The sequence below is a fragment of the Arachis hypogaea genome, chromosome 3 (genome assembly GCF_003086295.3).
Source record: "Arachis hypogaea cultivar Tifrunner chromosome 3, arahy.Tifrunner.gnm2.J5K5, whole genome shotgun sequence".
NCBI classification, from domain to species: Eukaryota; Viridiplantae; Streptophyta; class Magnoliopsida; order Fabales; family Fabaceae; genus Arachis; species Arachis hypogaea.
The window spans coordinates 28,913,335-28,974,282 of record NC_092038.1 but is presented as its reverse complement, the minus strand read 5'-3'; the positions used below and the strand labels follow the sequence as shown (position 1 = coordinate 28,974,282).

General features: G+C 33.1%; 2 protein-coding genes and 4 long non-coding RNA genes across 10 annotated transcripts in view; 4 read left to right on the top strand and 2 right to left on the bottom strand.

Moving 5' to 3' along the window:
* Positions 1–4,026: 4,026 nt before the first annotated feature.
* LOC112790060 (uncharacterized) lies at positions 4,027–7,371 on the bottom strand. Its single transcript, XR_011879696.1, has 2 exons — positions 6,710–7,371; positions 4,027–6,622 (listed from the first exon to the last, which is right to left on the bottom strand). It is a non-coding gene; the product is annotated as an uncharacterized lncRNA (long non-coding RNA).
* Positions 7,372–7,736: 365 nt separating this feature from the next.
* Positions 7,737–10,139, top strand: LOC112770072 (uncharacterized). The gene is made up of 4 exons (XR_003186575.3): positions 7,737–7,890; positions 7,987–8,041; positions 8,127–8,278; positions 9,927–10,139. It is a non-coding gene; the product is annotated as an uncharacterized lncRNA (long non-coding RNA).
* Positions 10,140–19,774: 9,635 nt separating this feature from the next.
* Positions 19,775–25,832, top strand: LOC112790058 (tubulin gamma-1 chain). Of its 3 annotated transcripts, none has more exons than XM_072232687.1 (14): positions 19,775–20,198; positions 21,161–21,206; positions 21,648–21,852; positions 22,150–22,350; positions 22,508–22,619; positions 23,021–23,421; positions 23,707–23,760; positions 23,839–23,943; positions 24,247–24,321; positions 24,483–24,527; positions 24,749–24,877; positions 25,012–25,116; positions 25,205–25,292; positions 25,482–25,832. In XM_072232687.1, exons 3-13 carry the CDS (start codon positions 21,724–21,726, stop codon positions 25,244–25,246), a joined length of 1,398 nt encoding a protein of 465 aa, XP_072088788.1. In that variant the 5' UTR covers positions 19,775–20,198; positions 21,161–21,206; positions 21,648–21,723; the 3' UTR covers positions 25,247–25,292; positions 25,482–25,832. The 3 variants fall into 3 exon arrangements, with proteins under 3 accessions (XP_072088788.1, XP_072088789.1, XP_025688068.1); XM_072232688.1 differs by having other exon boundaries at positions 21,129–21,206; XM_025832283.2 differs by lacking the exon at positions 21,161–21,206.
* A 939-nt stretch (positions 25,833–26,771) lies between these two features.
* On the top strand, positions 26,772–27,408 carry LOC112770066 (uncharacterized). The gene is made up of 2 exons (XR_003186574.3): positions 26,772–27,015; positions 27,143–27,408. It is a non-coding gene; the product is annotated as an uncharacterized lncRNA (long non-coding RNA).
* A 369-nt stretch (positions 27,409–27,777) lies between these two features.
* LOC112790057 (mitochondrial carrier protein MTM1-like) lies at positions 27,778–31,288 on the bottom strand. Of its 3 annotated transcripts, none has more exons than XM_072232684.1 (8): positions 30,832–31,288; positions 30,551–30,610; positions 30,266–30,436; positions 30,067–30,162; positions 29,791–29,881; positions 29,562–29,711; positions 28,594–28,647; positions 27,778–28,496 (listed from the first exon to the last, which is right to left on the bottom strand). In XM_072232684.1, exons 1-4 carry the CDS (start codon positions 31,123–31,125, stop codon positions 30,112–30,114), a joined length of 576 nt encoding a protein of 191 aa, XP_072088785.1. In that variant the 5' UTR covers positions 31,126–31,288; the 3' UTR covers positions 27,778–28,496; positions 28,594–28,647; positions 29,562–29,711; positions 29,791–29,881; positions 30,067–30,111. The 3 variants fall into 3 exon arrangements, with proteins under 3 accessions (XP_072088785.1, XP_072088787.1, XP_072088786.1); XM_072232686.1 differs by having other exon boundaries at positions 30,067–30,191; positions 30,832–31,280; XM_072232685.1 differs by having other exon boundaries at positions 30,067–30,153; positions 30,832–31,280.
* Positions 31,289–59,693: 28,405 nt separating this feature from the next.
* LOC112790056 (uncharacterized) overlaps positions 59,694–60,948 on the top strand; it is a 2,463-nt gene continuing 1,208 nt past the window's right edge. The window contains exons 1-3 of the long non-coding RNA XR_003816649.2: positions 59,694–59,891; positions 59,985–60,040; positions 60,119–60,250. This is a non-coding gene — a long non-coding RNA (uncharacterized lncRNA). The remainder of the gene's footprint in view (positions 59,892–59,984; positions 60,041–60,118; positions 60,251–60,948) is intronic.

The following is a 60,948-nucleotide window of genomic DNA, read 5'->3' as shown; positions in this document are numbered from 1 at the left end:
CGTTTCGCTTTCGTCCACGGCTTTCGATGTATTTATCCAGTAGGCCTTGGCGTGCTAGCTTCTCGAGGAGATCTTTCGCTATTACACAGTCATATGTGGTATGTCCATATTTCTGATGGAAAGCGCAGTATTTGAATTTGTCTACATATCGCTGGTCTTGATATGTGCCAGCCCTGTTCGGCGGCTTGATGAGCTTTGAATGCAGGATGTCTTTGATAATGCCTTCCCTTTTGGTATTAAGGGGAGTGTAGCTATCAAAGTTGGGTGTGAGTCTGAACGACCTTTGGTCTGTCCTATTGTTTGAATGCTTGTTTCGCCTTTCGTCCTCTCTATTCGAGGTGGGCTTTTCTGCCTTTCGCAGCGCTCGGAGTTCTTTGATCTCGATCTGGGTTGTTGCCTATTCTCAGAATTCGGCTAGAGTTTTCGGCTTTGTTATGACTATGATCTCCTGAAATGTTTCTGGGCGAAGTTGCTTTTTAGAGCGTGGAGGTGGACTTCTGGGTTTAGATTGGGTATTTCATTGGTTGCTTCAGCGAACCTAGTCATGTAGTTCTTCAGGCTTTCATTTGGCCCTTGCTTGATAGTGCTCAGGTAGTCGGAATTGTGCACATATATCTTGGACGTGGCGAAATGGTTAACAAACTGGTCGGCCAATTCATTGAAGTTAGAAATGGAGCCTTCTAGGAGATTGGAGAACTAGATCAAGGCGGCTCTATCTAGGAAGGTGGGGAAAGTTCGACATAGGATTGGGTTGTGTTCTTTATTCATAAACATCATCGTATAGAATTTTGTGACATGGATGTTTGGGTCACCTATTCCTAGATAGGGCTTTAGAGTCGTTGGTAGGGTGAAGTTTTTGGGCATTTCGAAGCTCATGACTTCTTTTGTGAAGGGGTTGGTTCATTTAGTGGTTATTTTCGGGGGATTAGGTATAGTGTGTTTTGCCTCCGATGTGTGCTCATCATTGTTATCTTTGTCTTCAGCGTTCTTGTGCCCCCTCCTTTGCTATGACTGTGTTGCCTCTGGTGTAAGAGTTCGGCCATTCTTTGATTTTCGGCCCGGAGGGTCTCATTGATGGCCAGCAGCTCGGCGGGGTTAGTGTTTGAGGGAGCGTGGCTGTGTTCGTCCGCCATGCGTCGTGACTTGCAAAAACGATTAAGAGGTAAAGAGGGTAAAGAATTGTGGGTTTAGAAAATTTTGGGTCCCACGGTGGGCGCCAAATGTTCCTCCGTGAAAGATATCTCCGAGGTATAGCTCGTCCTGCTGGTATTTGAACGAGTTTTCCTTTGAGACAAGAGGGTAGAACATTGTCTTCTTGTGGAGAGGTGGCGTTGGGCACCTACAAAGGGACTCCAACGCTCAAGTAAGTAAGAGTGTGCGATGTTCAGAGTAGAAAGTGGAGTAATCACGTACCTGTGACTGAATGAGTCACTTATATACATTGAATTACTTTTAGGCCGTTATTTGTATTTTTGTTACTGGTTTTGACGAGGTCTTTTGTTGGTGGTCCGATATTTGGGATTTAGTGGTTTGAGTGTGGAGAGATTTGCGGTGAAGTTATCTTATCCTGCTGATTCTGATTCCGAAGTTGTTGGTATAGGCCGATTTTAGGGTAACGAATCAGAAAACATTCTCCTTCTCTCCCTAGCCGCACTTCTCATCTCTTGATAGCCGTTGCCCAATATCCTCCGTCGCGCTGCACGGATTCCTCCTTGCAGCTCCCCCACCCCGTTGCACCATCACATCCCCACCCCCGTTGCACAATCACAGCCCCCAGCATCCTCCGTGTATGGATTCCCCCTTGCGCCACCCCCACCTCTGTTGCGCCATCACGGATTCCTCTCCCGTGCGCCGCTGCAACCACCGCCCATGCAAGCACAGCCGCCATTCGTCCTCTTCATTGATTGTGTTTTATGTTCAATTTCATGTTCCGTTGAGTCTAGACTATTGACTGATTGTGTTCAAATTCAATTTTATTGTTTTCTTTTCAGACATTTTCATTTTCTCTATATGGTTTGTTGGAACAAAGTCGACCGTTGTACAATATGCTTCTAAGCCCTCTTTTACCTCTTTCTGACCTTCTTGTTTCTTATAAGAAAATTCTTGTTTGGGTTAGTGATGAGATTGTGATGGGCATGCTAATCACTATCTTTTTGGCCACTTCCAAATTCAGCTCAAACTTGTTCCTGACCTCTTCCTATATATATTAATCCTTCCCTCTTCTCTTTCAATTCTCTTCATATTATTATGTTAAATAATTTTTTAATTAACTAGATAGAATACTTATTAGTACAGTTACAATCGGATGAATCAACTTGGGATGAAATAGACTTTGAATTTCTTGAAAATCATAGTGGCAACCGTACATTCTTCAGACTAATGTAATCACACAAGGCAAAGGTGAGAGAGAACAACAATTTTAGCTATGGTTTGATCCCACTTCTGATTTTTACGCTTACTCCATTCTAGAGAATTCACTCTGCATCATGTATGTATCAATTTCTTGATTAGTTAATTAATTAATTCAGAGGCATGCATGTTTATTTGTTCCATTTAACTAATAATTTGTGTACTCAGCCTATACGTGGATGGTATTCCCATTAGAAAATTCAAAAACTATGAATCAAGGAATGTGCTATTTTCAATGAAGAAGCCAATGAGAATGTATAAAAGCTTATAGGACGTTGAAGATTGGGCTATAAGGGGTGGCCTAGTCAAGACAAATTAGTGCAGTTCCATTCATTGCATTTTTTAGAAACTTTTCTATCAATGCTTATATTGAGTCTACTCTTTTCCTATATCTTCTTGCACACACCTAAAAAAATAATAACAAAAATAATTCTGTTAATAAAAAATAGATCACAATAATCGAAAGCCTCTGAAGTAGACAAAATCAACTGGGTACATAAGAATTTTATGGTTTATAACTATTGTTCCGTTTTCAAACCAATAATTTTTTGTTACTTAGTCCAACTAAAAAAATGTAAATCTTTATTAAATAATTTTTTAAGTAGATTATTATCTCAAGTTTACTCAATTAACATGATGTAACTAACTAATCTAATTTCTTTTCTTCTTGTTAGAGAATCTAACTCATACATGTAAGAAATTAGAATTTGTGTTATTTTACATATCAGTTCATTGTACCTAGTTAAATGAAATTTCAATTGTAGCAATCACTTTTATTAAACTTACTTTGCATAAGAAATCAATTTACAAGCATGGAACAACATATAATATAATTTGAAAAGAAATATTATACAAACAAAAAACTAATCTAGATTTTTATTTATTTATGCACTATCATCAATTATAGCAATTAAAAGTGTGTTTGAAAATAGTAAAATGTTACTATATTAAAATACTGTATATAATGCTCTATTCACCATTCTAGAGTTCTATTGGAGTTTTATGGATATGAACAAATAATCCATTACTATATAAATTATTGATTTTTCTATTCTAAATCAATGATTGAGATGTATCATGTACTATACTTTAAGCCATTTAAACTAAAGTAAATGTTCATTTTACTATAATTGTGGATGGTTCTTTCCATTTTAAAGTGGATAGTTATTTTTGGTATACCATTTGTCTTTTATTTAATTTCCTGAATTGTGCTTGCACATGCCCCACAAGTTTTTTCTTTTGTTACATGGATTGGATTATATTTAGTTTAATTTGATTAAATTCAAGTTGGATTTCAGTTACACCATTTAAACATGGTGTACGAGTGATATTTTTTTTATCAATTAGTTAGTTGTTTTTTTATCAACTAATGCGAATGTTCATTTTACTGTGTATGCAAATTATTACTTCTTTTTTAAATTGGATGTTTATTTTCGGTACATCATTTGTCCTTTACTTGATTTTCTAGATTTTGCATGCACATGCTCCGCATGTTTCTTTTGTTTTATGGTTTGGGAATTAGAGATTAAAATACGATCACTGTAAACATTACTATTAACTTGAAAAAAAATAAAGTCTTAATTTAAAATTAAAAGAATTTTTTTATTATATAAAATATTTACATGAGATATATAATTTATAGTTTAGAGAAATACTAGAGAGTCAACAGTTAGTCATCAATATTTAAAAATATGGGTTAAAATAACAAGAATCTTCAAGAAATGCTGCATCATGATGATAGTGTTAAGCTCTTCAAGGTGGTCGTAAGTTAAGGAAGCTTGTTAGGAGCTCTCTGCTTGTAATCTTTCTCCAACATTTTGGCTGCTAGAGATTGTAACTGTCATTCTTCTTTCTCTTTCTTGCTCTTCTCTTTTGTAACTTATGCAATAATCAATGTGCAGTGAAAACAAGAGCACAACTCAATTTTTAGGCATATAAACTACTAGTGTGTAACAAATAACTCATTAACCCCAAGCTTCAGAAGAATCTATGAAAAAAAATTCTTAAATTCATCAAAACATAACTAAATGATTACTTTCATTATAACCAATAAAACAGAGTGAAACTCAATTCCAACACAGAATAAAATGAACATCCGTATATATAGTAAAATGAATATCCGCTTTAATTGATAATAAATATTTAACAAATTAACCAAAATTTTATCCTGCACCATGTTTAAATAGTTTAACTCAAACCCAACTTCAATTCAAGAAAAATTAAACTAAATCTAATCCAATTTTTTTCATTACTCCCAAACCACATAACAAAAGAAACTAATGGAGCATGTGCAGAATCCAGCAACTCAAGCAAAGTAACTTTGCATCCGTACATATTACCAGAATCCTAGTTTAACTAATCCAAATTGAGAAACATATAATAGTGAAAAAATCAAAACTAAGCAAATCCACAGCACGTAACAAATAAACATGCCGAGCATGTGGATGTCGAAGCTAGCAATTCAATTCAAATCAACAAATGCCATGCAGAGCTGTACCTTTTCTTTTTTTAAAAAAAATTCCCATACCAAATTGCGAAATTTTTAGAATCGAGAATAATATAAACCAAGCAAATCATCAACATTGACTCCTTTTTTAACCATTTTAACCCAATTATTCAAACATTTAAAATGGTTTACAAGAGGACAAAAAATCCACTAATTCAACCATCAAAGTACATCTTATTTGAACCACTATAACTGAGCCCTAATACATACCAGGAATGTATACTACATTATTACTCTTGTACCAAATTTAATTAGCTCATTCAAGTAAACTAATAGCAGTTTCAACCAATAATTTAATTAACTCATAAACCACATACGAAATTAATCAAATGACCAATTACGTAACTAAAATAAATATCCATTTATTGAAAGAAACAAACCATCCTTATACATAGTGATTTAAACATCTGTGTTATTCCCAGCAAGTAAAGTAATATAGCATCTGCCATATAAAATGGTCTAAAAGAAGAACAAGGATCCAATGGTTCAACAAATCAAAATATCATCTCAATCGAACATATGTGCATACTCCCTGAGTTCTAAATTCACAAGCAATATCAATTCAATAAATACCGATTGTACCTTTTCTTTTTCTAAAAAAAAGACTTTTAAACCAACTTGAGAAACATGTAGAATTGAGAAAAAAAAGAACCCAAGCAAATCATCAATTGAACCCTTTTTAAAAAATGGTTTACAAGAAAACGCAGAATCAACTAATTCAACCAATTAAATACATCTCATTCAGATCACTATAAATATTGTCCAAACCCCAATACGTAGTAGAAACATATACTTCATTCTTATTATTTGGCTAAATTTAATTAGCTTGATTCAAGCACAACCAAAATAATTTTCAACCAATTATTTAATTAACTCACATACCACATAAGAAATCAAGCAAATGACCAATTACGAAAATAAAACAAGCATCCATTCATCGAGAGGAATGAACCATTCGTAAACATTGCAAATTAAACAACTGTCTTATTCCCAACAAATAAAGTAATTTTGCATCTGTACATATTACCAGAATCCTAGTTTAACTAATTCAAATTGAGAAACATATAGTAGTGAAAAAAATAGGACATAAGCAAATCAGCAACAACAACATGGTTTTTTTCGATTGGGTCCAGTAATTCAAAAATAAAATATAATCTGCATGATGAAGAAAAATCCAATAATCCAACCAAATCACAGAATATCTTTTAACCAAAGTAACTATTTCTTGAAGCCTAATTCATTGCATAAACATCCATTTAAAGAAAATAAAACCCTAGCTATCACTAGCCTATTGTAGTCAGATAAAGTTGTTGAAGATGCTGCGTGTTACCGTGTTGGCGCTGTTTGCCACAGTTGGCGGTGACAGCAGTGTTCAAGCGCCTGTTGACGTGCGGCTTGCTTGGTGCTGCTGTTGCTACTGGGTCTGTGGCAACTGTGGAAGGTGGCGGCGCAAGCGGACAGGAGTTCGGCAACCTGCAGGGAGAAAGGAGACGAGGGAGGAGATGCTCGACGGTAACGTGTGATGCTAGTGAGGGACTGGGCGTGGCCGATGAGAGGGTTTGGTAGAGAAAAAGCAACGTGTGTTGCTGTTGGAGGAGTGGCCGTCGCCAATAAGAGGACTGGGTAGAGAAAAAGTGACGATGTTGATGCTTGTTGTGAAAGACGGAGTAACGCCGACCAGTGTGGTCGGTGAAGGAGGGAGTGGCGCTGATGAGAGGTAAGAAGGGGGTGGTTAAAAATTGAAATGTGAAAAATAGGGTTTTTCATAGAGTAATTAGCGGTGTTTTTTTTTACCTTGTTGGACCAGAATTATAGCCGTTGTTCGCGTTGTTCACAATCTTCATTGTCTACCTAGCAGAGCCATAACTAAATACGAGGAAGAAAAAACTTTTGATAAACGACGAATTTAAATATGAATTGTGAGAGTAAAAGAAAAAAAAGGTTCAAGGAAACCACATTTCATCTACTTCTAAGATCATTGTTTGTAAATTAAAATTCTTATGTCATTAACTACTCACTACTAAAAGATCAAGTATCAAGTAATTGTATATACATGTTATTTCACATTTTTTTAAGTGATTAATCTAATCATAAAAATAAGAGTCGCTCTAGTGTACGTATTAAAGTTGATAAAGATATACAGAAATTTGTGTAGATGGGAGGTTACGCATGTACTGTCATGTTGCAGAATAGAGCAGGCTTTGGCTAGGAGATGTCCTCCAGCCTGGCAAGATGCTCAGCTAACCCGCGACTTGATGATAAAGTAAAACACGATTCACCTCTCCATGTGTTGGCTTCCATAATGGGCATGACTAAGTTTGTGTTGATTAGAGTGATTGTGTACATGGACTGTTTTTTCATTCATTTTTAGGCCGTGGGATAGCCTTGAAAAATGTGTTGGATTGGAGAGGAGGATAACTCACGAAAGTCTATGTCAGAAGGTTAGACATTTTTAGAATACTATAATAGGTTGGTTCTCGAACGAAAACAATTAGTGGACATGTTGAAAATCCTAAATAGCCGCAGCAATGCTCGGTCGGAGAGACGATGGGGTTGAACGTGTAAACCCCGCAAATTTAGCAAATAATTAAAAAATTAAATTTTAATAAGGAAAATTAAAAATGTAAATCTAATATTAGAAAAGGATAGAGCTAATTAAAACAAAAATTTTGACACCAATTTTAAAGAAATCGGCCCAAGATTGAGGCAAATGGGCCAAACCGGACGAACCGGGCCCAAAATGGGCCCAATGCCCAACCCACTCAGCCCAAACATACTTAAGGAAGCTCTCCTTCCTTCCTCCTTCAGCATGCACACTGAAAACAATTAGAAAGAAGTGAAGAACACTCTCAATAACCATACCCTCACTCAAATCTTTGATTCCACCTAACTTTTGATCCGGAGCTCCGATCGCCGCATCGTTTGTGGCCACGCGTCCGCAATGACGAGCTCTACAAAGCCCGGTACCTTTCAAGGTGAGAAAATCATAATCTCAGATCCTATTCTCTCTTCTTCAATTCGGTAATGCTAGGGTTTTGGGTGTTAAGATTTTGGTTAAATTGATTTTATAGGATCAAATTGAGTTGAGGAATGAGTGGACTTTGATTCGATTGAGGCACATACAAGGTAAGATTCATAAACCCTAGCCAATTTCGGTTCTAGTATGTTAAATGTGAATTTTGAGTATGTATGGTGATGTATGTGAAATTAGGTGTATAAGTGTGTATGTTGGAGCTTGAATTGTGGGCATTTGGAGGTTTGGTGGTGATTGGAGCTAAGACTTTGGTTGGTTTCTCAAGCTTGAGGGGCTATGTGTGTGCGAATTGAGTGGCTGCCTTGGACCAAACGTGGTGATCGGCTAAGGTATGGTTTAGGTTTTGCGCATTTAATATGTAATGCCCTGTGAAAACTTAGGTTAGATGACCATAGGATAAGCTGGAATATTTGTTTATATTAATGATAGTGGCCTTGATGAAAATTGATAAATTGTGATGACTTATTATGGATAATTGTGTGTTGTTAAATGTTTGATGTTGGTTATTGAGAGAAGAAAGTGAATTAAATTGTGAAGATTGATTACTGAAGTTGAAGCATCACTATATATATATATATATATATATATATATATATATATATATATATATATATATATATATATATATATATATATAGTGAGCTAAGCGTATGTTGATTGGGATACAGAAGTTTGACTTGATTAAGAAGGTTGAGGTAAGGGTTAGAATTATGAATAATGGGTAATTGTTAGATGTAATTTCTGATTGAAGGTGATGAGTTAATAAGATTGTTGTTGTTGCTGAAATTCTGTTGATTGATTGGTTTATTATTGTTAAAAGAAGTGCAGAATTTTAATGCTTTAAAGTGAGCTTGTATGATATAAATCATGGTGATTTCTGATAGGTACATGGAACTGAGGTTTCAGGGTAGGGTTGTGATATAATTTAAGTAGACAAGGTGATGAATAAGAGGAATGGTAGATTAGTATAAGTTGGAAACCTAGAGGGCTAAATTTGGTTAGTGAAATTAAGAAGTCTTGCGGCAGAAACTTCTAAACTGTTTGGGCAGCAACTTAAAACAAAAATAGGGAATAATCTGGACATGATTTTCGAACCAACCCATTTTTCTAACAAATTCCTATAAGTCAAGATCACCCCATAAAAATTTTATGGAAATTTGCCAAGTGGTTTGGAAGATATGAATTTTTTAAATTTAGTGGTTGCTACAGAATTTTCTGGTTTTCTGGTTCTGCAGTACCAATTTCCAGACGCTATAACTTTTTATTTAAACAGAATTTCAAGTTGCTTGCAAAAGTATTTTGAATATCTGTGAGTCTACTTTAATTGAGTACCAATTTCATGTCCATAGCTACTTTGTAGAGTTAGTTATGTCTCTTGGAAGCTGGGCTGCTTAGGGTGTTGTCTCTTCTCCCCATGTTAGCTTGGGATTCGTCCATGGATCTTATTGAGTTTGGAGCATTCTTTCCCCATGTCAGCTTGGAGATTTTTCCCATAGTGTATTTTTGAGCTTGAGAACATGTCGGGATGGCTACGTAACCGACAGTTGATATCAGCAGCCATAGGACATGCATGCATCATGTGCATATTGGTTGAATTGCTTGTTTGTGAATTATCTGGAATTGCCTAATTGATTATACCATGCTAATTGTCATAATTGATATCTGTATTATCTGCATTCTACCTGTGCTTGTTTTGTCTGCTTGTTTGTCTTTGTAATTACCGGAGATGGAGGAAAGGCGGAGAGCTCGAAAATTCTAGTTAAGTTTCAGTTAGATTTAAGAAATTGACTTAGTTTAGAAAGTCCTAGAGAACCACCCTGATTTAAGGTTTCTGTTTAGTTCTTTAAGTTTTATAATCTGAGTGTCGGCGTTCTAGGACTGTCTCTGCATTCTCAGGACCTTATTTATTATATGTGTGGCACCTTTACCATGTTGAGAACCTCCGGTTATCACCCCATACTATGTTGTTATTTTCAGATGCAGGTCGAGAGACTTCTCGCTAGGCGCCTGGATCCCTGAAGCGGAGCGGTCCCTGGGTTATTTTGGGTTTTCAGTTTGTGTATGTATATATATATGTACTAGCTTGCTCTCCAAGAAATTTGTTTATTTTGTTCCTTATAGAGGCTACAGGAGGGCTAGGGACTTGATTCTGTATTTAGGGTATTTGGGATACTTATGTATATATGTAAATATTCTCCGGCCAGCCTTGGCTTCACAAGCTGAGTCAGGAGCTAGTTTCACTATATTCTTGACTCTCTTTCGTTCTTTTGCTTATTTATATCTTAAACCTTTAGGTTTCTTAGCACGCAAGTAGTTTCGTTTTCTGAGTATTGCACTTTTTATTTTACGATTTTGTTTTACCCGTTTTTCAATGCTCCTAGTTAAATATCTCTTTCACTATTATTATATATATATATTACTTTTAGATGTCGTAATACCTTACTATCTCAGTCTTATGACTTAAGCATAAGATTAAGTGTGGTAGGATGTTACAGAACGAGGAGGCGTTAGATTTAGACAAGTGTAGATTCTTCGACCACTAAACATTGGACCAGCGAGTTGAATATATTGTGAGAACCATATATTTGTCAACATTGACATTTTCGGATATGATGCATATCATTTTGTGGATTTTTGTTGAGCTACTAAAAGTAGTAAATAAGTATTGTGTCACAGCATTTGTTGATTTCTTCATGCAGTTTTTCTCCATTTACTCATAGTTGTGTCATAACTCCGCCTATGTTACACTTGCGGTACATAGCCGGTCCCAAGCCCGGATAAAGGAGGAGGGTTGTGTTAGGTCTTTGGCAACCAACGTAAAAATATAGCCGAACCCCCCATGACATGAATCAAAGACATTATTGCGCTAAAGCTAGGTCGTTACCCGGAAGTAACGCGCCGTATGGCTCGAGTACGGTGTCAAAGCAAGAGCCGCTGCATCGGTGCCCGGATGTAGTGTTAAATGAGCAAGGGTTCTCGCGTTTTCGTGAACGGACGAGGGTAAATAAACTAGTTCACAAAGGAAAAGGTAAAGGTCGAAGCGACAAAAGGTTGAGATTTGGGACATGGAACATAGGCACTCTAACAGGAAAGTCCATGGAGGTGGTGGACACCATGACAAGGAGGAAGATTAACATTATGTGCCTACAAGAAACGAAATGGGTTGGTGCAAAGGCTAGGGAGTTGGATTCTTCTGGTTTCAAACTTTGGTATACAGGAAAGGTGAAGAATAGGAATGTAGTTGGAATAATTGTGGATAAGCAGTGGAAGAAGGACGTAGTTGATGTCAAGAGGGTGGGAGATCGGATCATCTCTATCAAACTTGTGGTGGAGGGAGGTGCTTTCCATGTGATTAGCGCCTATGCACCGCAAGTGGGTTCGGACGAACAACACAAGATAAGGTTTTGGGAGGATCTAAAGAGTTTGGTTCAAGGCATACCTTTGGGAGATAAGATTTTCTTAGGAGGAGATTTAAATGGCCATGTTGGGAGAGAAGTGACTGGATATGGGAGTATTCACGGAGGCCATGATTTCGGGGTGATCAATGCCGAGGGTAAAACTATTTTGGACTTTTCTTCAACTTTTGATCTTCTCATCGCAAATACATGTTTTAAAAAGAGAGACGAACATCTTATAACCTATAAGAGTGGCATGACAAGCTCTCAAATCGACTTCTTCTTGTTGAGGAGAGTCGACCGGAAATTTTGCATTAACTGTAAAATTATCCCGGGAGAGAGTTTGACAACACAACATAGGGTGCTCGTCATGGATTTTCGCGTTGAGCAAAAGTTGAGGAAAAGACATAATACGAAGAACCCAAGGACGAGGTGGTGGCGGATGAAAGGTGAGGAACAAAGAAGCTTCCTAAGACGGGTAGGAGAAGAGGCAAAGTGGGATGGGAATGGAAGCGCGGAAGAGATGTGGAGGGAGATGGCAGAAGTTATTAGAAGAACAGCAAAAGAAAGTTTTGGTGAATCTAAAGGAATAGGACCAAGAGACAAGGAGTCCTGGTGGTGGAATGCGAGTATACAAGAAAAGATAAAGATAAAAAGAGAATGCTTTAAAGAGTGGTATTTATGCCGCAATGCAGATAACTGGGAAAAATATAAGGCGGCTAAGAAAGAGACAAAAGTGGCTGTAAGTGAAGCAAGAACAAGAGCATATGAGGGTCTCTACCAGTCTTTGGGCACGAAAGAAGGAGAAAAAGGTATATATAGAATTGCAAAGAGCCGGGAAAGAAGAACGAGAGATTTGGATCAGGTTAAGTGCATAAAGGATAAGGATGGAGAGGTGTTGGCTCAAAAGGAGAAGATTAATGAAAGGTGGAAGAGCTACTTCTACGAGTTATTTAATGAGGGACAGAAGACTCTTCCGAGCCTTGGTCGATTATGCACAAGGGAAGAAGATCAAAACTTTGACTACTATCGAAGGATTCGAGACTTCGAGGTAAAAGAGGCTCTAAAGCAGATGAAAAATGGCAGGGCAGTAGGACCTGATAATATCCCGATTGAGGTTTGGAAGGGTCTTGGAGGAAAAGGCATCAACTGGTTAACCAAGCTTTTTAATGAGATTTTAAGGTCAAAGAAGATGCCTGATGAGTGGAGAAAGAGCACCTTGGTACCTATCTACAAGAATAAGGGGGATATACAAAGTTGCGAAAATTATAGAGGGATTAAGCTTATGAGTCATACTATGAAGTTATGGGAAAGGGTGATAGAACGGAGGTTGAGAAAAGAGACACAAGTAACAGAGAACCAATTTGGATTTATGCCAGGCAGATCTACCACTGAAGCGATATACCTATTAAGAAGGATGATTGAGAGATATCGTAGTAATAAAAGGGATCTACACATAGTGTTTATTGATTTGGAAAAAGCGTATGATAGGGTACCAAGGGAGGTCTTATGGAAGGTTTTAGAAAAGAGGAGAGTAAGGATCGCATATATTCGGGCAATTAAAGACATGTATGATGGGGCCACAACTAGTGTGAAGACTCAAGGTGGTGTGACAGAGGAATTCCCTATTGGTATAGGATTACACCAGGGATCATCCTTAAGTCCATACCTTTTCATATTAGTCTTAGAAGTACTCACAGAGCACATTCAAGAGCCTGTGCCATGGTGCATGCTTTTTGCCGATGATATCGTCCTTATGGGAGAGTCAAGGGAAGACCTAAATAAGAAGTTGGAGTTATGGAGAGAAGCTCTAGAAGTGTATGGTCTGCGCATAAGCCGTAGCAAGACGGAATATATGGAATGTAAGTTCAGTCTGAGAAGGGAAAACTCCAATATAGAGGTGAAAATTGGAGAGAACACCCTACGAAAAGTTAAAAGTTTTAAGTATCTTGGGTGCATCATACAGGATAATGGAGAGATTGAACATGATGTAAATCATAGGATCCAAGCAGGTTGGTCAAAATGGCGGAGTGCATCTGGTTTTATATGCGACAAAAAAGTGCCTTTAAAACTTAAAGGTAAATTCTATCGCACCGCTATAAGACCAGCTATGCTGTATGGTACGGAGTGTTGGGCGGCTAAAGGGGAGCACGAACATAAGCTGAGTGTGGCAGAGATGAAGATGTTGAGATGGATGAGTGGTCATACGCGATTGGATAAAATAAGGAATGAAGATATAAGGGAGAGAGTTGGAGTAGCACCTATTGTGGAAAAGATGGTTGAATCGCGTCTCAGGTGGTTTGGACATGTGAGAAGAAGACCGATAGAACATCCAGTCAGGAGGGTGGATGAGATAGAAGATGGACAAAGGGCGAAAGGCAGAGGAAGACCTAAGAAGACCATCCATGAGGTGGTCAAACGAGATCTACATGTAAACGGTCTCTCTGTAGACATGATACATGACAGAGCACAATGGCGTCGTTTGATTCATGTAGCCGACCCCACTTAGTGGGACAAGGCTTTGTTGTTGTTTGTACTCATAGTTGTGTCATCTTCCTTAGATATATTCTACATCAATGGCAATGCTTCTGACAATGATAATATCAATATTCCTATTCAACTTCAAACCTACATTGCAGGTAAAATTTCTGGACTAAGCATGGCCTGCATTTGTTATTGCGTGTTTAATTCATTACACATAATATTTTGGAGTTTATATATCACGTGGAGATATAATTCTAGGATGCTGCTTCACAGGATAAGCAACCTTTTTTCTAGTGCTTTCATTTATAGTCTGGTTTCTATTGAATCTTTTGACGTGGTTTTTGTAAGAAGTCCTATCTAAATAACGTATTTCAATAAGCAAATTTCTCTTTATTATACGTATTAGCAGATGATATTTCTTTGTTTAGACCATTGTCTATTTTTTATAAGCAAATGGCATTGTTTGTTATTCTCGTTGAGTTGTGTCTCTTGTAGAGGTTGAAGAATATTGATATATTTGTTAAACCATTTATGCTCTATTATCAGGCTGACGCTGGATACTAATATCCTGTTTCTCTTTGCAGCTTTTTTTGGGTCTTATTATTTGTATGATGTCTCTACACATATATTTTTCCCCATCAAATATGCTATTAGATATGCCAGTAACAGTTAAACCGGATGAAGAGAGGGAGAAGCTTATTGAAGTGTCTATTGATCGAAGAGCACATTCATGATGTCATTCAATGCTTTGGTATCGACACATTTATTTGAATTCTTGGTTTTTTCTTATTGGCTTAACACATTAAAATACAAAATATTAACACGTGACATTGCTAGTTATATAATGTGTTTTGCTAAGTATGATGTCAATGTAGCTATATAAAAAATATATGGGTTAATCAAACTAGCCTTCTCCAAAGTTAGGTTATATTATGACGCACTTCGAGTTTTAAAACCATACACTACCAGCCTCTGTTGAAATTTAATAGATACTTTATTTAATACCTTCATATTTTGCATAGTTGGACAGTGGCATCCTTTTTGTGATATATAACACTAACCTCCCCTATAAACATAACATTGAGGGAGGCTAGTGTAAACATGACAAATCAAGGAATGTCTAAGTGTAATATTACATAACCTTAGGAAAATTTGATGTAATTTAGGCTAAATATAATACCGGCCATTGATGCCAGTTGTTCCTGCCTTCAATACAATTGCCTAGTGATTTGATTAATTATTTTCTGCATATCTATACATTAATCATATTTCAGTTCTTAAATTTTTTGTTCTTGTTGATTCATTGGTAAGTAAGCAATTGGTAACTTTAGTTTTCAATACTTGCCTATTGGTTATACAGGTGTTTTTGAATTCCTCGTTTGTTATTATGATTTTTTCAGAAGGCCTATTGAAGTCACTTATTATATGGCCTACATTGATTCAGAGATTCCCAAGAGCATAGGCATCTTTAAAAGGGATGAATTGAACTCTATATTGATCCCACGTATTGCCTGGATATAAAAATATAAAGGAGGATGTAGAAGAAAAAGAATATAGAATGTGGTTTAGACGGCAATAAAATCTTGCCATTGGATTTTGTAAGTGGTAAGATGTTACCTATGGTGCATCAAAGTCGAGCCACCATATGTGGTCAACATTTTTATCTGGTTGCTATAATCACAAAACAAATTAATCATCATTAATCAATTTAAATATGGTTGTTTACAGAGAATGAATGTCACCTTTATAGTTTAGTGTTAAAATGTTACGATACTCCTCTACTGTTTGGAGTTTTAAAATTCCTTTACTTTATTAATATTATAATATGTATTAGCACGATATCTTAGAAGACATTACATTAATGAAGCTTTTAATGCATCTTGATAAAATCATTAAACAATTAATATATTATTTTTGTAAAATTACAAAAAAATATTTATATTTAAACTATAAATACTTAATTACAAATTAATATTTAAATATTTATTATACTATAACAAATATTAAACAGTATAATAAAATAATTACTTATTAATATTTTTTTGATAGAATTTGTTAATACTTTTATTATAATTTTAACATATATAATATTTTATTCTTCTATTTTATATCATATTTTTATTATACTATAAAAGTTATTAATAAATACAATTAAATATATTAGTAAGTACTATAAAAATATTATTGAGTGATTATTTTATTATACTCATTAATATTTAAACATGGTATAAAAAAAGAGTAAAAATAAATATAGTGTAAAATAGAAAAATTAAAAAAAGTCTAGCAAATCACCAAAATTTTGAATAATCTGTATCCTCGCAAAAGAAAAATGGATTCATGTAATTAAAGATTTTTTATTTGTTTTGAAAATTAAAAAATTATTTTAATTCATTTAAATAATTTTTTCATATATTAGTCTTTTATAATTAAATTTAAAATTTGAATTTATAATATTAGTAAATAAAATTCATTATAAAAATTACAAAATTTAAATCCAAAAAATTATTTTTAAAAGAGACATCTTGAAATGAATATTAATTTTAGTAGATAAGTGTTTGACAATATTTCTTAAAAGGAAAACATGAAAATTTATTATTCTACGTTCTAAAATAAAATTTATTTTTATTTTAAAATTTTAATACGTTAATATATAGTTTAATATATCTAAATGTATAAGCTTCATATTTCTGAAAAAAAATTTTAAAAATAATATTAATAAAATGTTTATACGTATAGATATCTAGAAAATAATTAATACATAAAAAATATTATTTAATTTAAACAATAGCTCATATTTTTTTCTATTAAATTTGTACTGTATAATCCAATTCAGTTTAGGATATTGGTGTAATTTTATTTAATTTATCATGTATATACTGTATTAGTAATAAATTGAATAAGCCTAATTTAATTTATTATTGGTATAAATTATTGATATTTCTTACTTTTAAGTTAATTTTTTATTAATTTTAAAACATAAATAATAATAAAAAATATTCACATTTAAATTCAAATAAAATATAAAAAAATTAAAATAAATAAGAATAAAAATTTAATTTTTGGCTTTTAATTCAAATAATTAAAAAAAAAGAAAGACGGGTGTTTTTAATTAATCTTTAAATATATATTTTAAAATTAATCCTCAAAAGTAGTAATTTTATCATTCTAAATTCAAATATAAATTTTTTATATTTAAAATAATCAAACAACTTTAATATTAAAAGAACATTTTTGTATTTTAAAAATTAACTAATATTATAGGTTACTTTTTTAAAATTAAATCATATTTTTACTTCAAATTAAATAATTTTAATTTTAAATTATATTTTAAGCTTTTAAAATTAATTATAAAAAAGATATTCTTATTTTATTAGTTTTTTATTTTTTATTTTTGTTTTTATTATAATAGTTCGATATCATTTCAAAATAATATAGCCCAAAATAAAAATAATAAAACAAAAAAATTTTAATCCAAACAAATTTAATTAAAAAGTTAAGAAATTATTTTTTTTATTTCTACAGTTTTTAATTTTAACTCACTATAATTTTAAATAAAAAGATTAATTATAACTTAAAATGAATTTGAGACAAAAATAAACGTAAAATAAATTTTAATGACCTATTATTAAAATACTATTGAATTTAGTCTAAAATAAAACAAAAATCAATAAAAAAATTTTCTCTCTCTTCGCATTTAAAAGCATCTAATAAATATGCAAAATTTACTCTTTCTTTTACTCATGGAGTTTTAAAACTTCATTCATCTACGGAGTACCTAATCCTGTCCCAGGTTTGTCCAATAAACTATTGTTGATTAAACTCACATTTACTCTTATAACGTCTACAAAGTTCTCTTAAAAAAAAACCACAAACCATGCCACGATTACTTTAAAGTTCATTATAAGTCAGCCTTTGAACTAATAATCTAATGACAATAAATTTTAAAAGAAAAAATGAAAAATTCCGACCATTCCTCCCACCTACAACCTAGTCTATTTAGGGCAGCTTAGAAGTTTGTCACACAATTCATTTCCTAACCACTTCATCACCTCTTGAAAGAGAGACAGAAAATCTCAATCAGATAAGGAACAGGATTAGGTACTCCGTAGATGAATGGAGTTTTAAAACTCCATGAATAAAAGAAAGAGTAAAGTTTGTATATTTATTAGATATGATTGGATGAATTGAAGGACATTCAAAGAGCTAAAGGCACAATCGAAGAGACACTTGGGATTGTGTAAGGATGATGAAGACTCAGTACCATTAGGCAATAGTCTAATACCCTAATTACTAATTGGATGAGGATATCAAGGACTGCATCCTAGGCACAAAGGTAGCGTTTATTTTGATGTACTGGGACGGAGATCGAGAGATTGAGATTTAGTATTATGTTTATTGACCCATAGGTTAGTACTAAAATTTCAGTCTCTGTCCCTAAAATTTTAGTATTTTATTATCTCTAAAATATGGGGATATATGAGACTGAAATTTTTGGATTTTGATTCTCTAAATTTTGAATTTCACTTTAGAGGTTAGAGTGTGATCTCTCACCATTTATTTTTTAGGTGGGACCAAGAGAAAATATGAGAGAAAAACTATTTAAAGATGAAAAATTACACTTTACTCTTTCAAGTGAAAATTCAAAATTTAGAGAATCCAAATTCAAATTTTTGGGGACAGAAATTGAAACTTTAATAATATTTTATATCTAAAATATTCCTATTTCAATTAATTAATTCCAATCTACCCTTTGTACAAATTAAATTAGAACTTCATTCTTATTTCAATTTTTATTTTTCACTTTATATCAAACACAATACTAAAATTTATCTCATTCTCTTAGTTTTTATCTCTCTTCCAAACACTACCAAATAGTCCAGTATCCTTTGTTTTTTGGCTTTTTTTTTCTTTTTCTTTTTACCCTTTCTTAGAGTGTAGCGTATCACAATTCATTATTTTTTTTTGGCACAATTGATAGATAAGTTACCATTGATGAATTATTCTTAAAAAATAATTAAAAAGCAATTATTGTTATTTATACTTATATATCATGAAAATATAAGATAGACATAGATAATCGGTGCACAAAATTTCCTTTCTAAAAAATTCTTTATCATATATAATTTATAAAAAATAATTCATTTTGTTGATTCTTAAAATTGAATTAATTACCTTTTAGTTTTAGTTTTTAGTGTAACATATTTACTATCCTAACTAATCTCAAAATTATTATTGTTATTTCATATATAACAAAATAAATAATAGTCATGTTAGTATCTACTTATATTAATAAATATAATATTTTTTATACTAATTATTTAATTTCTATTAAAAGATTAATTAGATGATTACGTAAAATATTTATATCATTATAATATATTTTATTATAAAAAATTATTTCATAAAAATTAATAATTTTAGTATACTGATAATAAAATTGTTTAATCAAACACAATCGTTAAATCATATTTTTTTTAATAATTATTCATGCAATGAATATAAAAAATAATTAATTTTGCTGACATAATATTATATAATTAGATATACATATAATTTTTTTACTGATAATGTATTAAATTATATTAAGAAATATACTTTTATTTATGTCTGTGTAATACTTAAAATTAAATTAAATTTTATATAAAAATTAAATTTTTGTACAAATTAACAAGTTTAGTGTACTTATAATATCATGGTTTAATCAAAATTTTTTATGATTATTTAAGTAATAAGAACAAAAATAATTACTTTTTCCATAGTTCTCAAAATCAGATCGAACTGGCAGATTGGACCGGTCCAATTGTGTACAGAAAATCGTCCGATCAGGCTTGTAAAACCGTTGATCAGAAAACCGGTGAAAAACCGTTGAACCCGCGAGGAATCGGCCGTTCGGACGGAACCGGGTCCCACCGGTTTAGACAAAAACGGAAGCTCCTTGGTTTATTTCTCCCTTTCTTTCTTTCAGAGAAACTCAGCCAAAAAGCCCTAGCACTGTAAGCCTACACCACCGCCGCAAGGAGTGGCATACTGCCGCCGTCCGTCGCACTCAAAGTTCGCCGCCCGTCCGTCTATCTAGCTTCCCTCGTGCTCCAAGTGTTCAACCCCTGTTCGCTGTCACCGATCGCAGCTGCTTCCTCGAACTCGGCGTCCGTCGTCTTTGTCTGCTCAGCCGCGCTTCCGCCGCGTTTGTTTGCCTTCACGTTCGCGTCTTCGTTCAGCCGTCGTCTTCGTTCACCGTTCGCGTTCACTCGCCGTTCACCGTTCGAGTTCGCATTCGCGTTCGTCTGGAAGCCTCGTTGCTCTCCTTCAAACTCTGCGACCAACCCGCGCGCTCCACCTAGCCGTCTAACTGCTCTCTTTTGTCGCCGCCGTGAGTTCCCTAAACCCGCCACCAGACAATACACTCACAACACCAATACTTTGCTTCAAACTCTGCAACTTCTGATTTCTATTACACTAAGTACTATTTGATTTGGTAGTGGTTTGGATTTTTTTCATAGACTGAATTAAATTATACAATAGTTATGTTCCCTTCTCTATCACATTGATATTAAGCTTTGAATTCTCTTATTTCGTTTTAATTTTACCGCACTCAACAGGTTTGATGAAATGCTTTAACCATATTTCTGTTTGGTTTTATAATTTCTAGCTTTTAGAAACTTAGTAAGTTGATTGCTTGTGAAATTAGAATAATTGGATCTTAGTAATTAGGAAATTTTATCTGTACAAAGAGCATCTTTGCAGAAAACATATTAGCGTGATGATTCCACTTGCATTAGTGTTATTCTAGTAAATTTTAACTGTTATTGTGAACTTGTTAATTTGTTAATTGTTCTTGTGTTGTTGTTCTGTTGTTCTTCTGTTATTTTTAATTTTTTTTTGTTTTTGTTGTGATTTTCTGTTCTTGAACTTGATAAGTTGATAATTTGCTAAATTGTTGGGCTGCTGTTGTTTTAATTTGCTAAATTGTCAGGTTGCTGCGATTTAATTTGTTGGATTTTCTATTTAGGTCTTGTTCTTGTTTATTTGCTAAATTCTTGTTGTGTATTTATCGTTGTCTTTGAGATTATTGCTGGATATTGGTGATCATTGATTTATTATATGTTTCATGTTTTCATTGTTTTCTTCTTCTGAAGGAAAATAATTCTGTTTTATTATGTTGTTCTGCTGTTTTTGTTTTGTTTTAGAAATCAATTTTTTGTGATCAATGCTCATACTCTGAATGTTGTTCTGTTTTGTTTTAAGGCTGTGTTTGGAAGAGGTGATTGATTTCTGACTGTTGTTTTGTTTTTGTTTTAAGGCTGTGTGTTGTGTTCAATTTTCATTTTGTAGGAAATTCTGAGGTATATAAGAATTAAGAAGGAAGACTATTTCAACGGTATTACTCTGTTGATTCTGGTCAGCTACAAGCTTGAACATAGAATTGAAGAGAGAAACCCTTTATTATTTCATCATTGGCCTATTTTTGGCATTGCATATCATTGTAGTTTGTTTATTCATAGAACTAGTTGTTTATGATCCTCTTTTGAAATTAAAAAATGCAGTAGAAGAGTGTTTAGAACCAGTTGCTTTATTCATTGAATTTTTATAGAATCAGGTCTTTATTATAAAACAGTTTTTTCGATTGAACCATGATTGAATTGGTTGAACCGATTGAACCAGTAAATCAGTAATTAGAGCGGTTTGATTATCGGTTCGGTTTTCAGAACCTTGACTTTTACTTATGTCTCTGCAATACTTTATCCGTTTCCATTTTCTAATTTTGCCACTCTTATTTTACTGACTCTTTTCTTCTTCTCCCTATTCTTTTTTGAAAAAGCGACCAGAGCGATCTAAATTCTAAACCCCCCTAGCGTTGGTTGCGTTTCTGGAGAGAAAAAAAAGAAAAGGAAGAAATGCCTCGGGAGATCATAACGCTTCAGGTAGGGCAATGCGGCAACCAGATCGGCATGGAGTTCTGGAAGCAGCTCTGCCTCGAGCATGGCATCAGCAAAGATGGCATCCTCGAAGACTTCGCCACTCAGGTCTCACTTCATACCAATTCCCCTTTTCACTTCCCTCTTACAAAACCTTACTATCAAGCTATCATTTTTTCTTATCAATTCGAACTGCGGGTTGTTTGTTTCAATATCAATAGCACACAACTTCCAATTCACACTAGAATCTCATCTCAGTGACTAATAAATGCTTTATGTGTTGAACTGTTACTTAGTTTAGGTTAGGTTAGGTTATGTTACTACTTACTTGTGTAGTATGGAGTGTGTTATTGTGATTGGTGCAGTGTGGTTCTACGTTGACTTGTTTTGGTGAAATTGCTGCAGGGTGGTGACCGGAAAGATGTGTTCTTCTATCAGGCTGATGATCAGCATTACATACCACGAGCTCTGCTCATCGACTTGGAGCCTCGAGTTATTAATGGCATTCAAAATAGTGACTACCGTAATCTCTACAACCATGAGAACATCTTTGTCTCGGACCACGGAGGCGGTGCGGGAAACAATTGGGCTAGTGGATACCATCAGGTTTGCCACTACTAGTCATAAATTGTCCCACAATCATGATTTGCACGCATATCATCCTAGAACCGAGGATTATTGTTGTTTATGAGTAGTTTATAGCAAGTATTACTTTTGTGGGGTGAAAGAATGCTTAGCTATTGTTGTGGTTGCATTTGATCAGGGAAAGAATGTTGAAGAGGACATAATGGACATGATTGACAGAGAAGCAGATGGCAGTGACAGTCTCGAGGGTTTTGTTCTGTGTCATTCAATTGCTGGAGGAACAGGCTCAGGTTTCTTTCCATCTCTTCTCTATCTTAAAAAATCCCATAGGATCCATCTTTTATTCCTTTTTGTTATTGAGCATTTGTGGAGTTGGTTCATCTGAAAAGCTAAAGATCTGTGAAATGTTTGACTTAATTTTTCCCTTGATGCATAGTTTACATTCAAACAAAAGTTAAACTAATCTCACCCTTAAGAAAAGAAATTGAACAAGTCTGCACCTTTTAGCTTATTGTGAAAAAATTGCCTGTACAACATAATGTTTGGGTTCCCCGATGATCCTTGAACTTACTTCATACCAGAGAAGACTGGATATTTTTCAAGTACATCTCAGTGGTGTACCTTTTTTTTAATTATTATTTCTTAAAATATCCTTGCTTTTGTACTAGTTGCTTATCTTACTTGAATGCAGGTATGGGCTCATACTTGTTGGAGACCCTAAATGATCGCTACAGCAAAAAATTGGTTCAGACATACAGTGTGTTTCCTAACCAAATGGAGACAAGTGATGTGGTGGTGCAACCATACAATTCGCTGTTAACACTCAAGCGACTAAAGCTTAATGCAGACTGTGTTGTAGTTCTTGACAATACTGCATTGAATAGGATTGCTGTGGAACGGCTTCATTTGTCGAACCCAACATTTGCTCAAACTAATTCCTTAGTTTCTACAGTGATGTCTGCCAGCACAACCACTCTTCGGTATCCAGGATACATGAATAATGATTTGGTTGGTCTTCTTGCCTCATTGATTCCCACGCCAAGATGCCATTTTCTAATGACAGGATATACCCCTTTGACAGTGGAGCGTCAGGTGAGACCATTGTATCTGTTTTTCTCTTATAAGTTATCTTTGAAAAATAAAATATTAGTCTAGTTAATGTCTTGTAAATTTTTCTGTTGTTAACTTGTTGGACTTGAAGAATCTTACAGAGAATCATTGAATTAATCTCACTATCTTACACACTATCTCTCCTCTTTTCTCCCATTTTACCCTCCTTTTGTAATTTAATTAGGATATAGATAAGTTGCTGCCTAATTATGATTTCCTATTACACTTCAATGGAACATTTAAAAGTTTGATGATATCTACTTGCAGGCTAATGTAATTCGTAAAACCACTGTACTCGATGTTATGAGAAGACTTTTGCAGGTATAATTACTACATGAACAAAGCGTCAAACAAAATTCCTGTGTGTTCTACCTACTGAAACATCAATTCAATTGACAGGCAAAGAATATTATGGTGTCTTCATATGCTCGGACGAAAGATGCCAGCCAAGCAAAATATATATCAATTCTGAATATCATTCAAGGAGAAGTTGACCCAACTCAGGTATGATAAGCAGCATTAATAGTCATCTAGCTGTTTGGCTTTGTGAAAAAATTTTGCTTTCCAAGATCAAATTTTCTTAAAAAAGTAGTGAGAGCGATTTTGTGGAAGTCAGTTTTGTCTAAGCATCCTTATCCTTGAGAATTTAAAATGAGCTTATTTGAAACTTAAAATGACATTTCTTTCTGATTTTTTTCCCCTGATAAATGAAATTTGTAGGTGCAGCCTGCTTTGATTGACTTGTTCATAGCTAAAAATATGGTTCCAATATACAAGTATTTTAACAGTTTATTTCTCTGGGTTTAGGTTCATGAAAGTTTACAGAGGATTCGTGAAAGAAAGCTAGTGAACTTTATTGAGTGGGGTCCTGCAAGTATTCAGGTCTCTCTCTCTCTCTCTCTCTCTCTCTCTCTCTCTCTCTCTCTCTCTCTCTCTCTTGTGTTGTGGCAGTGCAAATTGAAGTTTTAGGCTTTTAGCAGCTGCATCAATTTGTCTCCTTTATATTACACGTGATCTCATCTTGTTTCCTGAACATCTGATAGGTTGCTCTATCTAGAAAGTCACCATATATTCAGACTGCACACCGGGTATGACCTCTTTAATTTCAAGTTTTTAACCCCTCTCTCTCTCTCTCTCTCTCTCTCTCTCTCTCTCTCTGTTGTTATTGTTGTTGTTTCTGCAAAATCTGCTTTCAATTTATGTGATTGTATTGGAGAAAAACCAACATACCTTATGAAAATGCTTAGTAGTCTGAAGTTAGATAACAAGAAATCAGTTAGGAAATAACATAATATCATCCGTTTTATAGGTCAGTGGTCTTATGTTGGCAAACCATACTAGCATCCGACATCTTTTCAGTAGGTGTTTGAGCCAGTACGAGAAGTTGAGAAAGAAACAAGCCTTTCTAGATAACTACCGGAAGTTCCCAATGTTTGCTGTAAGTGCCAATTTCATGTGAACAATCTGATCAGTCTTTTGAACTCCACTGCTGCGTCTGTTAAATATGCTTTTGGTTTGTACCACCTTGTAGATTCTTGTTATTCAAATCTAATATCAATGAAAAATGTACAGGATAATGATCTCTCAGAATTTGATGAATCAAGGGATGAAGTTGAGGCTTTGGTTGATGAATATAAGGCCTGCGAGTCCCCAGATTATGTCAAATGGGGAATGGAGGTAGATTCTCTACTAGCCAACTTCCAATTTTAAGTTCATGTAGCATATTGCAAATGGGTTTCATTTATTTATTTATTTTTCTTATTAGGACATGAACAATATGCTAACAGCAGAAGGCAGTGCTACATGATCCCTAGATCCAATATTAGTAGTGTGAAGACTCCACGCAATCCAAGGTAAGTTAATTTTTTAGGATTTGACTCGTCGTAAAATCATTCAACAATTTACACTTGGGGAGAAGAATACAATGTCAATGATAATTTATAAACACATGCGTGACCTCGCATACACTTCCTTGTAGTGCAAAATGAGAGGCCAACAAATGTCTAAGATACTTCTCACAATCCTGAACCAAATTATTGCAGGCACTACTATAAGGGAGGGAACTGAAGACTTTTATGTAAAGCTGGGAGAGGTTTCTGATGAGCATTTTCAACTGTTTTGGGGCTTCTATGGTTTGCAGTGTGATAATTTTGGTTTGTACGGTCTGTTGATAATCATTTGGACATCCAACCAAGCGAGAATTAGTACAGATTCTCACTGTATTAATTCGTTTTAGGAATGTATTATATGATTGATTGATCACTGATGCTTAGGAAATTAGGAATCACATTTTATTATCTGGATCTTAGGTATCTGTAAGCTAATCTCGGTGCTACTTTCGAATGAATGTTGAAATATTTAAATTGATGCGGTGCATAGATTTACTTGATTCAGATTTGCATGTTATACGGTCCTCTTGAAACTGGTCTTGAGTTCCTCGATTATGAACACCGTGATTGGTGATGTTTGTCTCTTATTAAATTTCGAAAGGGACTTCAATTCCAACTTTCAGGTAAAAAAGGAAAAAGAAATCCATTTTCTTATGGTGAACCAATAATACCCTATGTATTTTTATTTACGTAGTTCTCAAAATGTAATGCAAGAATATTGAATGCTTGGATTGGGTGGCGTGATTCATTCCCGAAAAGTCATATCGTGAGTTATGGGCACATGGCATGTTTCTCCTTGCATGTTCACTGTTCAGTTCACCGTTACACATGCCATTAGTTATGGTGTTTTTTCATGTTCAAACATAAACATATTTTGCAATAAACCAGAATGGAGAATATAAAAGAGTCTTTCCTTTTGCTTACATGCTGAAGAACACGTAAGAACAGAGATTTCTCGGGATACCACTTGCAAATATACATTTGCAGCTCTGGTTGTAAAAAATTTCAATCCACCATTAATTGCCGACCCTGATCCATCCTAGAGATTAATAAACCGAAGTAGTTGACCAATCTAAGAGAAGAGAAAAATGGGTCAAAACTGCCAAAACGCTAGAAAGCGGAGGAAACAGGAAATCCAAAGCAACTTAGACTATATACTTTTTTCTTAAACAGACCCATAAAGACTACATCAAAATCAGTCAATTTAGGAAATATAAATCAAGAGTAAACAAAAACTCGGTGAATATTCTAATATAAATTTGACTGATAGGAAAAACAGAAGAGGTAACTACCACATGGCCCTTGTTAGCGGCAAATCAAAAGAACGTGCCGTAGTTGTAAGTGGTCCCCATATTAGAAGGAAGAAAGACACTCAAGTATTTACAAAATCAGTTCACTCACTACAATTGAGTTTCTATATAAATGTGATATCATATCAGTGTATGCTGATCACATAGTATGAAATTGATACTTGGTTTTGGGGTTCTGAAGTTTCCACATTGTCTCAGCCTCTCTTGACAGTATTGGTTGTGAAAGCACCCAAGAAGAGAAGAAAAGAAAATGACATTTCTCATAGCTCTTTCTTCTTCTTCATCAGGTGTTTTGGCCTTATATACTCTTCTTCTTGCCATCTTTCAACCAGCTATTATTGAAGCCCAATCCCTTTCTCCTGCTCCCACCAGCGATGGTGACTATCCCTTTTCTTATCTCCTTTTTCATTTGATTTCTGAGTGTAAGGTTGCCTTCAAAGGCATTGCATTTGGAATTGTGTTAGAAAAATGTTATAATTAATTAATGTGTTTGCTATTAAACAGGTACTTCAATAGACCAAGGAATTGCCTACGTGCTTATGCTTGTGGCATTGGTTCTCACATACCTCGTCCACCCTCTGAATACCTCTTTCTACAATTTGTGAATTATCCGTTTCCCTACTCTCTTGTATTTTTACCCTCATAGAAACTGAACATAGTAGGGATCGATGGTTTTTAATTTCCCATGCTCTTATGCTGAATTGTTGATGCCTGGGGTTGTTATCAATGTGTTTAATGCGATGCTAATTTTATTCTTTTTTAGTTGCTAATACCGTTCATACCGTTTCAATGTTTATAATTTAAACTAATTAAAAATCCATCAGCATAATCTAAGAGAGTAAAATCTAAAACAATATAGTTAAAAGGTTATGACCTTCTGTACATTTTTGCTCTTTGAAATATTTCACATAGAAAAAATAGCCAGCTTCAAATTTTAAATGTTACTACTTTCATGTTCAAGCGTATGTTGCCACTTTAAAATCGTTCATATGTGTCTTCATTTAGAACGAACTTCTTCATTGACAAAAAACAAGTTGAAACCTCAAATACAGAATTGTTTGATAATTTAACATGTTCGACTAAATTATTATCTAATGATCTTTAACTACCAACTTCACATGAAGACAACTGCACCGAAATTTCCAACAAAAAAAGAGAACAAATTCTATGAAAAACTGTATCTTTTACAACATTCACAAACAGATCTACAGATCTTAAACTTTCGGCCAGTAAATGAATTGGATTTATGACAATGTAACAAAGATGTACTATCACAAGAATTTTGTGAATTCGTAGTATTTATTCTATAAAAAGAAAAGAGAACCACCTATTTTTCACTGCAAGCTTATCACTCTCCAGTTAGAAGCCGACTCATGGTCTCAAATTGTACAAAGGCACTTATTGACTTTCCTTTAAAAAACGTTGCAGATGCAATAACTAAAAAAAAAATGTAAAAACCGTGTATCCAAAAGAAAGTCCTATGCATGTGGAGGACAATTAATGGATCATTCCATCGTCACTTATTAGGAGGTGCCAACTGCAGCATGTTCTGTTTTGCCAGTTGACCCTGACTTATTGATATGTCAGAAACATCCTTGGTCTTCTGGGATCTAGTTTGGTGTCTTTGATGTATTCTACACTATTACGCTATAACTTCAAATAGAATTCGAAGTTTTGAACCACTCCAGCAAATAAGACTCAATGATGAATGCAAGTATATGTTACGATGGAGTCTTTCTGTCTTCGATGCAAGGCATGCTTGACAACTTCATAGAAGGAGACAACTATACCAACTGATGGACCTGCGCGGCCTACACGGGGACCAACACCTGTGAATAGCCCTCTCAACCCTCCATCCCTGTCCCAAGAAGAAATGTTCCAACGTCAGTCCAAAGCTTATGTGCTAAATGTAATGATATGGGGGACCAGTCATCAGGTTAAAAAAATGCACCTACCTCCAAATCTCTCTGTGTTGTTCTTGTTGTCATCTTTAATGCCCCTTCACGATCCTTTTGTGAAAATGCAAAAGGGATCATGTTAGACAACATGGAATACTCAAAGGCTCAAACTATGTGTTCATTATTAATGTGCAGTAATTAAATGCATACGTTCTAAAATAAAAATTAGTAATTGGGACGGGGAAAAAGAATTACAGCAAACCATTACGAAAAGTTAATGCAAAGAATAATTTTTAATCATCATGCATTAAAGAGGGTCAATTATGCAACTATACAGGTTTGTCTGAGACAAACCAAACCTCAACAGCTTACTAATGCATAAATATTCCAGCTGCATTGCACTTGCATTCAAATTTTCATCATTTTCTAAATCCAATGAACATAATAATGCATATAAAGATGGACATTTGAAAAGTGTCCCCAAAGACCCAAAAATAATCATTGAATAAATCCGTATTACTTGTATACATGCATATCTAATTGTGTCTACGGCTTAGCTAACTGGAGTTAATAGCCAAATCAGCATAATGATGCTGCAAGTTTGATTTTAGCCAGCAATTTGTGCTGTATCTAATTTCAGCTAGTTAGCTACTTCTATTGATGAGCTACCCAACCCGGTCAGGAGCCTGTCTTGGCTGGTCAAACAGGTAAACACTAGTGCTAGTCTGCCTGGCAGACCTGACTAGAGGTCTGTCCTGGCTGGCAAGACACTAGGGCCAGTCTGCCCAGCCTGACTTTGCTAGAGGCTTGTCCTGGCCACCCAGGCTCTAGGGCTACTCTGCCTGGTCAGACCCGACCAAGGGCGTCTCCTGGCCGGCCAGACACTAGGGCCAGTCTGCCTGACCTTATTCGGCCAAAAGCCTGCCTTGGCCGGCAAAACACTAGGGCCAGTCGGCCCTGCCTGACCCAGGCAGCGTCCTGTCCTGGCTTAGTTATCATCTAAAAGCTTAGTTTTAAGAAACTACCTCTATTTGTCGTCGAGTTTTTGCCACATCAAGTGGACATGTGGCAGCAGCTGTGACAGTTCCTGCAACAAAACCAGCAGTAAAATTTGCCCCAAGGATAGTGGCTGCTGTTGCTTCATCACCCCTAAGGCCAAGAAGTTTTTTCCTTATCTGTAAAGAAGCTGTATGGTCAAAAATAAAATAAATCAAATAAGCAATACATTTTATTCATTGAATATAGAAATCCTACTGGCTCAAGGGTTAATCAGCAAATCCAGTGTAAGGAACATCGCGAGAAAGTTGAGCACCAAGGCCAGTCCACCAATAACAGTATCTATGTACTGTTAGAAAAACATAATCAAAACCACAATAATTATTAATCGAGGTAACAAAAATTATAACAGATATAATCATGTGCAACAGTAATAGCATACTAACTCCTTTGTAAAAGACATGTTGGAGAGATCTACCATAAAACGTATTAACTCAGAATGAAAAGAGAGAAAAATGCCAGAAGAGCACTTACAACTTTGAAGTCTCTCTGTACCCCTGATTGGGTTGATGGCTCCAATCAATGTCTTAAAAACCCCTGGAGGCTTCCCAATTCCAGTTGCTTTAAATGCTTAAACATAGAGATATAAACTCAAAACACTTTAGAGGAGCTATTAAGAATCTGTAGCAAAATCATGCAATGAATCCACATTTTAGGATTTCAAATCAACTACCTGCATGCGTGTCCTTGCAAGCTCTACAGGATAACACGAAACACAAGCCAATGAACGTGCAACTGATCCAGCAACTAATGGAACATAAGGTGTTAAGTTTGGAGCATTCTGAGTAGTAAACTCCTCCATGAAGTTGCGAAAGATGTCATAACAAGGCATATAAATCCCAACCTGTTGGACAACGAAAAATATAAGGGCATTAGCATGTAACTATATGTTGGACAAAACAGATTGTAGGCAAAGTATGAAGCAGAAAACGGATTTCCAAAAGGAAAGGGAGCTTACAGTTGGCACAGCCAATGCTAAACTTGCACTTGTGCCTCTCCATAATCTTATAAACCCTTCCTGCATAAATTCACTCCTGTGAACCCTCTTATAGTAAGTTATTTTCATGGAAAGTACAAGATAAATACAAATAACTTCAATTCAAAAACGAATCCATTTCAGTGTTTGCTACATAGCTTTTATCATACCTTTTTGGCGATGATATTATCAGTTATATCAAAAAATTAAGGAACATTTAATTGAATTGAATCGAAATGATAAGATTGGAGGTAGTAACTAACCTGACGAGCAACTTTGTGAAGGACATCTAGCGTGCCTTTATAGCAGTTACAGCCGGAATGACATGGCGGCGGCGCGGCAGCAGAGGTTGAAAGAGATTGACAAACGGCGTTTGGTTGAAGACAGATGTAGTGGTAGCGATAGGGAACCCCGGCAGCCTGTGCTTGCAGCCTTGTCTTGGCAACATCGAGGGGATTAACGATGATGGCGGAGATGACAGCAGCACCGGCGGCGGAGAAGGCCCTCTCTCCAATACTCAATTCCGCATCGGAAGAAGATGAAGACGAGGGTGACATTGGTTTCTTTCAAAATCAACCACATTGGTTTCTAATTGTTGTTAGCGAAAGCGCGATATTCGATTGAGGGCGGGCACCTAATTAAGTCCTAACATTTGGTCACTGCCTCACGTTCAGAATATACTAAGGTGTGTTTGGGTTCACTTTGGAGGCACAAAAGTTCGGCTGAGTGTCTTGAACGCTTTAATTTTATCTTTGGTAATCTTTTAGAATCCTGAACTTTAGAAATGTTTTTATTTCTGAAGGTATATCCATGTTTAGCAAAAAATTCTAGCTTCTTCAGTTTAAATTAAAAAAGACTGATTATTGTTGAGAAATTAGGTTAAAAAAATTTTTTTCTATCAATTTTATCTTTTATTTTCTTTCATAAAAATATAAGTAATTATATAATTTTTACAATAATTTTTTGTGTATTTTTTTTTGTTTCAAATTTTTTCATCTTAGATTTGTTTCAATCACTTATAAGATAAATATTTTATTTTTTTATTATTTTTAATATTTTTTTCATATTTTGATTTGTATGTTTTTTATTATATTTTTTATTTATATAATAAATATCTTTATATTAATTTTTTAGTATTCTAATGTTATTTTTTTTAGTATTATGAAATTATATTTTTATTATTTTTTATTCGTATGACAACTATTATTATTGATATAAATTCTTATTTTTTTAATTTTTATGATATTTTTATTATTTTTTTATTTTATATTGTACTATATTGATTTTGTGTATACATTTTTTTATTTGGTTTTATTCGTATAAATTTTATTTACTTATTATAATTTTTTGTTCATATGATATATGTTGTTGGTTGTAGTTATTATATATTATGTTTGTTTGAATTTTTTTCATTTTTTATTGTACTTCTCACCGTACTTTATTTTTTTTTATTATATATTAATTATAAATAACAAAAGAGTCACAAATAATAAAAATTTATAATCCAAAATAATACTAAATTAAAGAGTACGAATCGTATTAAAAAAAATTATAGAAGATTTTTTTTGTTTGACATTATAAAATGTTTAATACTTTCTTTCATATTTTTATTTTTATTGTATTTATTTTATTTATATGATAAATATTTTTTATATTATTTTTTTAATGTTCTGCTTTTTCATGTATATTATTATTTCTTATTGTTTTTTAGTTCATATGAATTCTTTTATGATATTTCTTATTATTTTTATATATTTTATTGGTGTTTTTGAGTAGTATAATCCAAACAACATTTATTTTACTATAATCCATTTTGATATAAATATTGCCAAACAAAAATCACGTTAATACAAACTTATTTTTCATCCAAATCAAGTTTGCAAAATCAATTTTATGCAAACGGTCAAACACACACGTACATCTTGGAATTTAACGTTAAGCAAGTTAAGGGATTTTTTTAGAATAATTCTCCACGTACAAGCGTTTTCCCGTACAAGCCATTTATATTCATGTGTTTCAAGCCGTTACTGCACGTTCTTTTTCTTCTTCTTGTTGCACGTTCTTCTTTCTCTTCTTCTTCTTCTTATCTCCTTCTTCTTATCGTCGTCGCCAACACCACCACTTCCTCTTCCTCCTCTTTCTCTTTCTTTTTTTATTAGAATTTCTTCCAGTTAATTTTTGGCGTTTTGAGTAGGATCGCCAAGAGAATGAACTGTTAGAGTTTCACCCTCCGTCAGATTGAATGACCACGAACAATGGCGTTTGATCTAGAGTAGAGGAGATCAATGATCACGGACAATCACTTTGATCACATACAGCCTGTTATAGAAAAAGATCATCTACAAGCAAAGAAGATAGTAGTACCAGAGTTAATTTAGAAAGACAAAGCAACTCCAACTCTCAACTCTATCCTTAAAGTTTAGCATCCTATTATAATAATCTCACAAATAATTATCTATCAACCTTCTGGTCTGCCTGACTAAGACCTGCAAAATTATTTAGAAGATGATGAACTTACATTCATTTAACTAAAAGAAAGAAAGAAATAAAGAAAAAAAGAAGAAAAAAATACAGCATTAGAGGAAATATTTTTCTGTATTTGCAGTAAATTTGGGTGTAACACGAAGATATTTGGATGTATTTTTAAGAATTTTGGGTGTATTTTTATTCTGATAAGTTCTGCATAATTCAAAATTCTTCCTCTTCCTCCTCCTCATCTTCTAATGCTTCTTATTCCTCATCTTCTTTTTTCGTTTTCTTATAATTCTTCTTAGGAGAAAAAATCAAATAAAGAAGAAAAAAAATATAATGTTACAAAATCAATAGAAAGAGAAAGAGGGAAAAAAATGCAGCAACAACAACAATAATAAAAAAATAATGATGAAGATGAAATACGCGAAGAAAAAGGAAGTGAAACGCAAAGAAGAAGGAAGAGGAGAAGGAGGAACGCAAAGTCCGCTATGAAAACCGTTGAATAGCGCATGTGGTTTGGCCCAACTTGTATGACTTGTAAACCCAAATGACTTATATGTGTAACACTACTCTTTTTTTTATGGGTTATAGGGCGGCTAATTTTTTTAGAAATGGAAAAAACTGATGTGTAATTCAGTATTATGGTTAATTAGTGTGTTTTTTTATATGAATTTTAAATTTTTTATTTTATTTTAAATAACAAATCGATCCCTCAAATTTAGAAAATCAGAGGATCAAATTTTTATAGTACACAAATTGGAGGATCCTATTTGTGGTGAGCTAATTTTTTTTTTCAATTTCAAAGAAATTGAAGGGTTCGATTTGTTTGCTAAATTTTTTTTTTCATTTTCACAAATATGACCCTCATATTTATATTTTTTTAAAAAAATTAAAATCACAAATCTGATTATCCTTAGATTTATAGTATAAAAAATAAAAAATAAAAAATCACAAATCTAACCCTCAAATTTGTGGCATCCACGCAACACAAAACACACTAACTCTCCATATTATTCAAAAATACCACCAAAATCCCAACGCAAAAAATAAAAAGCGTTTTAGGGCATCACCAAAATTTTTTTTTAATATTGTTGATGTATTTAATATATTAAAAACAAAAAAATATTTTTACAATAAATAGTATCAAAATATTTTTGTTATGATATGTTTAATTAATATCTTTAAGATATATGATAATAAATTTTTTTTAGAATATTATTATGTTATTTGTATTTAAATTAAAATTTGTAAATAAAAATTTGTATTAAATTAAACTTTTAAATTTAATTTTAATAAAAAATAAATTAGTATTAACGTAATTTATATTGGACATTTTTTATATAAAAATATATTATAATAAGACAAATATTATTTATATTATATTATTTAAAATTATGTTTAGATAAAAATTATTAAAAGAGACACATATTTTAAAATTATATTTTTTTAATACTCTTTTAGCTGTAATTTTGAAAAAATTTTATGTGTTGAAATTTAATACTAATTTAGTCATAATTTTTCAGTAGGAATGTTCAATATCCGGTCTAGTCCAGACCCAAGACATATTTTGTCAAGTTTAAATTTTATTTTTTTTATTTTTTTGTTTACTCAAATGGTATCCTCCAACTTGACAGGTTAAGAACTAATTTGTCGCGAATCTGAGCTTCATTTAAGGGTCTGCCGCTGGCCAATGGGTTGCTGCATGCACAAGGCGGGGTTCGAACTCCCGACACTTGCTTAAGCGGACGAGTGAGTTGACCACTCGACCAACCCAAGTTGATTAAAATTTTATTCGGTGTTATTTTCGAGTTGGATTCGGATTATAGTTCAGGTCACCTGGCCTGGCCCAAAGTCGTTTTTTATAATAACAAAGTCGTTTTTTATAATAACAATATATATCTTAGAATGAAATTAGTAATATCATACTATATTTTTATATTTTAATTAATATTTTTTTATATTATATAGTATTATTTTTGTTTTAAAATAATTTATTTTAGTTTAAATATGATATAACATTTGTTAAATCTAATTTTTAAAAATAAAATTGTATTAATTTAGTATATAAGATTTTTAAATTTGTATATACTAACTTTACATCGAATCGACCTGATTTATCCTGAAATTATTCTGAGCCATTTTTAGGTCGAGTCAAAATAGACCCAGTGTCTTTTAGAACCTGAGTCTCCCTATTTTCTAGTACTCTTTTTTAAATACTTTTTATTTAATTTTATCTTTTTAATAGCATCAATAATTTATATTATAAAAAATTAACAATAATAAATAAAATATACTTTAATTTAAGAAGCTAAGATAAAAATTATACAAAACCAAACAAAAAATAATAAAGAAAAGTTCTATAAAAAAGAAATTTATGTTAATAAAGATAATTAAAAAATTTATATAAACAATGATTAATAAAAATTTCATAAAAAAAATATACATTAGATAAAAATGAAGGACATAGTTGACCAAAAAAAATAATTTTCTTCAATCATTAATTCAACAATAATTATTGAACGCAAAAACTACCATTGTGGCTTTAAGTAAATAGAAATTAAAATATAAAATCACATTTATATTTAAAAAAAGACAAACAAAATACTGAGACTTTCTAAACAATTAAACATACATTTTGTAACTCAACCTTTAAATCAAATACACCTTGCATTTTATTTAGAACTTAAAACTATCAAGTTAATGGAGTATATAGTACCCCAAAAAGTAGTCCACAAATAAAAATATGTATTTGTCTTTTCAAAATCATTTTATACAAAAGTAATAGATAAACAATTTTTTTTATTTAAGCCAAATTTAGTATAGCACATTTTTTTGTTACTCCACTTTTATCATAATCACCATCTTCTTCTTCATCTCCTCCTCTTATTCTTTTTTCTTTTTTCTTATTTTTATTTTTTGCATTTGATTGTTTTTCTTTTTCTTTTTTCTCTTTCTCCTCCTGCTTTATCGTTATCGTCACCATCATTGTCATGATCATTTTTTTATAATATTACACAATTAATTTAACGATAACAAAAATATATTATTTAATTATAAATGACACACACAAAAAAAACTTTGGTAAATGATACAAAAAATTTTCAAAAGACCACAAGTTCAAAACCTTATTCAACTAGCAAAATATATTTAAATGTGGAGTAAATAAACATTCCTGACCATCAAAGATTTATACCCTGACACAATTAAGCGCGAAAAAACTAAACTAACAACATACCCATAAAAAATGAGATCCGTTTGACAAAAATATTCAATCATTAAATTTAGATCATGATTTCGTTAAATTTATTTTGAAATTTCTAAATTAACCTTTTATCAACTTCCACATCACAATTCTTCGGAAAAAAAAAAAAGATGAAAATGACAGGAATTTTTGGTAAATGACATTTGAAATCTTTAAAAAATCATAAGTCTAAAAAAATTTAATTCACTCAACCAACTTGGAACTAAAAAAATATAGAAATGACTAAATCTTATATATATATATATATATATATATATATATATATATATATATGTAAAACACGGTTAATTAACGGCTAATTAGCCTATAAATGAGAATTTATTCTAGAAAGCCCAAAATGTGATTTTTGTGGCTAAATGTGATAGAGGAGATTGAGACAAGAATTTCGGTATCAATTTTATAGAGATCGGACCAAGATTGGACCGAACGGGCCAAACCGGGCCAACCGGACCCAAAGTGGGTCCTTGGCCCAACATAACTAGACCAAAACCCTAGTTTTCAGCATTCTCTCTCCTCACTAAACACACTCACATGCTGAAAATGGAGGCCATGGAGGGAAGAACACTCTCTCAAGTTCTTTCTCTCACTTGATCTTCAAACCACCATAACTTTTGATCTAGAGCTCCGATTGCCGCTCCGTTTGCGGCCACGCGTTCACCGCGGAGAGCTCTACGAAACCCATACAATTAATCTTGAGGTAAGCCACGTTTTGCTCTTCGAAATTCCAGCCTTGTTTTCGAGTTTTATGAGCAAAAATGTTGAGGCCGATACATGGTTTCAGGCTGTAGAGCGAGCACTGCAAGCACAAGTGGTACCTGAAGGGCAGCGTGTCGAGTTTGCTACCTATATGCTCACAGGTGAAGCGTCGCATTGGTGGCAAGGCATCTGACGTCTTCTACAGCAGGGTGATGACTATATCACTTGGAATGTTTTCCAAGAAGAGTTCTATAAGAAGTACTTTCCGACTTCTGCTAGGACAGCTAAGGAACTTGAGTTACTGCAGCTGAAGTAGGGTACTATGTCCATATCAGAGTATACTGACAAGTTTGAGGAGCTGTTCAGGTTCTCTCGTATGTGCCAAGGGACTCCGGTGGAATATGAAGAATGGAAGTGTGTTAAATATGAAGGAGGACTCCGGAGCGATATTTTCAGTTCAGTGGGACCAATGGAGATTAGGACTTTCTCCGAGTTGGTAAACAAGTGTAGGGTTGCTGAAGAGTGTGTGAAGAGGGCAACCGCTAAGAAAGGGAGTCACAAAGGATCATTCCCACAGAACCGAGGGAAGAGCTTTGCACCTAGAGGTCCGTCTTTCAAGAGGGGAAGCTCTTTTAGGAGGCCCAACAAGAACAACAACTCCCAAGGGAAGAAGTTTGGGAAGCAGCCTCAGAATGATCAAGCTTGTACTAGATGTGGGAGTCACCATCCGGGAGCACCATGCAAGGCCGGATGGGGTTTGTGCTACACCTATGGAATGGCGGGGCATAAAGCCGCAAATTGTCCGGAGAAGCAGAAACAAGGTGCTGAAAAGGCACAACAGACTGGTCGGGTATTCACCACCTCAGCTATAGGTGCCGAGGGATCCGAGACACTTATTCGAGGTAACTGTGAAATGGCGGGTCAAACTTTAAATGCTTTATTTGATTCGGGAGCATCACATTCATTCATTGCATTTGAGAAAGCCCATGAGTTAGGACTGAAGATTGTAACTTTAGGTTATGATCTAAGAGTGTACAATGCTACCCATGAAGTCACGGTAACTAGGCTAGGATGCCCGGAAGTTTCCTTTAGGTTCAAGCAGCGTGATTTTATTCATAATTTAGTCTGCTTGCCGATGATCGGTCTTGATCTTATCTTGGGATTGGACTGGTTATCTAAGAACCATGTTCTGCTAGATTGTTTTACAAAGTCGTACTTTATGCCGGAAGATACTGAAGGGCCGGTCGTGGTGAATAATTATTACTTGAATTCGATGATGGTGAACTATTCTGGAACCGAATGTCAGGGTATCATGTTGTTAACCGCGGGCGTTTCGGGTGATGATCAAAGGTTGGAACAGATTCTGGTTGTGTGTGAGTTTCCGGAAGTGTTTCCCGATGATATTGATGAGTTTCCACCTAACTGAGAGGTTGAGTTTGCTATTGAATTGGTGCCCGGGCGGGACCAATCTCAAGTGCTCCTTATAAGATGTCACCGTTAGAGATGAACGAGCTAAAGTCTCAGTTAGAGGATTTGTTGGGAAAGAATTTTATACGACCAAGTGTCTCTCCGTGGGGTGCTCCAGTGTTACTGGTGAAGAAGAAGGATGGGAGTATGCGGCTCTGTGTGGATTACAGGCAGCTGAACAAGGTTACAATAAAGAATAAGTACCCATTGCCGAGAATTGATGATCTCATGGATCAGTTACAAGGAGCTGGAGTTTTCTCCAAGATCGATTTGCGATCCGGTTATCACCAGATAAGGGTGAGGGGTGACGATATCCCTAAGACTGCTTTCAGGACTCGTTATGGTCATTACGAGTACACTGTAATGTCCTTTGGGTTGATGAACGCTCCTGCGGTATTCATGGATTACATGAATAGAGTTTTCCGTCCGTTTCTAGATAAATTCGTTGTTGTCTTCATTGATGACATACTGATTTACTCCAAGACTGAAGAAGAGCATGCAGAACACTTGAGGACCGTGTTGCAGATTCTAAAGGAGAAGAAACTCTATGCAAAACTGTCTAAGTGTGAGTTTTGGAAGAGTAAGGTGAAGTTTTTGGGCTATGTGGTGAGTAAGAAGGGAATAGCCGTAGATCCAACTAAGGTGGAGGCTGTGATGGATTGGAAGCAACCAACCACCGTAACAGAGATAAGGAGTTTTCTGGGTTTAGCTGGCTATTACCGAAGGTTTATCAAGGGTTTTTCACAGATAGCTTTGCCAATGACAAAGTTAACCCGCAAAGACACTCCGTTTGTTTGGACTCCTGAGTGCGAGGAGAGCTTTCAGACATTGAAGAAAAAGTTGACCACTGCACATGTGTTAGTGTTACCCGAGCCGAATGAGCCATTTGAGGTGTATTGTGATGCCTCATTAAAGGGTTTAGGGTGTGTGCTGATGCAGCATCATAATGTGGTGGCGTATGCCTCACGACAGTTGAGACCGCATGAAGTGAATTATCCTACACACGATTTGGAACTCGCTGCGGTTGTGTTTGCCTTGAAGGTGTGGAGGCATTACCTCTATGGGGTTAAGTTCCAAGTTTTCTCTGATCATAAGAGCTTGAAGTACCTCTTTGATCAGAAAGAGCTTAATATGAGGCAGAGAAGGTGGATGGAATTGTTGAAAAACTACGACTTTGAGTTGCATTACCATCCGGGAAAGGCGAACGTAGTGGCGGATGCGTTAAGTCGAAAGTCATTATATGCGGCTTGGATGATGCTTCAAGAGGAGACGTTGCTCAAGGGATTCGAGAGTCTAAAAATTGGTGCTCAAGAAGTATCCGGAACTTTGTGTTTGAGCCGATTAGAAATCTCAAGTGACTTTAAGTCCGAACTCCTAAAGGCTCATCAGAATGATGAAGCTTTATGGAAGGTGTTACCGGCCATTGAGCAAGGAAAACAGTGGAGAGTGTCGGAAGAAAAAGATGGGTTATGGAGATTCAAGGGTAGGATCATTGTGCCGGATGTTGCCACTTTGAGGCAAGATATTTTAAAGGAGGCACACAAAAGTGGATTCTCCATTCACACGGGAAGTACTAAGATGTACCATGATTTAAAGGCGATGTTTTGGTGGCCGGGTATGAAGAATGATGTGGCGGAATATGTATCAAAGTGCTTAACTTGTCAAAAGGTAAAGATTGAACATCAAAGACCTTCCGGGATGTTGCAACCTTTAGAGATTCCGCAATGGAAGTGGGAAAGTATTGCAATGGACTTTGTGTCTGGATTGCCGAGGACTAGGGCTGGTTTTGATGCTATCTGGGTAATTGTGGACCAACTGACGAAGTCAGCTCACTTTTTGCCCATTTGGATGACTTACACCCTTGAGGAGCTAGCACGGTTATACATAAAGGAGATTGTGAGACTTCATGGTGTACCTGCTACTATAATCTCTGATAGAGATCCTCGTTTCACTTCAAGGTTTTGGGGTGCATTTCAGAAAGCTTTTGGAACCCGATTAAGCTTGAGCACGGCTTACCACTCTCAAACAGATGGTCAATCCGAGAGGACAATCCAAACACTGGAGGATATGTTAGGAGCTTGTGTTTTGGACCAACCGCTGAGTTGGGATCGGTATATGCCATTAGTGGAGTTTGCATACAATAATAGTTATCATGCGAGCATCGGAATGGCTCCGTATGAGGCCTTGTATGGGAGGAAATTTCAATCTCCGCTATGTTGGTATGAAACTCGAGAGAAAAGCTTGTTAGGGCCAGAAATGATAGCTGAGACTACTGAACAAGTCAAGAAAATCCGTGATAGGATGCTTACGGCGCAGAGTCGTCAAAAGAGTTACGCCGATCAGAGGCGAAAGCCCTTAGAATTTGAGGAAGGAGATCATGCTTTCCTTAAGGTTACTCCGACTACAGGAGTAGGTAGGGCGATTAAGGCAAAGAAGTTGAATCCTCGATACATTGGTCCATTTCAGATCCTGGAGAGGATTGGACCGGTGGCGTATCGGATGGCTCTACCACCTCATCTTTCGAATCTGCACGACGTGTTTCACGTGTCGCAGCTTCGGAAGTACACACCTGATGCTAGTCATGTGTTAGAACCTGAGTCGGTTTAGTTAAGGGAAGATTTGACGCTTCCAGTGGCTTCGGTCAGACTCGATGATACTAGTATCAAACGGTTGCGTGGAAAAGAGGTTTCATTAGTCAAAGTGGCATGGAGTCGAGGCGGTGTTGAGGAACACACTTGGGAACTTGAGTCGGAGATGCGAACGGATTATCCGCATTTATTCCCAGGTAATTGCATTTGAATTTTGTGGGCAAAATTCCCAATTAGGTGGGTAGAATGTAAAACCCGGTTAATTAACGGCTAATTAGCCTATAAATGAGAATTTATTCTAGAAAGCCCAAAATGTGATTTTTGTGGCTAAATGTGATAGAGGAGATTGAGACAAGAATTTCGGTACCAATTTTATAGAGTTGGACCAAGATTGGACCGAACGGGCCAAACCGGACCAACCGGACCCAAAGTGGGCCCTTGGCCCAACATAACTAGACCAAAACCCTAGTTTTCAGCATTCTCTCTCCTCACTAAACACACTCACATGCTGAAAATGGAGGCCATGGAGGGAAGAACACTCTCTCAAGTTCTTTCTCTCACTTGATCTTCAAACCACCATAACTTTTGATCTAGAGTTCCGATTGCCGCTCCGTTTGCGGCCACGCGTTCACCGCGGAGAGCTCTACGAAACCCATACAATTAATCTTGAGGTAAGCCACGTTTTTCTCTTCGAAATTCCAGCCTTGTTTTCGAGTTTTATGAGAAAAAATGTTGAGATTTTGGGCTCTTTGATGTTATAGGACCCAACTCTCTTGAAGGAGAAGGTTAATCTTGTCTCCTTGGACCTTGGGTGTGGTAAGATTCTCAACCCTAGTGTAATTTTGTTATTCTATGATGTTTGGGTATTGAGATGTTGTGTATGGGTATGATTATTGTGGCTTAGGTTGTGTATATGTGAATATTGGAGCTTGATTGGTGATTTTGAAAAGTTTGAAAAAGGGATTTGGTGGTGAAAAATCTGTTCTTGGAGGTATTGAGGCCTTGAGAGCTTGTGGATAAGTGGTTTGGAAGTGCTCCGGTTGAGCTTGAAAAATCGGCTAAGGTATGGTTTCGGTTTCTCGTATCTAATATGTAATGTGGTAGGAAATACTTAGGCTAGAGGCCCTAAGATAGGCATTGAATTGTTGATGTTGTTGAATTGTTGATATATATGATGTGGTCATATATGTGATGATGATTAATGATGCCTTGATGGTATGATGTATGAAAAATATGCATGTTGTGATATATGCTTGATGATTGGTTATGGTTGAATTGTGGGTTGAACCATGTTGATGGTGAGTATGATATTGATTGTGTACAATGATGATTTAGTGGAATTGATGTTGTTGAGAATTGGCATGAGGAAGAGTATATGATATGTCAATATATTTTGAGTTTGAGCCACTTGGGTAAAGTGGGTTAAAATGATGAGATAGTGATTTTGATAAATTGTGGTAAAGTGTCAATGTATGAGTTGAGGAGGCTTGATGTTGAAATTGATATATTTTGATTGATTTCAAAGAAAAGGAATGAAAATGGCATGTTTTGATTGATTTTGACAAGAGTTGAATATGGCTTGTTTTGAAAATGGCATGTTGTGGTTTTGTATGAAAAACATGGTTTTTGGGCATACTTTGACGGGACATAACTTGGACTACGGATCTTCGTTTTGTACCAAATCTGTTTAGAAATGAAATTGGATCCGGGATGTCCATGCCGTTCGAAGAACGGGCGAAAAACGATTTAAAATGAGGAAGTTATGTCCGTCGGAAGATTGGGGTTTAAATCTGTGAATTCTGCAGCTTTTAACTTAGAAAATTTTTAGCAGAATGACCCCTTGCGCGTGGGCGCACCTGGCGCGTACGCGCCGTTCTTCCAGAAAATGCCATCCACGCGTGCGCGTAATGTGCGCGGGCGCGCCGATTGTGCTGCACCCAATGCCCAGCCATTTTCCAGAGAGTTGTGCGAAAACTGTGCCAGCTTTGTGCATGGGGAACGAGAGAACCCACGCGTACGCGTGGTTGACGCGTGCGCGTCGTTTGGCTATTTTTCAATCCACGCGTTGGCGTGCATGACGCTTACGCGTCGATGAGTTTTTGAGGCCATCCACGCGTGCGCGTGGAGTGCGCCTACGCGTGGCCCTGTTTTCATCCCAAAGTTAATTTTTGAGTTTTAAAAGCCAAATCTCATACTTCTAAGCCTCCGATCTCACCACTTATATCTTAAATCTTTATGATATGTCTAGCTATGAGAATAAAGGCTAGCGAAGGTGGTAATTTGCGAGTGAAGCAAGGGAAAAATGAATGATCAATAAGGATCAAAGATGATTATGTGAGATGCGGAGGATGGTGGTGGAAGTTCTTGTTTTGCCATGGGCCGAAAGGCTGTAATTGTTAATGAAGCGGCTGGTTATGGATTTAACCGTGAGCCGGGTGGCTGGTTATGGATTTAACCGTGAGCCGGAATGGCTGTGTATGATATGAATATTGGCTGGTTCTGGACTGAACCGTGAGCCGGATGGCTGATATGGATGTTGATCCATGGGTGAGAATTCATGCATGTTTATGCTGAATTATTGATAATTGTGAATTGCACTTCCACTATCTGAGATACGAGTTTCCCTGGGTAGTAGCAGTGGCTAGCCACCACGTGCTCCAGGTTGAGACTTGATACTCTGTTGACCCTATGTCGTAAGTGTGGCCGGGCACTGTGAAAGACCCGGATGAGCTCGCCCCCGTAAATATTCACCAGTGAGGGTGATGGATATAGATCATGATTATGATCAAGTTTATAACGAGTATAACTCGAGTTGGGGATGCGTGACAGAGGGACAGTCCAATGGTTAGCGACCAGGACTTGTCGGGTTGGCTCTATAACCGACAAGATGATATCATCAGCCACTAGGGACAGGCATTCATCATATGCATACTATGTGAATTGTTTGAGATTGCCTACTTGACTGCATACTATTTGCTAATTGTCTAACTGCCTTAATTGCTCCTATTTGTATATTTCTTGTTTGATATAATTGTGTTTGCTACATTATACTCCTGCTGGTGGTTGGGAGGTTTGAAGGAATTGGAAAGGGAAGTATTAGTTAGACTGAAGAATCTTTAGTCAGATACCCTTATATGGTTTAGCTTGTTTATAAGCTTTGAATTATCTGGAGGAAGTTCTAGGACTGCCTTCGGCTTTCCTCTATTATTATGTATTATATATGTGGAAGCTGTTACCATGCTGGGGACCTCTGGTTCTCACCCATGCGGATTTTGTGGTTTTCAGATGCAGGACGTGAGGTTTCCCGCTGAGGCATGCTGGAGACTTCTAGATTTGCGAAGATCCTTTGTTCTCGGGGCTCTGTTTTAGTTTATATGTTTTGCTTAGATACTTTTATCTCCATTAAATAATACAACTGTGATGACTCCTCTTATGGGAGATTTTGGAGAATAGGTTTTATGTATTTGTGTCCCTTTGGGTTTCTTTTGGGGTTTTCCTTATTTTATCATATGTATATATTGTTATGCTCGGACCGGTTATCTTCGCAGCCGGATCTTGAGTCTTGATATTCCTGTTTTTGACACTCCTTTGTATATATATAATTTCACGTTGGTTTATCCTTGCTCGTTACGTTATCGATCGGAGTGTTGCGCTTTAGAGTTGCGATTTTTGTTTACCCTTTTTTTTACAAAGGCTCCTAGTTATAATCAGTCATTCATACTACTATACGTACTAATTTTTATTTTAGAGGTCGTAATACCTTGCCATCTCTGAATTATGACTTAAGCATAAGACTCTGTATGGTAGGGTGTTACAATATATATATGTATATGTGTGTGTGTGTGTGTATGTGTTATGTGTGCTGTGTGTGTGTTCAATACCACTTAATCACTTCAATGATAAGAAAAGCACATCACTTAGTTATAAATGACACAGAAATTTTGGATAAATGACACGAGAATTTTTCAAAAGACCATAAGTTAAGAAATATTTTAATAACTTCTAATTGGTTAAGACACTACAAGAAAAATGTTGAATACGATCAGATTTAGTATCGGAGGTTAGCAGCGGATTTACCAACGAATTTGGCAATAAATTCGTCGGGTGAAAAGTTATCGTTGAATTTGATTTTTCATGCCGGTAATAATTGGGAAAAAAAAGAAAAAAAATTTGACGCAATGATACTGTCAGATTTAGGGTCGAAAATGAAACATGCCATTTTCGGTTGCGTTACTAACGGATTTTTTTGAAGTAAATCTGCCGGTAAAATTGACTCTAAATTTGAATTTGCAAACCATTTTTCTCTATTTCTACAACATCATCAACCTCACTTCTCTCTCCTTTCTCTTTCTTTCTCGCCATCAGCCCTCCGTCGTCACCATTTGCTATCATTTCACCGTCGTCGACCACTTCCCACAACTCAAACCATCGTCGCCGTTGAGGAGCGTCCACCTGAAACTTATTTCTACTGTGGAAGAGCTTGTTTCTCTTATACGAGTTGCTGCCTCCATCATTCGCCGCCCTGCCGCTTTTCTCTGTTAGTTGCAATGCTAGCCTTTCTCTTTCATCCAAGTATGTATTATTCCCTTCCTTCTTTTATTCTTTTTTAACATTGTTGGTATTTATTAAACCCTAATTCTAGACTTCTCTGTTCCCTTTTTATCCCTAGAAAATCAATATCATTTTTTGGTTACTTGTTATTATTGACATGAGTTAAATGTTATGAATTAGATTTGGTCTTGTTATTTTTTTTTGTTTAGGATGATTTCAAATCTGTCTTGAGAAAGCTATTGTCCATTCATCCTGCGTTAGAGTTTTTGCAAAGCACACTCGAATTTTAGGAAAGATATGGTACAATAATGTTGTTTGGATATATTGGTTTTGAATTTTTTTTTGTTTTTACTCTTGTTTTTTGGTCACTGATACTCGGGAGTTAGTATCCTAGTATTGATCTTTGCCCCTTTTTTTGTCATAACTATAAGGTAAATTGAAACTCCAATACTGTAACTCTAAATTCACATAAGAAGATGCTTGGATTATTTAGTTCCTTCAAGAGCTCAGGTAATTACGTATATTTATGCCTTGACGATGTTATAATTGTTCTATTTTCATTTTTTTAGTCAAGACTGTAACATGAAAACATGATATCTTTTACTTGAAGTTGAAAAGTGATTATGTGTACCTCAAAGAAATTACCATAGAATTTTTGTTTCAAAATTTGTATTATCTTTTAAATCATTGCATCAAATTTGTAGTATAGCCTCAATTTTTTTCTATATGTTCTTTTTGGTTGATTGAAAATGGATGAAGATGAGAATGGGGCTCAAAGTAAATTGGTAGGTTATTATTTATGCTCTTTCCCTTAGGTGTTATAACTGAATTGTAATCATGTACATATTTCTCAAGAGAATTTGTTTCTGTTTTGATGGAAAAAATTGAAGTATTGAGAATCAATCTCTAACTTTTTCTCTTTTGTACAAGACAAGTGAATGGCAACAAATTGGTGGGAATGACTCTTATATTCTTACTTTGTTGACAAGAATATCATTGATCTCTTACTTTATTATATGTTATTATTATACTATTTTTATTTTCTTGTGGCAGAAGTGGAGAAGCGAAAAGTCACAACATTATTAAAATAATATCTTGGGTCAATTAAGAGTTAATAGTCAAAATCGTCCCTAAAAGATACTCCGATCTCCATTTTGGTCCTCGAAAGATAAAATTAATTGAAATCGTTGTCGAAAGATACACGACTTGGTCACGTTAGTCCTTCTGTCAGTTGGATGATGACGTGGTGAGTCAATGCCACGTGTCACAAGATAATTTGTTGACGTGTTGTGACACGTGGCATGAAAAAGTTATTTATAATCAAAATAGTCCTTGAAAGTTCAGACGTAAGTCATTTTCATCCCTAAAATTTTAAAAATTAATCAAATTAGTTCTTATATAATTTTTTTATTTTTTCTTGATAATATTAAATTTGAAATATTTTTTTATACTACTAATTTTAAAAGAAATGTAATTGACAAACAAAAAATTAGTAATCGTATCTTTTCTTCTTAAAAATTTTTTCAATAAAATTATTTCTCTCCTTTAATTCTTCTCAAAATCTCTCTTATTTTTTTTATTCTAAAACCTTTTTCTTACCTTATCACATTTTGCTGGAATATATATATACTCAAAATTGAAATGTATGTATTTGTTAACCTAAACAAAAGTATATGCTCAAAATCAAAATTTATATATGTTAACCTAAACAAAGTTATACCGCTATTTTTTTTCTATTACATCTTTTTTTCCATTATGGTATTACTTACATATATAATGTAATGGTAGTGATATTAAAAGTCAAAATTCAAGAAGATCCACAAATTTTGCTTCAATTTCAAACTTTACAAAATGTTAAAAATTTGTTGCTCAATTATTATTATTATTATATATGTTAAACGAACTACTTCTTAAGCATACTACATGCAAAGATCATAATAAATTTTTCTGTGTTTCATATGTTTGAGATAGATTATATAATTTTTCTTTTAATACATAAATTTTGATTTTGAGTATATAACTTTGTTTACCTTAACAAATACATACATTTCAATTTTGAGTATATATATATATATATATATATATATATATATATATATATATATATATATATATATATATATATATATATATTTCCAGCAAAATGTAATAATGTAAGAAAAATGTTTTAGAATAGAAAAGAATAAAAGAGATTTTGAGAAGAATTAAAGGAGAGAGATAATTTTATTGAAAAAATTTTTAAGAAGAAAAGATACAATTACTAATTTTTTGTTTGTCAATTGCATTTCTATTAAAATTAGTAGTAAAAAATATTTCAAATTTAATATTATCAAGAAAAAATAAAAAATTTATATAATGACTAATTTGATTAATTTTTAAAATTTTAGGGATAAAAATGACTTACGTCTGAACTTTCAAGGACTATTTTGATTATAAATAACTATTTTACATGTCAAGTGGCCACATGTCACTGATTTGACACATCAACCAATCATCTTGTGCCACGTGGCATTGACCCACCACGTCATCATATGCCACGTGGCACTTAACGTAACACGTCATCATCCAACTGACGGAAGGACTAACGTAACCAAGTCGTGTCTCTTTCAGGGACGATTTCGATTAATTTTATCTTTCGATGACCAAATGGAGATCGGGGTATCTTTTAAGGACGATTTTGACTATTAACTCGGTAAATTAAACATGTATCCTCTAATTGAAGCTTTTCTCTTGTTATTTTTTTGTTTTTATTTTTACTGTTTTGTTATGAATAGACTTATGTTCTCTTTGATATTATGTTTAAACTTGCTTGATTGAAGGCTGCTGTTTGATTGCTTTCATTGAGATATCACTTAGTGTTTTTTGTTTTGCTTTTCTATTGTGAGGCTAGTGTTGATTGTCGATTTTACATAACAAAGAGGAGAAATGCTTTTTCTCAGATTATTGTGTATGGTTCTAAACTGTTTGGGTGCACCCTTTTGTGCAGGTATTTATTGTATTCTTTGTATTAACTTTTCTATTTTTTGACGTGATTTCTATAGCACTCCTTAGAAATTAAAAACTTTGAATTTTGTTAGTTTAGAAATGATTAAATTTACAAATAATTTTTTTTAAAAAATTAAAATTTAAGTTTATTGTCGGATTTAACGTCAATTAAATTTGCCGGTAACTATTAATTTAATTATTAATAATAAATAATATATTACTATTAGATTTAAGAGGGGAACAATCTGATAGTAACAAGGTCCAAAATTTCGCCAATTTAAAATGTATATCCGCAGCTAAATCCGTCGGTATTAGTGGTAGACGAAAAAATTTGCCGATAAACAGTTACCGGCGAGGTTTATACTGTCCAATTTTTTTCGCGCTAAATTCCACAGTTAAAATATTTTGGTGTTTTTTTTTTAATTTCTGATAACTTTTAATTAGTTAAGAAATTTCTATGTCAAAATTAAGAAATTTTCTGTGTCACAGTAAACAATTTCGATGCTATTTTTTAGATAAAATTTTCACAATTTAAAATTTTTCCTCTTCTTCTTTTACTTTCTTTTTTCACCGTCTCATAATTATGCTTATTTCACTCTCTTAACAAAATGTAAAAAAATTAAATAAAGAAGAAATAAAAAAATACTACAATAACCACTAGAAAGAGTAAGAAGAGAATAAATAAAAAATGCAGCAATAATAACAATAATAAAAGAACAATAACGAGGAAGAAACACGCGAAGAAGAAGAATGAACGTAAAAAAGAAGAAGTGAGTGATTTACATACACGTTGTGAGTGATTTTTGTTGAGTTTAGATCTACTTAGTTAAACTTGATTAACAAAAATATTTGAATGTAAAATCTCGATCCGATTTATATTAAAATTATCAGATTGCATATTAGACCGAATCAGATATATCAAATATGGAATATATTCGGTTAAAAAAACTCCAAAACTTTGAAAATAAAAAAATGAAAAAAATTCACTCCCTTTTACACCTATTTGCTTCTAAAAAACTATTAAATAATATTTTCTTAAATAAAAAATAATACAACTAAATATATAATAATAATAATAATAATAATAATAATAATAATAATAATAATAATATCAAATAAAACAACCAAATCTAATTATCTAACATTTCAACAAAAAAAAAGACAAATAAATAATAATAAAATTTTAATATCTTAACATTCAAAAGTGCAAAAAATTAGAAACTAAACTAAATAAAAAAAATTCTTAAACTAACATAACATATAATATAATATAATTTCCTTTTATTTAATTTGCAAATATGTGAACTGAATCAATGGATTCATATGTGAAATTTGCGATCCAATTCTATTTAACGGCAAATTTCATCATATCCGTAAGTTATGAATCGGATATAAATAAATACAAAATATATGAATTTGATCCATAAACACTCTTAAATTATTCTGTTATTGCAAGTTTTGTTATTCTATTATGATATATTTAATTATTAAAATAATAATTCAATATTTAGTTAAAAAAAATATAAATTAACATATATAAACATAAACAAATAGATTAACTAATTTAGTAGCTGATTATTTTTTGTCTGCACATAACTTTTTTTTATATTAATTAACATATTGGTAGATATTACAGTTGCTATTAATTTATTCATTTTATAAGTATGTATGTTCTCGAACACTTTTATAAGCCTAATACCAAAAATCGGATTTAAGAGTATGAAAAGTTTTAAGGAATTAATTTAATGATTAAGAATTCTCTAGGATGTTAAAAAGGATGTTTAGGGACACTAACTCCTCGTCACTCATTTTAAGGGATTAAGATACTCTAAAGTGAAGAAGTTGGTAAAGTGGTTGAGTGAAGAGTAATCATTCTTAAATTAAGATAATGACATACATTTTATGGAAGTTAAAAAATCAATGGTGATTAACCCTTCATTATTTTATCACTTTATTAACTTCCTCATTTTAAAAGATCAAAATTCTATTTTAATATATAATAACTCAATTTTTTATGAATTTAATTACTACATTATAACCATCATTATACTATTAAAAGGAATGTTACAAAATTGATTATATATAGGTCTAAAATTATGAACAAAATATCTTAAGAAATGTAAAAAGAGAAAAATGTCTAAAATAAGTATAACAACTTTATACATATGTACCACATTTTTATAAATCATTGGATTTTATTAAATGTAGAACAAAAACTATTATAAAAGAAGAGTATTGATAAATTATAATAAATATAAAATACATAAAACATCACTAATATATAAACAAATAAGTATCTTTTAATATAGAACACATTAAATGACAAACATAATCTTTTACTTTTAAATAATAAAATATAAAATATATAAATTTAAAAAATATAAATTTTTTTATTTATTAAGATCAATTATTATGCAATAAAATTTTTAATATTAAAAAATTATATTATTTAAATAGAGAAAGTTAGAGATAATAAGAGAGAATAGAAGAAAAATCTCTAAAATTATAGCCAAAGAAGGAAAATAGAGTTTCTCATTTCATTATGCTTATCTTACATTATTACATAATACTCCTAGTTATAGTATAATTCTCTAATTGAACTAGCCAAATACTAATTCTATCAACGCCACACAAAATTAAACGCGACTTCTAAACAATTTTTCTTATTTTCTTTTTTTTTTTCCATAAAAGCTAGGTGTATTCCTTATTTTCTCTTTCTTTTTTCCTTTTCTATTCAAAATAATTTTTATTAAAAAATTAAAAAAATAAAAAGGTCAATATTTTTATGTATTATATATAATATTTTAAATAAGTTATATTTTTATAAATATTTTAATAAAAATCTATATTATATAATAATATTTTTAACAAAGTAATTAGTTAATAAAATTTTAATATAATAATTTAATTATTTATCGAGTAATATAAAATAAAATTTAATTTCAATTTAGAATATTATTTTAATATAATTTTTTAATATTATAAAAAAGTTATTGCATGATATTTTTAGTATTTATATATTTTATATTTATTATTTTAAAATAAAAGATTATGTTTGTCATTTAAAGTGTTTGTTTAGACGCCATTAAATCGATAAAAAAAATCTTTTTTATTTTTATTTTTTAGTGTGTTTGACAAATTTCTAATAGTAAAAGTAAAAGCACTAGAAAAAAAAACATCTTTTTTGAGAAGTTACAATTTACATCTTTTTTTAAAAGAACTTTAAAAAAAAGATATTTTTAACATAATAAATGAACAAAAAATAATTTTATCTTATTTTACTCAAACATAATTGATAGATAAAAATATCTTTTTATATGAGATATCCAAATATAAAATCACTTTTACTTTTGTAAAAAATCTTTTAAAAAAATATCGTTTAAAAAAAGATCTTTTTCCAAAATGGCACCCAAACAAGCCTAAAATATTATATATTAAAAGATACTTATTTATTTATGTACTAGTAACGTCTAGTGTATTGTATGTTTATTACAGTCTATCAATGCTCTTTGTTTATAATGACTTTAGATTTACATTTAATAAAATCTAATAATTTATAAAAATATGACATATTTAATACGCACAAAGGTGTACTTATTTTAGGCATACCCTATTGAAAAGAGTAACCCACATAAGGTAAGCTCATAACATCATAACTTACAATATATGTACTATTCCAAATCAACCATGCTACATGTACACTAAAATCAGCCACCAAAACCAGCCACTAACATAAAATATATGTTGAAATAAAAAATACATATTAAAAATGAGTTAATCAATAAGTGTGTTTATATATAAATACATGGTGACTGATTTTAGTGTACAAATAGCATTTTTGATTCTAAATAGGTGCACTCAGGTATAATCTCTATTTTAATTTCTTTCGCGACCTATGCTAACTTGAGTGTCAGAGTCGTTGCAGATACATTCCCACCATGCAAAAGACGAACTCAAGATATTGAAAATTCGAAATAGAAAGATGATGACAACATCGTGTCTCCAACATACTCTCTGCAATTTTATTTAAGTAGTTTTCGTCAACGATTGATTATATAAAATATTAACTGATAGCATACATGACACCTAATATGTCCAATTAGACACTCTGAACAAATATGTTTAGGAAAATCTATCAATTTAGTCCATTTTTCCAATTATATAAATAAAGCATAATTCTAATATAACCTAGATGCTAAATTGATATATTTTCATAAATATATTTGTTCAGCATCTAATTAGATATACTTGATGTCATGTATGATGTAAGATTGTAAGTTAACATTCCATATCATCAATCACAAAAACTGTTAATGAGTAACTGAAGGATAAAAAGTTTTGATTAATAAAATCTTTTAGTGATAAATTTAAAGAACAAGTCATCTATTAGAAACTAATTTTGCTATTAATATTCATGACTTTTTTTTCGAAAATATTGTACCCTGAATCATAATTATGGAATATGGACACACGTTACTGGGCCAGGAACAAGCCCAAGAAATGAACTCGGCCATAGTAGCCCTAGTTGTTGGTTGTCACTTTAAACAAATTCGATCTGATATCAATTTAGAAGTGTGTGGTATACACTGACACTCAGGCACAATCTAATGAAAATGAATAAATGATGGCTATTTCTCGATTTTTTTCTATGGTATTCCTCAACCCAGTAGGTCAAGGATTAATCCGTCGTGGTACAAAACTCCATTTAAGGGTTTGCTGCTGGTCGATGGGTTTCTGCATGCATAAGGCAGAATTCGAAATCCCGACACTTGCTTAAGTTGACTAGTGAACTGATCAATAGACCAACCCAACTTGATTGGCTATTTCTCGAATTAAATCCTTCAGATATGGGCAGACAAGGTTTTTTCTGGTCCACTTGCTCCCCAAAAACTATTTTTGAAAATGTAAATGGGATCCAACCCATCTACGTGACTGCATTAGACTTGAGTACTTGACCAACGTGGCAACAAATCACATATGACATAGCTTTCATGAGTTATAATTCATAACATAGAAATGTCTTTGGTGGGAAAGAATAATCTGATCCTTAAAAGACTATGCAAAAATATTCCTTATGTATGGTTAGATTGCTGTTGTACATAACACGTTAGTAATGTTAAATTTGACCCAATATTAAATGTAATTGCAAACCGGTACAACATGATCTGGTTGGACCAACGCCTTGATGACCGATTTTCTTTTTTTGGGAGAAAGTATTAATGAATGATTTTTTTTTAGTCTTGGCCACGTATCTACACCCACAACCCACCCAAACACTACTCTGATACAAACCAATACCCCTCAAAGACCAACCTCAATTACTACTCACTATCTAATGACGTTACCCATACCTTCAACAACTTCATCTTATACCTTTTCATATGTATTAATTCTGGAAAAGCTTGAAAGACATAAAAAAGTTAATAATAAAGGAGATTGATTTCAAGAATTATATTATTTTAATTTGGGGTTTGTTGTATGTAAAATATTACAAGTGATAATTTTTTTTGGGTGAAAGATAATAAATTCTATTTTTTTATAAGTGTAGTATTTCTTCATACGTATAAGTGTATTTTTTATTTGAAAATTTATATAGTGTTTTTAGGGAGGCTACCTAGCTAGAGCACAAAATAACGAAAAAAAAGTTGTACTTTAATTTTTAAAACTACAGTTATTTCGAATGACTTAAATTTTTAATTTGAATTTACACATAAGTTAATAATTTATTAAGTAAAGACCTCATGTCATAGAAGATTATTAATGGAGAATACTATTCAACTAAACAAGTATAAATTAGTGAAATCAAAGAAGGTTGAAGATGGACCTCAGTATGAGTAGAGAAGTTGTAAGTATTTTAGACTGTAGTAGCAGCCATGAAAATTAGGAAACAAAGCACCTGCATAAGTGAAATAATAACATGAACATTGTACCAAAATACAAAATGTATTGTTTTAGCAGGAATGACTAGATTAACTAACAGGGTAACCTACCTCCATATTGCGAGTCTTATAAAGTTAAATACCAACATAATCTACATAATGCACGTCTAATTAATAACAAAAGGATAGATCTTCATGAGCTTCCAGCTTCCTAGCGGCATCGGACCTAAAGGATTGTGACCAATTCGTGGGAGATGACCTCGAAGACCCTAACACTTCCAGGCTTGAAGTTACACAAGCGAGCAAAGTTTGTCCACCCTCTAAAAATTACCCGAAGCTACCGTTTTTTTTTTTGCCACTATATCTGGTGTAGGTTGCTTTAACCTCAATGTGGCTGTGCGCAAGGAGGATTGGGTGCCTCTGAGCAATTAAATGGCTCAGATAAGGGACATTCGGCTGATTATAACATAGAAAAAGATCATTAAGAGATAGATAGTAATGATGAAGCCACATGCAAGATTATAAATTAGTATAGGTAAATAATGTTGGAAAAATAATATTAAAAGAACAGGTTGCAGTTAGTTTGGATTACCAACAACTGTAAGGATAACATGGGGCCAGTGAGGTCCATCACAAAGAAGGGCCATTTGGTGTTGAATTTTTCAGCAATAGCTTTAGCCTTCCTGAAAGAAGGATTGTGAGCTGAAGGAGAGGTTGGACCGTTATAGTACCAAGTTCATTTAAGTTGGGGTTTACGTGAGTTTTTTTTCTTAACATTAAGTTATATAATATAAGACTATGATTTGTTGGCTGTGTTTATCCCGGTTTGGGTTGATGTATTGGATTTTTGATAATTTATATTTTTGTGTGGCTTATATGTCTGCTGGATTCTTACGTTTAATACTTCTTAAAACTATGGTTTGAAGAGGTGTGTGTTTCAGAAAAAGTTTTTTTTTGCCTTCTAAAAGTCACCATAACTTTCGAGTTTTTTCCTCTTTTGTTATGATTGACGATGGGATAATTTGTCTTTGATTTTAATGCTGCGTTGTTATTACTAAATGGGTCACACTATAGTACATATGCAAGGTACAGAGATTTTTCTTAAAATTTTTGTTTATGGACACGTGTCTTTACTCTCTCTCTTGTAGCAATCAGAGCTTGTGACCATAGCGGTAGAAAGGCTGGCTTGGCTAAAAGCACATTTGAGTGATCATATATAAAAATTTGATAACTATTTATTTTTTATTCAAGAGTTTTAAGAGTTTTGTTCAAATTTTTTTTTTTGCTTAATAACAATTTTATAGTAATATAAATTTCTAATGAAGGTTTATCAAAAAAAATATTTTTAACAAAGACTACACGTTTTTTTAAATACATTTTTTTAAATAAATATCTACATAATTAGTTAACAGTATCATAAATTCCTAAAAATAACTAGCAATAATTACAATTCTAAATTAAACCTTTATATAATGATTTTTGGATTAGCAATGTATTGGATAATAATAGAGTAGAATTTAGATTCTATCCTAATTCTATTCGCGTGTTTAAATTATTTTTAAAATTTAACTCTGTCCTATTCGCGAACTAAAGATCTTTGAATTCTAACCATACTCGTATCTTAAAGTTTTTTTTATCTAACTCTATCTGCAATAAATTATTTTTTTAATCAAACATAATATTTAATTGTTTTTATAATTTATAAACACACTGATTTAATATCTTATTTTTTTGTGTATATTATTATGTCAAATATAAATAAAATAAATTTAGAGTCAATGCATCAAAATATTAGTATATCAATACAGACAAATGTTAGTACACTTTAAAAAAATTAAAGAGTGCAGTGCTCTATAAATTTAACTTGCTGTTAAAAGTAAACAAAAAATAAAAAGAGAAAATAAAAAAATAAATAAATAATAAAACATCGTAAACTCTAAATCTAAAATTTTAAAACGTAAACCTTACAAAATCATAATTAATATGATTGTTATAAATCATTCGTATGTTATAACTCGGTAAAAAATATTATAGATTGGTTATCAATAATGATCATCAAAACAGATATCCAAACGCTCAAATGCGCTATTATTCTTCGTTAATGGCAAAATTATTCGGAGACTCAACGGAATGAACGCAGATTGGATCAGAACGCAGATTGGCCAAAATTTCGATCCAATATGCATTAAAATTATCGGATCGGATCGGATCCAATATCCACAGTTTTTAAGTTTGGATCCAATCCGATCCGCACATTTGCGGATTGGGTCGGATCGGATATATCCGCAAAACACAAAAAATATTTTTAAAAGTTTATTTTTATTAAAAAATATCAATAAAATTCATTTTTTCTATTCTTTTAAATATGTTTACTCTTAAAATAATATTAAACATACTTTTCTTAAATAATAAATTAAAATAATACAACATATATGATAATTATTAGTTGAAATAAAACATAAAAAATATATTTACTTATTTATTTTTTTATTTTTGCGGATACGTAGATAGTGGAGCGGATATGCATACCTACACAAAATTCGCAATCCGATCCGATTAATGTGCGAATCGGATCGGATCTGATATCCTTGCAGATCGGATTCATATCCGCAATTTTCATATTGGATTCGTATAAACACCGCGAATATACAGATCGGATCCAATCCATGAACACCCCTAACTCAACCATTATCTTCCATTTCAGATATAAAATAAAGGGTAAAAATGTTGTTCAAATTATTACAACTTGCAAAGCCTATTATTCACTTATTGATTTGAGCGTCGGAGTGCCACCCCTTTATTCTCTTATTGCCGACGTATAACTCATCTCAACAGAAAATTTACAGAAACTTATCGACAAACGAGCTATATAACCACCAACCTCCACAAAAATAATAACAATTATAACTCTAAACTTAAACCGAAATCTTATACTTTTAAATCTTAAATAATATAAGCTAAATCTTACCCCTTAATGTGCAATCGCTTTTTTCTGTTTATCAAAAAGAAAAAAAATTACATTTTCAAAAAACTAAGATGACCCTCATATTTTTTGTTTAATGAAATTAAGTTCTTAGATAAAAAAAATTAGTAAAAGTTGTTTTTAGCATAGTTATTAAATTCAGTTTGATCTTGTTAATCGAATTGGTAAAATCTATTTTGACTTAGTTGATTGAATTAAAAATTTGGTCATCAATCCGTATTGGGTCATTAAAAATAATAACAATAACATTTTTCATTACAACTTAATCTTTCAACAACAACGATAACAATAACAATAACAACAACAACATTAATATTCAAATTAAAAAAAAAGATCCTTTTAAATTTGGGGTCATTTTTATGTTATCTATAGGTTAATTTGATTAGTATTTATCTATCAGTGAGGCTCTAATACTTTTGCACATTCAATTAGCATTAAATAAGTGTTTTAACTTAAAGAACTCTAATTTTATGTCAACTTGACAATGAACATATAGTGTTTTTGTCAAAAACGAATCTTTAATTTCCAGTTAGAAACAATCTTCCACCATTAATAAGTGAAATAAACATATTGGTAATAAATTAGTCATAATATTATTCCAAACTTATCTATAACTATATATTATTTTTGATAAAATTTTAAAAAAAATTTTACTCTCCTTTTCTAAAAGATATTGAAATGACATTTTTTTTATTTATAAAATATACATTTTTTATAACTTTTAAAAAATCTCCTCTATTTATTAAAATTTTATACACATAAATCAATACAGTTTGCACCTATATTTCTTAGAATTTGCATACATAAATTAATAATATTTATTTATTAAAAATAATTTAATATTTGTTGCTAGATAAATAATGACCAAAATTACTAAAAGTTGTTAGTTCTAAAGAATTTCTCATAGAATATTAACTTACAAATGAATTAAAGAAAGTCATGTAACTCTTTTTTCATTTTTGAATTATACCAAAAAAAAGATCTCTTTCATATATATTATATAGAATTAGTTATCAATTTTCTTCATCAATTAAAAAGCACATATGCTATAATTTTTGTAAAAAATAATTATATCAATTAAAATTAAATTTATATTTTAGCTAATTAATTTTTTTTATCTTAGCTAATTAATCTTATTATTGGTATTAAAAGTTTAAAATTCTTTTTTTTATTTTTCTTGCAGATCCATTAAAGAGAAAAAAATTAAGAGAGTGAAGGATAAACTTATATATAAAAAAGGTCCAATGCAACATTAATGACTTCTTTTTTATTGTGCCTAACTAAGCCAAGTCACCAACTTTCTAGGTCACTGCAGTTGGCCAAATTGCTTCCCCAACATAAAGACAAAATAGTACACATGTTGCAAAAAGAGTTATGTTATGAGAATATCTGTAAACTTAAATTTGTACACTATAATTCACCATGATAAATTTATGTAAAATTTTACAAGCTTGTGTCTTGCTTGAAGTCAGTATGAGGCATGGTAGTTGCACTTAGACCATCTCGAGTAGAGAACTCATTCTAATTCCTGTTTATGGCTCATCTGTCATAAAAAATAACTCCATATCAACTTTTGCGTCATAAACAGTAAATAGGAACTCAAAGTATCTCTCTCTTCTCCATTAGGAGGAACTAATTTTAGTTCCTGTTGTGGTCCCACTTAATTAATTAATTAAAATACTTGAAATTAATGTAATTATTTTTTTTGAATAATGTAATTTAAATTTATAAATTTAAAAATAATTTACTATTAAAAGATATTAATATTAAATAAATTCATATATAACAATAATACACAATATATAATTCGGGATTATACTAATTTGTAAAATTACTTAACACAAAGAAAAATGTAAGAACCGCAACTAATCAACCGGTTAATTAAGTGAATTAATTGCCCAAATTAGATTCCGAAAGGTTAGAGAGAGAATTTGAGGATTTAAAGGTGATTTTTGGACTCAGTGGGTCTTTCTGAGTCAGAAAATGTGCTTTCTACGAAAAACCGTGAAAAATTGCGAACTGGCAATTGAACCGGTTGAACCGGTTCAAGTCTGCCTGGTACCGCACGAGAAAAGTGAAAACCATCAAAAACCTTAGAAAAACATTAGAAATGGAAAACTGGGCTTTAATTTTAAAGGTTTGGCCCGAAATTAGGCCAAACGGGCTAAAAACGCTAACGGGTTGGACCGGACCCAAGTTGGGCCCAAGCCCAACATATAAATACCCTTAAATGAACCCATTTCAGCCACTTTCACCCTCATAACCTAAACACAACAGCAGCTGAAGTGAGGAGAGAGGTGAGAGCTTTCCACCATTGTTACTATTCACTTCAAACTTCCCAAGCTCATATCTTGAGCTACGGAGCTCCGATCGCCGCACCGTTTGCGGCTACGCGTTCCTTGTGAAGAGCTCTACAAAACCCACCCAAGAAACCCTCAAGGTAATCACGAAATCCTTCCAGTTCTACTCTTCAAAATTTCGGGTTTTATTAGAGTTTTGGGTTAAATGGGTTTTTGTGATTTTGGATGTTTAGGTTTGCTCTAATCCTTGCTTAGCTTTGGATTTGCGTTGTCAAATCTGTTGGGAAAGGTAAAAGCTCTTAAACCCTTGTGAGATTATGCTTATGTTGAACCCTAGGTTGATTTGTGGTGATTTATATGTATATAGTTTGATTATTGTGGCTTTGGGAGCTTTTGGAACTTATTTGTGCTTGTTGGAGTGGATTTGAAAGCTTGGATTGTGGTTGGAAGCTTGTTGGTGCTCATTTTGAGTTTGGGTGCATAAAGGGAATCGGCCAAGGTATGGTTTCGGTTTCCTCTATGTAGTATATAATATTCATGGACACATAGGCTAGTGACCAATAGGATAGGTTGAACTAAAATGATGGTTGGTATATTAAATATTGATGAATTGATGAATGTTGAGTTGATTGTGATGAATTATAATGATATGATGATGTTGAATGATTGTATGGATTGGGAGTTGGTTCTTATAATGATTGTAGTGTTATGATTTATGAAATGGTGGGTTTGATGGTGATTTTGATCATAAGTGTTATATAGTTGATGTTGGAATTGAGAATAATGAAATGAGAAGAAAAATGTGGTGAGGTTGATGTATTATGCTATAACAGGTACATTTTGATGAAAAATGGAGCTTTGGATGGTTTGGTATGATTTGGTATGGGTATGGTGAGATAGGGTGGTAATTGTGAAGTTTGGAAAAATTGAGTTTTTGGTAAACTTTGTTTGATCATAACTTTTGCCTCGGTTTTCAAAATTGATTGAAAATTGTTTAGAATTAAAGATCTTTGAAAATTCTTCGAATCAATATAAGGTTTGTGAAAATTGGAATTTTGTAGAGAAAGTTACAATCATTCAAAGTTGGTGTTAAAAATCTAGTTTTGAGTATTAGAACATGGGATATAAATTAAGGGCTCTAGTACATGATCTTAAGGTAAATTAGAAAACGGAGGTCTAGGTTTCTGGCGTGCTGAG

Excerpts from the sequence above, each read along its gene's own strand:
- LOC112790058 (XM_025832283.2), top strand. The coding sequence starts at position 21,724 with ATGCCTCGGGAGATCATAACGCTTCAGGTAGGGCAATGCGGCAACCAG. Across the intron at positions 22,351-22,507 it reads GGGCTAGTGGATACCATCAG|GGAAAGAATGTTGAAGAGGA; the intron begins GTTTGCCACTAC and ends GCATTTGATCAG. Across the intron at positions 23,944-24,246 it reads GAGAAGTTGACCCAACTCAG|GTTCATGAAAGTTTACAGAG; the intron begins GTATGATAAGCA and ends CTCTGGGTTTAG.
- LOC112790057 (XM_072232684.1), bottom strand. The coding sequence starts at position 31,125 with ATGTCACCCTCGTCTTCATCTTCTTCCGATGCGGAATTGAGTATTGGA. Across the intron at positions 30,611-30,831 it reads TTCACAAAGTTGCTCGTCAG|GAAGGGTTTATAAGATTATG; the intron begins GTTAGTTACTAC and ends GAATTTATGCAG. Across the intron at positions 30,437-30,550 it reads TAGCATTGGCTGTGCCAACT|GTTGGGATTTATATGCCTTG; the intron begins GTAAGCTCCCTT and ends GTTGTCCAACAG.